The following is a 65623-nucleotide window of genomic DNA, read 5'->3' on the forward strand; positions in this document are numbered from 1 at the left end:
CAAGGCCAAGTCTGGGAAGCTACCTCAAATATTATCAAAGCATAGTATTCCAAAATTTAGTTTTAAGCAAAACCCAAAAGAGTTAACAATTGTAAAACATAACACATTTGCTATTATCTTAAGGCATCGCATGTCTTGAAGTTATTGGAAATAGGATAGTGAAACTAATGATAATAAAACAGATAAATAGTATGACCGAGCGCCCGATCTGTTGACCCAATCAAGTCTGTGGATTACCTGTAATACAGTCAATAGAAGAAATGAATTATGATTTATAAAGAAATAGTTATATGTTCAAACGGATTTAGGTTTAAACAAATAAAGTCTTAAATTTGATTTCAAAATCAGATCTAAAAGGTAAATCATTCAGTTTAACAGATTGGAACAGCTCAGGTAGATTGTAAGTTAGATTATTCTCATATACAACACAGATCAGAATAGATGCAGATTTCCTATCCCCCACCCACTACACACCATCTCCGACCAACCCAACACACCAAATAGGGTATTAAATACCCATCCAACCCTACACACCAAAAAGTGTTAGTATGGCACGTTCCGATGATTGCAGACTAGTTGCCAAATCAGAATATAGAAACCAGTGGTTTAGCCACTATCTTAGAACAGAATACTTCCTCATTTACTTAGTCCCACCTGATGCAGATGTAGATTCAAGTAACAGTTAATATAGAGGCCTACACGACCATCTAGATACAGTTCATATCCGTACAGAATAATTCAATATCATTAACAATTATCATACGCAATATACACACAGATTTTTCTCAGATCACAAAATAAAAGTTTATACAATTTAATTCAATTCGTACGGATAACACAGAAGGCTTTCATTCATTTCAAATGACGCTTGTTGCCTGAGGGAAAAATTCCAAATTTTGGTCCACATACCGTGTGATTACTAATGGTAATAAAGGGTAATAAAGTGAGTTGATCGAGCTTCCACCATGCCGACCCAGTCAAGACTATAAGCTACCTGAAATTCAGTCAATAAGAATATAAGTTGAGAACTCAGCACATAAATGTAATAAGTTCAACTAAAAGCACAATTGCAATAGTAAAGTATTGAATCTTATATGTCAATCAAAATTAGAGAATAGCCAGTGAAGATTTAATGTATCAGATATGTGTCAGAATGATTCTAGTTCATATACAGTGCAGATAAAAAGCAGATGCAGTTATTCCTACCCCCGCCACTACACACCATCTTCGACCATCCCAACACACTGTTAAAGGCATTTAATACCCATCTAGCCTTACACACATTCAATGAGGTGCAGACTAGTTGCCATATCGAAATGCGACGAAACGCCAAATTTACATATAATTGTGGCTTTAGCCACTGAATAAAGAATATATCACTTCCTCCTTTTAAAAAATTCCCATCCCATGCAATGCAGATTACAGATATTAAGAACATATGATCAGTTATTCAGACTCAATTCATAATTAAGTGATACTGATCAATATCATCGAAAATCTTCACAATACATATACATTTATATAATCAATACCTCAGTCTCAGAACATCAGGTAGCACTCATACAATCTAATTCAGATAATAAATACATTGTGGAAGGCCAGTGTTCGTGTTAGACAATGCTTACAACCTGAGAGACAAATTTCAGGGTTTATCCATACACCACACGGCCTGACACACGCCCGTGTGCCCACCCATGTTCCTCACATAGCCTAACAAATACCCGTGTAGTCTGCCCGTATAGTTCGAAATCGTAAATAGTGAGTCACACGGCCTGGACAAACGCCTGTGCCACTGGCCCGTGTGGCATCCAAAAAAAACAGTGAGTTCCAAGGCCCGGGCACATGCCCATGTCCTTAGCCCGTGTGATCTTTATTTTGTACACTGTGAGTTGCACAGCCTAGACACATGCTCATGTCCTTGGCCGGTGTCAACTCCGCACTAACATGATCACACACAGCCTGGACACACACCTGTCTCCCTTACCTGTGTGGCTCATATTTGGTGAACAGTGTGTTACACGGCCTAACACAAGGCCATATGGCATCCACAGCCATATCCTCCGGCGTCTGAAATTCGTAAAAACTCGGGTTTTTAGTATGCACCTAAAGTGATTTCGATGCAGGAACAACGTAAAGGATTTCCGAAGCCTAAAACGACCATCCAACAACTCAATTAACCAAATTTATAGAAAATGATGAACAATTATACTCAGAACACTTATGTCAAAAATTTTGACAAAAAACCATCAACGAAATGATCACTTGCCGAAAGATCAACTACGATTACCCAAATTGACGTGCTAAGGTTTGCTACCTCCAACAGCTACTCTAGTCCCAAACAACTGATCAGAATAAGAAGACCAACAATCAATAACAGAAACGCCCAAGAGATATAAAACGAAGATGAAAAAGAAAAAAAATAATGAACTTGAAGTAGGAAAGAAGAGGAAATTTTAAAATTTGTTTTAACCACCAATAAGTTTTTCGATAGTCAGCAAAAATATTTCCTAACGCATACACTGGGACTTGAACACAGGACCAAACAGAATACAAAAGCTTAACTATTGAACCAGCAGGCTTATTCCTGTCACAAATTCACACAGAATTAAATTTAAGTCAATGATTCCAGAGCAGTGATTAAAATTAACTACCAAAACTTCTAAACCGTGACTCGAACCCCTGACCTCGAACATATAAGCAGAGCATATAATAATAGATACAGAGACTTAACTATTACAGAATCTCACAAATAAACATTCAAAATTTTGAGGCATTACAACTCTCTCCCCCCAAAAAATTTTAGCCTTGAAATTTAGCTCACTCAAACAGATATGGGTACTTCTGTCGAATCGAATCTTCGGTTCCCAAGTGGCTCCCTTAGTGCCATGATTCTGCCACAAAATTTTAACTCAAGGAACAGTTTTCCTCCTCAATACCTTAACGTCACGGTCCAAAATTTGAACAGGTTCCTTTTCAAAATGTAGATCCAGTTGTACCTCAATTTCCTCAATCAGAATTATGTGCGACAAATTAGATCGATACCGTCTCAACATTGAGACGTGAAACACATCATGAATCCACTCCAACTCCAGCAGTAATTTTAGGTGATACGCAACAGGCGTAACGCATTTTAAAATATGGTAAGGTCCAATAAACCTCAGCCTTAACTTGCATTTGCGTCCAAATTGGAGGACCTTTTTCCACGGTTACACTCTTAGGAATACTTGATCACTTACAGAAAACTCAATGTCTTTTCTCTTTAAATTGGTATAAGATTTTTGTTGATTGGAAGCGACTTTAAGACTATCACGGATCAACTTGACACTATTCTCAATTTTAGAAACTAGCTCGGGGTCCAATGGTAAGTAATCTTCAAAACTATGTTGGAAATCTATTACACAACCTTGAAGCATATCCTCCAAAATCTGAATAACTTGCTCAGATTGCCCATCGCTCTTAGCGTGATACGTAGTACTGAAATCAAGTCGGGTTCCTAAAGCCTCATAAAGCTTCTTCCAAAACTGAGACATGAAATGTAGATCTCTATCAGAGATAATCAAGACTGGAATCCCGTGCAGTCTCACCATTTTAGCAATATATAGCTTAGCAAGCTTCTGCAGTGAGTAACCTATTCTGATAGGAATGAAATGAGGGGATTTGGTCAATCGATCAATGATGACCTAAATTGAATCTTTCTTAGTGGGGTTAAAGACAACCCACTAACAAAATCCATCGTTGCACGCTCCCATTTCCACAGAGGAATCTTAACCGGTTGAAGCAATCATGGGGGCAATTGATGTTCGACCTTAACCTTTTGGCATGTCAGACTGTAGGATACAAAGGCAACCACTTCCCGTTTCAGTTTAGACTACCAATAGAGTTCTCGAAGGTCCCGATACATTTTATTTCTTCTAGAATGCATAGCGTAAGGGCTACTATGCGCCTCATGTAGAATCGATCGCCTCAGCTCCTTATCATTAGGCACACAAATCCGACCCTGAAACACAAAACTTTGTCGCTGTTCAAATTAAAATATGAAGTTTCATTCGAACTAATTTGTTGTAGTCGCTGAACCAGAGACTTATCGCTCAACTATCTAACCCGAATCTATTCGACCCAAGCCAATTTAACCTACAATTCAGTTAATAATTCTCCATCCTCAACTAAACTCAGATGAGCTAACATCACTCTCAGGTCATTCATCGCTCTACGGCTAAGAGCATCGACTACCACATTAGCTTTACCTGGATGATACTTTATCGTATAGTTATAATCCTTAAGCAACTTAACTCAATTATGCTGCCTAAGATTTAAGGATTATAACTATACGATAAAGTATAGTTACTAAACTTACTAAACTTAGCATACAACTATTTTTCTCGAAGTATCTGGAGGACAATACGAAGGTGGTTATCATGCTTAGACTCGGTCTTGGAATAAATCAGTATGTCTTCGATAAAGACTACTACAAACTGATCCAAATACTATTGGAACATCCGATTCATTAAGTCCATGAATGCTGTCGGGGCATTCTTCAACCCAAAAGACATCACTAGGAACTCATAGTGTCCATAATGAGTTCTGAAGGCGGTTTTGTACACATCAGTCTCTTTAACCTTGAGTTGATGGTAACTAGAACGAAGATTGATCTTGGAAAAAATAGATTCCCCACGAAACTGGTCAAACAAGTTATCAATCATTGGTAGCGGATACTTATTATTTACTATCAATTTGTTCAGCTGTCGATAATCTATACACATTCTTATTGGTCCGTACTTCTTCTTAACAAACAATACTAGTGCCCTCCACAGAGTCACACTCGATTGGATGAACCCTCTATCGAGAAGTTCCTAACGCTGAGCTTTTAGCTCTACAAGCTCCTTCAATGCCATGCGATAGGGTGCAATGGACATGGGGGCGGTACCTGGTAACAGATCAATACCAAACTGAACGTCTCTATCTAGAGGTATTCCAGGCAATTCCTTGGGAAGGACATCAAGGAATTCCCTCATAGTGCGAATATCTCCTACAGAAAGCTTTGCAGAAACAGAATCGGATATGAAGGCAAGGTATGCCTCGCACCCTTTTTGGACTAACTTGCCAGCTACAAGAGTGGAGATTACATTGGAAAGGTAATCTCGACACTCACCAACCATAATAACCTCATTATTCTCATCCATCCTCAGAGTAACTCTCTTAAATGCACAATCTAGGCTTACCCTATACTCTATAAGCCAATTCATTCCCAGAATCAGATCAAATTCATCAAAAGGAAACTTCATTAGGTCTGCCGGAAATACCATACCTTGAATCTCTAAGGGTCATTTATATACCCTATCAACACGAACTGACTGACCCAAAGGACTGCTCATAGAAAACTCTCTAGCAGTATTCTCAGCAGCTATACCCAAATTTGCAGAAACAGTACTAGCTATATACGAGTGAGTAGACCCAATGTCAATGAGAGAAAAGTATGGAACAAAATAAATAAAGAATGTACCTGCTATGACATCAGCATCATCACTATCTTCTCGGTGTCTTACTGAATAAACCAGCATCGACTATCATGCTTCCATTTGACTCGCGCCTCTACCCGTGCTATCTAACCCCTACCAAAACCATTACCTCCTCTGACAATACCATGACCCCTAGGTGGTTTCTATACTACTATTAGAGGATCAACAGGACCTGAACCTAAAGTCTATGCCATAACTGGCACCTGGTCTTATCAATGGGGACAATCCTTAACCCGATCCTTCATCGACCCACAATGAAGGCATGCTCCTAACTTTCTCTAGTACTCACCTTGATGGCTCTTCTCGCAATCGCTACAAAGCTGAATCTCGCTCGCTACAGCTAGAACCTCGGTCCTTGAAGGCCTGTCAAACCTCACCCATTTTTTAGGGCACTGCCAAGAACTAGAGGGACCCGAATCCCTTTTAGTCTTAGTCTGATCTCTCTCGCGCTCATTGCACTTCACCTCTTCCACTATCTTGGCCTTATCAACCAAGGCTGCAAAAATCTGCTCCCTCTAAGGAGCTCTCAGAACCCGTAGATCATAACGTAACCCTTCCTCAAACTTAACACAGTTATCGTAGTCAAATGCTAACAGAGCTCGCCCGTATCTACTCAGTCTCAAAAACTCGGCCTCATACTCAGCCACAGATTGATCACTCTGAACCAGGCTCATAAACTCGCTTCGGTAAGCCTCCACATAACTCGACCCTACATATTTACTCTGGAAGGCTTTCTTGAAATAATCTCATTAACTTCTTCGAGCTGAGCACCTTGCTCAATTGTCAGCCACCACTGATACGCTCAATTTTTTGGAAGGAATGCAGTCAATATTAGTCATGATACGCTCGATGGCCTCTAACCAATATTTAACAATAGTAGGGGAAACTTTAATGACGCCTCTAAAGATCTCAATGCCATTCGACCAGAGTCGCTCAATAATCGAACCTCGGCTTCCAAATCCAGAATAGGTCCCAATGACCCTCTCTAGTGCTAGTATCATGGCCTAGGATAGTGTATCGTCCCCAGTAGTCAAGGGCTGGGACCCCGTCTCAGTAGGAGTACCCACTGTCTCGCTGGTCTCCAGATTGGGCATACTACCCATAGAGTATGACTCTGCTCAAGCTCTTCCTCATTGGCATCCACGACTCCCACGAGACCCATGTCCACGACTACCGCGCTAACACATGTTATCGTTTTATCTACAAGGTCAGAAGTACACTGATCAGTTTAGAGACTTTAGCACAGCGTCCCTACCAGTTCATATCAGAGTATTTAATCAGATAACAGTTTTATCACTACAATGTTTCCACCAATCATGCTTACAAAAGAGAAATACTTATAGGTTCGGCGTCGAAGGCTCGATCATTTCCAAAAGCCAATTTTCAAAATAACTTAGATATCTTATTTTCATTTAGCTACTTTTGACACACATTACGAGCCCAAACATAGTTAGAGTATTGACAAACCTGGCTCTGATACCACTAAATGTAACACCCCAAACCCAGCCTGGGCTTCTAGACCAAGTCTGAAGAGTTACATTAATATTGCTAGATAAACCTATTTTCATAAACACAAATAAAGAAATAATTCGACAATTTATAACAGTTATAAAGGTCAGCCAAATAATAACCATAAAGTCATATTATTAAGAAATCTTGAGATTACTAATAATAGTAATAAAAGGTAATAAAGCGTGTTGACCGAGCTTCCGCAACGCCGACCCAATCAAGACTGTGAGCTAACTGAAATTTAGTCAATAATAAAATAAGTTGAGAACTCAGCGTATAACCGTAATAGGTTCAACTAAAAGCATAATCGCAATAGTAAATTATTGACTCTCATATGTCAATCAGAATCAGAGAATAGCCAATGCAGATTTAATGTATCAGTTATCTGTCAGAACGATTCCAGTTCATATACAGTGTAGATTAGAAACAGATGCAGTTATTCCTACCCCATCGCTACACACTATCTCCAACCATCCCAACACACTTTTAAGGGCATTTAATACCCATCTAGCCCTACACACTAGAAGTGTCAATCTGACACGTTCAATGAGGTGTAGACTAGCTATCAAATAGAAATACGACTAAACGCCAAATTCACATATAATTATGGCTTTAGCCATTGAATCAGAACAGATCACTTCCTTCTTTACAAAATTCCTATCCCATGCAAAGCAAATTACAAATATGAAGAACATATGCTCAGTTATTCAAACTCAATTCATAATTAAGTGATACTGATCAATATCACTGATAGTCTTCACAATACATATAGATTTATATAATCAATACCTCAGTCTCAGAACATCATATAACACTCATACAATCTAATTCAGAACATAAATACATTATAGAAGGCTAATGTTCGTGTTAGACGACACTTACAGCCTCAAAGACAAGTTCTAGGGTTTATCCACACACCACACGGCCAGGCACACACTCGTGTAGTCTGGCCATGTGGTCCTTAATCATAAACAATGAGTCACATGGCCTGGACACATGCCCGTGTCTCTGGCTCGTGTGGTATCCAAAACCAATAGTGAGTCACACGACCTAGGTATACACTAGTGTCCCTAGCCCGTGTGATCCTTATTTTGTACACAGTGAGTTACACTGCCTAGACACACATCTGTGTCCTTGGCCCATGTGAACTCTGCACTAACATGACCACACATAGCCTGGACACACACCTGTGTCCCTTGCCCGTATGGCTCTTATTTGGTGAACAGTGTGTTACACGGCCTAACACACAATCGTGTGACTCACATGGCCTACTACAGAGCCTAGTACACGATCATGTGGCGTAGACAGCCATATTTTTTGGCATCCAAAATTCATAAAAACTCAGGTTATAGGTACGCACCTAAACTGATTTCGAAATAAGAACAATGTAAAGGATTTTCGAAGCCTAAAACGACCATAAAAAAACTCAATCAACCAAATTTATTGACAATGATGCACAATTATCCTCAGAACACTTATGTAGAAAATTTCGACCTAAAACCTTCAACGTAATCAACACTTACTGAAATATCAATAGCAATTACTCGAATTAACATGCCGAGGTTCGCTACGTCTAACACCTAATCCCGTCCCAAACAGTAGATTAGAATAAGAACTCCAACAATCAATAACAGAAACACCCAAGAGATATAAAACGAAGAAGGAAAAGAAGAAGAAAAAGTAAAAAAGAAAGAACTTGGAGAAGGAAAGAAGAGGAACGTTTTAAAATTTGTTTTAACCACCAATAAGTTTTTTGACTGTCAGCAAAAATATTTCTTAACACATATGCTGGGACTCAAACACAGGACCAAACAGAATACAAAAGCTTAACTATTAAACCAGCAGTCTCATTCTTGTCATGGATTTACAAAGAATTAAATTTAAGTCAACGGTTCCAGCGCAGTGATTGATTAAAATTAACTAGCAAAACTTCTAAATCGTGACTCGAACTCCTAACCTCGACACATAAGCAGATCATATAACCACAGATACAGAAACTTAACTATTGCAAAATCTCACAAATAAACATTCGAAATTTTGGGGCGTTACATGAACAACAAAAATACCTTCGCACAGGACAATCAAATCACGAGTTGCAGATGTTGGGGAAAATGTTATCCACTAGACCTTCTCCTAACGAACAATAATCGAATATATAGACACATAATCCGGGTGAAATAATTAGAAAATCCATGCTTGATAATAGAAACAAATAATAGCAAGTTAACGAAAATTCCACAACAAAACTTACGAATTTAACTCTCGATCGATGCAACAAAAAACTAGAATTCTCAATTCGGCCTGGTACAATTACGAAAACAAGCAAAAAGAAAAAGAACAAGTAAAAGAGAGAAACGAAAAGAAAAGAAAGAAGGGAAAGAAAAGAGGAAGAAGAAGAGAACTAGAGTGAGACTAATTTTAAAATTAAATCAAAACTAACAAACTTCACTAGACAACAAAATATTTCCTTAACGCAGAGACTCGAACAAATGACCAAAGGGTACACAAAATTGCGCAGAATTAAAATGAAGTTAATGGTTCAAGAGTAGAGGTTAGTTTAGAATAAAATAGAAAAACTTTATACAAACATAACTCGAACTCCTAACCTCGAACACATAAGTAGAGCACAAAACCATAGAAATAGAGATTTGATTACGATAGACACCAACAGTTAAACATTTAAAATTTGGGGCATTACACTTATAATTTATCTAACTCAATAACTATTTTCTATTTCCCAAAATATTATTTATTTAATTAATTAATTAGTTTAATTAATTAAACCAAATTATTTTCTCAATCGAATTCTAATTCCGTTAAAGTCATGACAACTTTACCGTATTAAAATCTATCGAAAATATATTTAATTGTCTTATTCAACAAATCCGAATGACTAATTAACTTAATTCTTACTTCAAACTTTAATTCAAGAAATTCAATTAATTTCTAAGTCATCTTTTGAACTTAGTGAGAAAACGTATTTATTGCGGATAATGATACATGCGATCTATCACTCTTACTTCATCATTTTCATTCATTTCATATTATTAGTTTTACATGCAATTTTTTTTTGTTATCTTAAGCTAGCAGAAGGTCTGATTGGACATATATAATTAGGGCTCAAATAATTTGTAACTAAGTTATGGCTCTTCGCGTATTAATTACAACATTATTTAATCATTGAGTCATTCCACTAAAGTACAATAATTAAACTCTCACTTATTATATATCATTACGAAAGCCACTCATTAAGTGCTTTTCCAATGGCCTTATCATGAGTGTGCTACCCTCATCGGATATCCTTAATCTCTTTGGAATAAATTTGTTTTCTTAATATGATTATATTTTATCTCATAGTAACCATTATATCTTCCTTCATGAAAATTCAATTACTAACAAATAGTAATTGAATCATTTATCTCTAAGACAAATTACCCGTGATCACGTCACTTTTCATCTATCTTGTAATGCTGATGAGAGGATATCTTTTACCCTTATTAGGCTATAAATTCTACTATTTTGGAATGATGTTACATCACACAAAAGTCATATATCCAACGTACTAGTTTTCAGTTCCTTATCTATTTGAATTCAAGCTTTCATTTACATCAAAATATACGAGTCATGTATACATAGTCCATCAGCCACTCAAGACTAATATATGCCACACTACGAATGTCACAAGTGAATAAATCCATAAACAGATCTAGGATTTATTGTACTTGAGCCCTATCTAATGTATTGTTAGTTTAGTGAGTCACATGTATGTCTTATCTTTTGGAAGTAATATGCTCCGATAAACAAGACAAGGTATCACCCCATTCAGATTTGATAGGTGACATATTACTCTTTCAATCAAATTTTTCAATCTCAATTGAACTAAAAATGTGTTATGATTATCTACTAATAGAAGTTATCTTTTCGCATTACAATCTGACCGCGTAATGCTGCTTAATATTAGTTTAAACATTAGAAAATCAGTGAGTCAATATTTTCTTTCATTTTGCTTTGCGTGCAAAAAATGTTGAGGACAATATACAAAAGAGATTGTAGATTGTATTAAACCAATTTGCTAAAAAAATTACAAGCACATAAAAGAAATCACTACACTAAATGCACTAGACTCCAACAGTCTTGACGACCCATAAAATGGGTATCATTGATTTAAGGTCAAGTGTCAAAAATCCTTAAATCCAAATCCAAATCAAACTTTCAAGTAAGTACATCTCAAAACTCGTTTTCAAGATCAAATCTTGACGATCCTAAAGCAAATAATATTAACCCAAAATTATATCTAGATGACCATTGGATTAATTTCAATAAAGCAACTCTCCAAACACATTTTCAAACATTTGAAGTGTACCACATCAATCAGATACTAAATTTAAACAACTTTCTAATTGAAGCTTCACTAGAAAGGGTCGAATAATTTTTTTTACCAGCCTTCATCATCTATTAATCAGAAGATTTTATCTTATTAAATTAAAAATGTGCCAGGAAATTAAAAATACCCTTCAAGGATATATTATTTAAGAACAGGTTTAGATGATACATATTGGCTAAAGAAAACTATGCTCTTTAGAGTTCATTTATCATAATTCCAAAACATTTCATTAATAAAAATCACAAGTTTTGGAAGGAAGTTATAGTTTAAGTTTCTAGATTCTTACAACCCTGCACAACAAAAAAAAACCCATATATTAGTTATGTTAGGGATCGTCCCGATTAAGCAACAAACAAGTAAAAATAGTGGAAGAAATTGAGAAGATGAACACACAAATTTAACGTGAAAAAACCCCTCAAAAGAGGATAAAAAAACCATGGGAAAATATAATTTTACTATAATGGAAAAAGAATGAAGAGTACAAAAGATGGAGATAAAACTAAACCTCGAAAACCCGAAAAACAAAGAACCCTCAAAACGTAAACACAAAATTCTCTGAATGTGTTATGAGTTCTAATCTAATGGGTGTTTTTTCTAAGGTTGTAAAAGAGCCTATTATGGGCTAAATTCATATGTCAAATAATAATAAAATAATTTAAACTAATCAGTGTTTGGCTGAAACAAATAAACAGAGTTTAACTAAAAGATTATTTCTCAAATTTGACTGAAAATAGGAGTCATACTTAACAAATCTCCACCTTGACTCATATTTCCACAACGCCATCTTTGCCAAAGCCCGCCACGAGCCTATCTTGAACTGTGCAGGGAATTAACTGAGTTGAATATGTGCTTAGAAACTGAAGACTTCTAGCCTTTGACTTGTACACTGCCAAATCAAAACTAACCCGGTTCTGATTTTCACGAACACAGTGCCCTAACTTTTCGAAACCTGCATCCAAAAGAGAACCTCTCTTCAACGAAATAGTCATACATTTTTCCCTCCTATGACCAAGTTGCTTTGACTCTGTAACGGATGAGGGAAATCCGATTTCACCGGTCACTGTAGAACCTTCCAGGATATAAAGACTGCCAGTTCTTTTACCTTTTAACAAAACGAGAGCTCCACAAGATACTTTAATGCCGCTTGACTTGATGTTGATTCTGCATCCTTTCAAGTCTAAAATACTCAAGGAGATGAGATTCTTTCGTAAATCAGGTACATACCTGACATCTGAGAGTGTCCTAATCGTCCCATCGTGTATCCTAATTTTAACAGTACCAATACCAATTACCTTACTAGATGAATCGTTTCCCATGCGCACAACTCCACCTTCAACTGAACTGTATGTAGAGAACCATTCTCTATTGGGACACATGTGGAAAGAACATCCCGAATCTAAGATCCACTCGAACGTGAGCTTGGAGTTATCGCTCGTTGACACTAACAAGAAATCATCACCACTTTCATCGACCAAATTAGCATAAGCTACATCTTCCTCGTTACTCTCAGCAGCTCTTTTATTTCGCAGTTTATAACAATCTGCTTTGACGTGACCTAAATTTTTACAATAGCGACACCTTTTGTCTCGTTTCTTTGATGCTACCAAAACGAAAGCTTGCCTATCTGCCTTGCTATCCAAGTGAAGCTCATTGTCGAGTTTGTCTCTACTCAACAAATGACCCTTCACATCTTGAACGAGATTTTTTCTGTCATAAATCGTGGTCTCCCGAAAGACTTGTATGAAGGGGTAAAGAGCACAATAATAGCATAGCTTGATCTTTATCATCAATATGAACCTCAACGTTCTTTAAATCATTTAAAAGAGTAACGAATTGGTGATGTGATCTCTAAGAAGATCACCTTCGTTCATCTAAACGTAAATAGACGTTGTTTCAACACTAAGCAGTTAGCCAAAGACTTAGTCGCATAAAGAGTTTCTAACCTTTTCCACAAGGCGGATGAGGTCTTCTCCATCAATACCTCCTGCAATACCGTATTCGCGAGGCACAACTGGATTACAGACAAGGCCTTTTCATCAAGCTCTTCCCATTCTGTTTTATTTAGATTCTCAGGCTTTTTCCCGGTAACAACCTTTTTCAAACCGGATTGAACTAGAATTGCCATCATCCGAACTTGCCACAGATTGAAATTTGTCTCACCATCAAACTTCTCAATTTCAAATCTTGTTGTTGCCATATCTGCATGGGCTGATCTATGAAAATTGAACTAGCTCTGATACCACTTGTTAGGGATCGTCCCGATTAAGCAACAAACAAGAAAAAAATAGCGGAAGAAATTGAGAAGATGAACACACAAATTTAACGTGGAAAAACCCTTCTAAAGAGGATAAAAAACCACGGGCAAAGATAATTTTACTATAATGGAAAAAGAATGAAGAGTACAAAAGATGGAGATAAAACTAAACCTCGAAAACCCGAAAAACAAAGAACCCTCAAAACGTAAACACAAAATTCTCTGAATGTGTTATGAGTTCTAATCTAATGGGTGTTTTTCTAAGGTTGTAAAAGAGCCTATTTATAGGCTAAATTCATATGTCAAATAATAATAAAATAATCTAAACTAATCAGTGTTTGGCTGAAACAAATAAACAGAGTTTAACTAAAAGATTATTTCTCAAATTTGACTGAAAATAGGAGTCATACTTAACAAATCTCCACCTTGACTCATATTTCCACAACCCCATCTTTGCCAAAGCCCGCCACGAGCCTATCTTGAACTATGCAGGGAATTAACTGAGTCGAATCTGTGCTTAGAAACTGAAGACTTCTAGCCTTTGACTTGTACACTGCCAAATCAAAACTAACCCGGTTCTGATTTTCACGAACACAGTGCCCTAACTTTTCGAAACCTGCATCCAAAAGAGAACGTCTCTTCAACGAAATGGTCATACATTTTTCCCTCCTATGACCAAGTTGCCTCTGCACCAAACGAGTTGACTTCGACTCTGTAACGGATGAGGGAAATCCGACTTCACCGGTCACTGTAGAACCTTCCAGAATATAAAGACTGCCAGTTCTTTTACCTTTTAACAAAACGAGAGCTCCACAAGATACTTTAATGCCGCTTGACTTGATGTTGATTCTGCATCCTTTCAAGTCTAAAATACTCAAGGAGATGAGATTCTTTCGTAAATCAGGTACATACCTAACATCTGAGAGTGTCCTAATCGTCCCATCGTGTATCCTAATTTTAACAGTACCAATACCAATTACCTTACTAGATGAATCGTTTCCCATGCGCACAACTCCACCTTCAACTGAACTGTATGTAGAGAACCATTCTCTATTGGGACACATGTGGAAAGAACATCCCGAATCTAGGATCCACTCAAACGTGAGCTTGGAGTTATCGCTCGTTGACACTAACAAGAAATCATCACCACTTTCATCGACCAAATTAGCATCAGCTACATCTTCCTCGTTACTCTCAGCAGCTCTTTTATTTCGCAGTTTATAACAATCTGCTTTGACGTGACCTAAATTTTTACAATAGCGACACCTTTTGTCTCGTTTCTTTGATGCTACCAAAACGGAAGCTTGCCTATCTGCCTTGCTATCCAAGTGAAGCTCATTGTCGAGTTTGTCTCTACTCAACAAATGACCCTTCACATCTTCGAACGAGATTTTTTCTCTGTCATAAATCAGGGTCTCCATGAAAGACTTGTATGAAGGGGGTAAAGAGCACAATAATAGCATAGCTTGATCTTTATCATCAATATGAACCTCAACGTTCTTTAAATCATTTAAAAGAGTAACGAATTGGCTGATGTGATCTCTAAGAAGATCACCTTCGTTCATGCGAAACGTAAATAGACGTTGTTTCAACACTAAACGGTTAGCCAAAAACTTAGTCGCATAAAGAGTTTCTAACCTTTTCCACAAGGCGGATGAGGTCTTCTCCATCAATACCTCCTGCAATACCGTATTCGCGAGGCACAACTGGATTACAGACAAGGCCTTTTCATCAAGCTCTTCCCATTCTGTTTTATTTAGATTCTCAGGCTTTTTCCCGGTAACAACCTTTTTCAAACCGGATTGAACTAGAATTGCCATCATCCGAACTTGCCACAGATTGAAATTTGTCTCACCATCAAACTTCTCAATTTCAAATCTTGTTGTTGCCATATCTGCATGGGCTGATCTATGAAAATTGAACTAGCTCTGATACCACTTGTTAGGGATCGTCCCGATTAAGCAACAAACAAGAAAAAAATAGCGAAAGAAATTGAGAAGATGAACACACAAATTTAACGTGGAAAACCCTTCTAAAGAGGATAAAAACCACGGGCAAAGATAATTTTACTATAATGGAAAAAGAATGAAGAGTACAAAAGATGGAGATAAAACTAAACCTCGAAAACCCGAAAAACAAAGAACCTCAAAACGTAAACACAAAATTCTCTCGAATGTGTTATGAGTTCTAATCTAATGGGTGTTTTTTAAGGTTGTAAAAGAGCCTATTTATAGGCTAAATTCATATGTCAAATAATAATAAAATAATCTAAACTAATCGGTGTTTGGTGAAACAAATAAGCAGAGTTTAACTAAAAGATTATTTCTCAAATTTGATGAAAATAGAGTCATACTTAACAAATCTCCACCTTGACTCATATTTCCACAACCCCATCTTTGCCAAAGCCCGCCACGAGCCTATCTTGAACTATGCAGGAATTAACGAGTCGAATCTGCTTAGAAACCGAAGACTTCTAGCCTTTGACTTGTACATCGCCAAATCAAAACTAACCGGTTCGATTTTCACGAACACAAGGCCCTAACTTTTCAAACTCGCATCCAAAAGAGAACCTCTCTTCAACGAAATGGTCATACATTTTCCCTCCTATGACCAAGTTGCCTCGCACCAAACGATTTGACTTGACTCAGAACGGATGAGGAAATCCGATTTCACCGTCCATTGAGAACCTTCCGAATATAAAGACTGCCAGTTCTTTTACCTTTTAACAAAACGAGAGCTCCACAAGATACTTTAATGCCGCTTGACTTGATGTTGATTCGCATCCTTTCAAGTCTAAAATACTCAAGGAGATGAGATTCTTTCGTAAATCAGGTACATACCTGACATCTGAGAGTGTCCTAATCGTCCCATCGTGTATCCTAATTTTAACAGTACCAATACCAATTACCTTACTAGATGAATCATTTCCCATGCGCACAACTCTACCTTCAACTGAACTGTATGTAGAGAACCATTCTCTATTGGGACACATGTGGAAAGAACATCCCGAATCTAGGATCCACTCGAACGTGAGCTTGGAGTTATCGCTCGTTGACACTAACAAGAAATCATCACCACTTTCATCGACCAAATTAGCATCAGCTACATCTTCCTCGTTACTCTCAGCAGCTCTTTTATTTCGCAGTTTATAACAATCTACTTTGATGTGACCTAAATTTTTACAATAGCGACACCTTTTGTCTCGTTTCTTTGATGCTACCAAAACGGAAGCTTGCCTATCTGCCTTGCTATCCAAGTGAAGCTCATTGTCGAGTTTGTCTCTACTCAACAAATGACCCTTCACATCTTCGAACGAGATTTTTTCTCTGTCATAAATTAGGGTCTCCCTGAAAGACTTGTATGAAGGGGGTAAAGAGCACAATAATAGCATAGCTTGATCTTTATCATCAATATGAACCTCAACGTTCTTTAAATCATTTAAAAGAGTAACAAATTGGCTGATGTGATCTCTAAGAAGATCACCTTCGTTCATGCGAAACGTAAATAGACGTTGTTTCAACACTAAACGGTTAGCCAAAGACTTAGTCGCATAAAGAGTTTCTAACCTTTTCCACAAGGCGGATGAGGTCTTCTCCATCAATACCTCCTGCAATACCGTATTCGCGAGGCACAACTGGATTACAGACAAGGCCTTTTCATCAAGCTCTTCCCATTCTGTTTTATTTAGATTCTCAGGCTTTTTCCCGGTAACAACCTTTTTCAAACCGGATTGAACTAGAATTGCCATCATCCGAACTTGCCACAGATTGAAATTTGTCTCACCATCAAACTTCTCAATTTCAAATCTTGTTGTTGCCATATCTGCATGGGTGATCTATGAAAATTGAACTAGCTCTGATACCACTTGTTAGGGATCGTCCCGATTAAGCAACAAACAAGAAAAAAATAGCGGAAGAAATTGAGAAGATGAACACACAAATTTAACGTGGAAAAACCCTTCTAAAGAGGATAAAAAACCACGGGCAAAGATAATTTTACTATAATGGAAAAAGAATGAAGAGTACAAAAGATGGAGATAAAACTAAACCTCGAAAACCCGAAAAACAAAGAACCCTCAAAACGTAAACACAAAATTCTCTGAATGTGTTATGAGTTCTAATCTAATGGGTGTTTTTTTAAGGTTGTAAAAGAGCCTATTTATAGGCTAAATTCATATGTCAAATAATAATAAAATAATCTAAACTAATCAGTGTTTGGCTGAAACAAATAAACAGAGTTTAACTAAAAGATTATTTCTCAAATTTGACTGAAAATAGGAGTCATACTTAACAAATCTCCACCTTGACTCATATTTCCACAACCCCATCTTTGCCAAAGCCCGCCACGAGCCTATCTTGAACAATGCAGGGAATTAACTGAGTCGAATCTGTGCTTAGAAACTGAAGACTTCTAGCCTTTGACTTGTACACTGCCAAATCAAAACTAACCCGGTTCTGATTTTCACGAACACAGTGCCCTAACTTTTCGAAACCTGCATCCAAAAGAGAACCTCTCTTCAATGAAATGGTCATACATTTTTCCCTCCTATGACCAAGTTGCCTCTGCACCAAACGATTTGACTTCGACTCTGTAACGGATGAGGGAAATCCGATTTCACCGGTCACTGTAGAACCTTCCAGAATATAAAGACTGCCAGTTCTTTTACCTTTTAACAAAACGAGAGCTCCACAAGATACTTTAATGCCGCTTGACTTGATGTTGATTCTGCATCCTTTCAAGTCTAAAATACTCAAGGAGATGAGATTCTTTCGTAAATCAGGTACATACCTGACATCTGAGAGTGTCCTAATCGTCCCATCGTGTATCCTAATTTTAATAGTACCAATACCAATTACCTTACTAGATGAATCATTTCCCATGCGCACAACTCCACCTTCAACTGAACTGTATGTAGAGAACCATTCTCTATTGGGACACATGTGGAAAGAACATCCCGAATCTAGGATCCACTCGAACGTGAGCTTGGAGTTATCGCTCATTGACACTAACAAGAAATCATCACCACTTTCATCGACCAAATTAGCATCAGCTACATCTTCCTCGTTACTCTCAGCAGCTCTTTTATTTCGCAGTTTATAACAATCTACTTTGATGTGACCTAAATTTTTACAATAGCGACACCTTTTGTCTCGTTTCTTTGATGCTACCAAAACGGAAGCTTGCCTATCTTCCTTGCTATCCAAGTGAAGCTCATTGTCGAGTTTGTCTCTACTCAACAAATGACCCTTCACATCTTCGAACGAGATTTTTTTCTCATCATAAATCGTGGTCTCCCTGAAAGACTTGTATGAAGGGGGTAAAGAGCACAATAATAGCATAGCTTGATCTTTATCATCAATATGAACCTCAACGTTCTTTAAATCATTTAAAAGAGTAACGAATTGGCTGATGTGATCTCTAAGAAGATCACCTTCGTTCATGCGAAACGTAAATAGACGTTGTTTCAACACTAAACGGTTAGCCAAAGACTTAGTCGCATAAAGAGTTTCTAACCTTTTCCACAAGGCGGATGAGGTCTTCTCCATCAATACCTCCTGCAATACCGTATTCGCAAGGCACAACTGGATTACAGACAAGGCCTTTTCATCAAGCTCTACCCATTCTGTTTTATTTAGATTCTCAGGCTTTTTCCCGGTAACAACCTTTTTCAAACCGGATTGAACTAGAATTGCCATCATCCGAACTTGCCACAGATTGAAATTTGTCTCACCATCAAACTTCTCAATTTCAAATCTTGTTGTTGCCATATCTGCATGGGCTGATCTATGAAAATTGAACTAGCTCTGATACCACTTGTTAGGGATCGTCCCGATTAAGGAACAAACAAGAAAAAAATAGCGAAAGAAATTGAGAAGATGAACACACAAATTTAACGTGGAAAAACCCTTCTAAAGAGGATAAAAAACCACGGGCAAAGATAATTTTACTATAATGGAAAAAGAATGAAGAGTACAAAAGATGGAGATAAAACTAAACCTCGAAAACCCGAAAAACAAAGAACCCTCAAAACGTAAACACAAAATTCTCTGAATGTGTTATGAGTTCTAATCTAATGGGTGTTTTTAAGGTTGTAAAAGAGCCTATTTATAGGCTAAATTCATATGTCAAATAATAATAAAATAATCTAAACTAATCGGTGTTTGGTGAAACAAATAAATGAGTTTAACTAAAAGATTATTTCTCAAATTTGACTGAAAATAGAGTCATACTTAACAAATCTCCACCTTGACTCATATTTCCACAACCCCATCTTTGCCAAAGCCCGCCACGAGCCTATCTTGAACTATGCAGGAATTAAGCGAGTCGAATCGTGCTTAGGCGAAGACTTCTAGCCTTTGACTTGTAATCGCCAAATCAAAACTAACCGGTTCGATTTTCACGAACACAAGGCCCTAACTTTTGAAACTCGCATCCAAAAGAGAACCTCTCTTCAATGAAATGGTCATACATTTTCCCTCCTATGACCAAGTTGCCTCGCACCAAACGATTTGACTTCGACTCAGAATGCGGATGAGAAATCCGATTTCACCACATCCTTGTAGAACCTTCCGAATATAAAGATCGCCGGTTCTTTTACCTTTTAACAAAACGAGCTCCACAAGATACTTTAATGCCGCTTGACTTGATGTTGATTCTGCATCCTTTCAAGTCTAAAATACTCAAGGAGATGAGATTCTTTCGTAAATCAGGTACATACCTGACATCTGAGAGTGTCCTAATCGTCCCATCGTGTATCCTAATTTTAATAGTACCAATACCAATTACCTTACTAGATGAATCATTTCCCATGCGCACAACTCCACCTTCAACTGAACTGTATGTAGAGAACCATTCTCTATTGGGACACATATGGAAAGAACATCCCGAATCTAGGATCCACTCGAACGTGAGCTTGGAGTTATCGCTCGTTGACACTAACAAGAAATCATCACCACTTTCATCGACCAAATTAGCATCAGCTACATCTTCCTCGTTACTCTCAGCAGCTCTTTTATTTCGCAGTTTATAACAATCTACTTTGATGTGACCTAAATTTTTACAATAGCGACACCTTTTGTCTCGTTTCTTTGATGCTACCAAAACGGAAGCTTGCCTATCTGCCTTGCTATCCAAGTGAAGCTCATTGTCGAGTTTGTCTCTACTCAACAAATGACCCTTCACATCTTCGAACGAGATTTTTTCTCTGTCATAAATCAGGGTCTCCCTGAAAGACTTGTATGAAGGGGGTAAAGAGCACAATAATAGCATAGCTTGATCTTTATCATCAATATGAACCTCAACGTTCTTTAAATCATTTAAAAGAGTAACGAATTGGCTGATGTGATCTCTAAGAAGATCACCTTCGTTCATGCGAAACGTAAATAGACGTTGTTTCAACACTAAACGGTTAGCCAAAGACTTAGTCGCATAAAGAGTTTCTAACCTTTTCCACAAGGCGGATGAGGTCTTCTCCATCAATACCTCCCGCAATACCGTATTCATGAGGCACAACCGGATTACGACAAGGCCTTTTCATCAAGCTCTTCCCATTCATTTTATTTAGATTCTCGGGCTTTTTCCAGAATAACCTTTTTCAAACCGGATTGAACTAGAATTGCCATCATCCGAACTTGCCACAGATTGAAATTTGTCTCACCATCAAACTTCTCAATTTCAAATCTTGTTGTTGCCATATCTGCATGGGGTGATCTATGAAAATTGAACTAGCTCTGACACCACTTGTTAGGGATCGTCCCGATTAAGGAACAAACAAGAAAAAAATAGCGGAAGAAATTGAGAAGATGAACACACAAATTTAACGTGGAAAAACCCTTCTAAAGAGGATAAAAAACCACGGGCAAAGATAATTTTACTATAATGGAAAAAGAATGAAGAGTACAAAAGATGGAGATAAAACTAAACCTCGAAAACCGAAAAACAAAGAACCTCAAAACGTAAACACAAAATTCTCTGAATGTGTTATGAGTTCTAATCTAATGGGTGTTTTTTTAAGGTTGTAAAAGAGCCTATTTATAGGCTAAATTCATATGTCAAATAATAATAAAATAATCTAAACTAATCAGTGTTTGGCTGAAACAAATAAACAGAGTTTAACTAAAAGATTATTTCTCAAATTTGATGAAAATAGAGTCATACTTAACAAATCTCCACCTTGACTCATATTTCCACAACCCCATCTTTGCCAAAGCCCGCCACGAGCCTATCTTGAACTATGCAGGAATTAAGCGAGTCGAATCTGCTTAGAAACGAAGACTTCTAGCCTTTGACTTGTACATCGCCAAATCAAAACTAACCCGGCTCGATTTTCACGAACACGATTGCCTAACTTTTCAAACACGCATCCAAAAGAGAACGTCTCTTCAACGAAATGGTCATACATTTTCCCTCCTATGACCAAGTTGCCTCTGCACCAAACGATTTGACTTGACTCAGAAGCGGATGAGAAATCCGATTTCACCGGTCCTTGTAGAACCTTCCGAATATAAAGATCGCCATTTTTTACCTTTTAACAAAACGAGAGCTCCACAAGATACTTTAATGCCGCTTGACTTGATGTTGATTCGCATCCTTTCAAGTCTAAAATACTCAAGGAGATGAGATTCTTTCAGTAAATCGTACATACCGACATCCGAGAGTGTCCTAATCGTCCCATCGTATCCTAATTTTAACAAAGTACCAATACCAATTACCTTACTAGATGAATCATTTCCCATACGCACAACTCCACCTTCAACTGAACTGTATGTAGAGAACAATTCTCTATTGGGACACATGTGGAAAGAACATCCCGAATCTAGGATCCACTCGAACGTGAGCTTGGAGTTATCGCTCGTTGACACTAACAAGAAATCATCACCACTTTCATCGACCAAATTAGCATCAGCTACATCTTCCTCGTTACTCTCAGCAGCTCTTTTATTTCGCAGTTTATAACAATCTACTTTGATGTGACCTAAATTTTTACAATAGCGACACCTTTTGTCTCGTTTCTTTGATGCTACCAAAACGGAAGCTTGCCTATCTGCCTTGCTATCCAAGTGAAGCTCATTGTCGAGTTTGTCTCTACTCAACAAATGACCCTTCACATCTTGAACGAGATTTTTCTCTCATCATAAATCGTGGTCTCCCGAAAGACTTGTATGAAGGGGTAAAGAGCACAATAATAGCATAGCTTGATCTTTATCATCAATATGAACCTCAACGTTCTTTAAATTATTTAAAAGAGTAACGAATTGGCTGATGTGATCTCTAAGAAGATCACCTTCGTTCATGCGAAACGTAAATAGACGTTGTTTCAACACTAAACGGTTAGCCAAAGACTTAGTCGCATAAAGAGTTTCTAACCTTTTCCACAAGGCGGATGAGGTCTTCTCCATCAATACCTCCTGCAATACCGTATTCGCGAGGCACAACTGGATTACAGACAAGGCATTTTCATCAAGCTCTTCCCATTCTGTTTTATTTAGATTCTCAGGCTTTTTCCCGGTAACAACCTTTTTCAAACCGGATTGAACTAGAATTGCCATCATCCGAACTTGCCACAGATTGAAATTTGTCTCACCATCAAACTTCTCAATTTCAAATCTTGTTGTTGCCATATCTCGCATAATATGATATATGAAAATTGAACTAGCTCTGATACCACTTGTTAGGGATCGTCCCGATTAAGCAACAAACAAGAAAAAAATAGCGGAAGAAATTGAGAAGATGAACACACAAATTTAACGTGGAAAAACCCCTCTAAAGAGGATAAAAAACCACGGGCAAAGATAATTTTACTATAATGGAAAAAGAATGAAGAGTACAAAAGATGGAGATAAAACTAAACCTCGAAAACCCGAAAAACAAAGAACCCTCAAAACTTAAACACAAAATTCTCTGAATGTGTTATGAGTTCTAATCTAATGGGTGTTTTTCTAAGGTTGTAAAAGAGCCTATTTATAGGCTAAATTCATATGTCAAATAATAATAAAATAATCTAAACTAATCAGTGTTTGGCTGAAACAAATAAACAGAGTTTAACTAAAAGATTATTTCTCAAATTTGGTGAAAATAGGAGTCATACTTAACAAATCTCCACCTTGACTCATATTTCCACAACCCCATCTTTGCCAAAGCCCGCCACGAGCCTATCTTGAACTATGCAGGAATTAAGCGAGTCGAATCGTGCTTAGAAATCAAGACTTCTAGCCTTTGACTTGTACATCGCCAAATCAAAACTAACCCGGTTCGATTTTCACGAACACAAGGCCTAACTTTTCAAACTCGCATCCAAAAGAGAACTCTCTTCAACGAAATGGTCATACATTTTCCCTCCTATGACCAAGTTGCCTCGCACCAAACGAGTTGACTTCGATTCAGAATCGGATGAGGAAATCCGATTTCACCGGTCCTTTGTAGAACCTTCCGAATATAAAGGCGCCAGTTCTTTTACCTTTTAACAAAACGAGAGCTCCACAAGATACTTTAATGCCGCTTGACTTGATGTTGATTCGCATCCTTTCAAGTCTAAAATACTCAAGGAGATGAGATTCTTTCAGAATCGTGTACATACCGACATCCGAGAGTGTCCTAATCGTCCCATCGTGTATCCTAATTTTAACAAAGTACCAATACCAATTACCTTACTAGATGAATCGCTTCCCATGCGCATAACTCCACCTTCAATCGAATCGTATGTAGAGAACCATTCTCTATTGGGATACATGTGGAAAGAACATCCGAATCTAGGATCCACTCAAACGTGAGCTTGAGTTATCGCTCGTTGACACTAACAAGAAATCATCACCACTTTCATCGACCAAATTAGCATCACTACATCTTCCTCGTTACTCAAGTGACTCTTTTATTTCGCAGCTTTATAACAATCGCTTTGACGTGACCTAAATTTTTACAATAGCGACACCTTTTGTCTCGTTTCTTTGATGCTACCAAAACGGAAGCTTGCCTATCTGCCTTGCTATCCAAGTGAAGCTCATTGTCGAGTTTGTCTCTACTCAACAAATGACCCTTCACATCTTCGAACGAGATTTTTTCTCTGTCATAAATCAGGGTCTCCCTGAAAGACTTGTATGAAGGGGGTAAAGAGCACAATAATAGCATAGCTTGATCTTTATCATCAATATGAACCTCAACATTCTTTAAATCATTTAAAAGAGTAACGAATTGGCTGATGTGATCTCTAAGAAGATCACATTCGTTCATGCGAAACGTAAATAGACGTTGTTTCAACACTAAACGGTTAGCCAAAGGCTTAGTCGCATAAAGAGTTTCTAACCTTTTCCACAAGGCGGATGAGGTCTTCTCCATCAATACCTCCTGCAATACCGTATTCGCGAGGCACAACTGGATTACAAACAAGGCCTTTTCATCAAGCTCTTCCCATTCTGTTTTATTTAGATTCTCAGGCTTTTTCCCGGTAACAACATTTTTCAAACCGGATTGAACTAGAATTGCCATCATCCGAACTTGTCACAGATTGAAATTTGTCTCACCATCAAACTTCTCAATTTCAAATCTTGCTGTTGCCATATCTGCATGGGCTGATCTATGAAAATTGAACTAGCTCTGATACCACTTGTTAGGGATCGTCCCGATTAAGCAACAAACAAGAAAAAAATTGCGGAAGAAATTGAGAAGATGAACACACAAATTTAACGTGGAAAAACCCCCTCTAAAGAGGATAAAAAACCACGGGTAAAGATAATTTTACTATAATGGAAAAAGAATAAAGAGTACAAAAGATGGAGATAAAACTAAACCTCGAAAACCCAAAAAATAAAGAACCCTCAAAACGTAAACGCAAAATTCTCTGAATGTGTTATGAGTTCTAATCTAATGGGTGTTTTTCTAAGGTTGTAAAAGAGCCTATTTATAGGCTAAATTCATATGACAAATAATAATAAAATAATCTAAACTAATCAGTGTTTGGCTGAAACAAATAAACAGAGTTTAACTAAAAGATTATTTCTCAAATTTGACTGAAAATAGGAGTCATACTTAACAAATCTCCACCTTGACTCATATTTCCACAACCCCATCTTTACCAAAGCCCGCCACGAGCCTATCTTGAACTATGCAGGGAATTAACTGAGTCGAATCGTGCTTAGAAACCGAAGACTTCTAGCCTTTGACTTGTGCCATCGCCAAATCAAAACTAACCGGTTCGATTTTCACGAACACAAGGCCCTAACTTTTCAAACTCGCATCCAAAAGAGAACCTCTCTTCAACGAAATGGTCATACATTTTTCCCTCCTATGACCAAGTTGCCTCTGCACCAAACGAGTTGACTTCGACTCTGTAACGGATGAGGGAAATCCGATTTCACCGGTCACTGTAGAACCTTCCAGAATATAAAGACTGCCAGTTCTTTTACCTTTTAACAAAACGAGAGCTCCACAAGATACTTTAATGCCGTTTGACTTGATGTTGATTCTGCATCATTTCAAGTCTAAAATACTCAAGGAGATGAGATTCTTTCGTAAATCAGGTACATACCTGACATCTGAGAGTGTCCTAATCGTCCCATCGTGTATCCTAATTTTAACAGTACCAATACCAATTACCTTACTAGATGAATCATTTCCCATGCGCACAACTCCACCTTCAACTGAACTGTATGTAGAGAACCATTTCTATTGGGACACATGTGGAAAGAACATCCCGAATCTAGGATCCACTCGAACGTGAGCTTGGAGTTATCGCTCGTTGACACTAACAAGAAATCATCACCACTTTCATCGACCAAATTAGCATCAGCTACATCTTCCTCGTTACTCTCAGCAGCTCTTTTATTTCGCAGTTTATAACAATCTACTTTGATGTGACCTAAATTTTTACAATAGCGACACCTTTTGTCTCGTTTCTTTGATGCTACCAAAACGGAAGCTTGCCTATCTGCCTTGCTATCCAAGTGAAGCTCATTGTCGAGTTTGTCTCTACTTAACAAATGACCCTTCACATCTTCGAACGAGATTTTTTCTCTGTCATAAATCAGGGTCTCCCTGAAAGACTTGTATGAAGGGGGTAAAAAGCACAATAATAGCATAGCTTGATCTTTATCATCAATATGAACCTCAACGTTCTTTAAATCATTTAAAAGAGTAACGAATTGGCTGATGTGATCTCTAAGAAGATTACCTTCGTTCATGTGAAACGTAAATAGACGTTGTTTCAACACTAAACGGTTAGCCAAAGACTTAGTCGCATAAAGAGTTTCTAACCTTTTCCACAAGGCGGATGAGGTCTTCTCCATCAATACCTCCTGCAATACCGTATTCGCGAGGCACAACTGGATTACAGACAAGGCCTTTTCATCAAGCTCTACCCATTCTGTTTTATTTAGATTCTCAGGCTTTTTCCCGGTAACAACCTTTTTCAAACCGGATTGAACTAGAATTGCCATTATCCGAACTTGCCACAGATTGAAATTTGTCTCACCATCAAACTTCTCAATTTCAAATCTTGTTGTTGCCATATCTGCATGGGCTGATCTATGAAAATTGAACTAGCTCTGATACCACTTGTTAGGGATCGTCCCGATTAAGCAACAAACAAGAAAAAAATTGCGGAAGAAATTAAGAAGATGAACACACAAATTTAACGTGGAAAAACCCCTCTAAAGAGGATAAAAAACCACGGGCAAAGATAATTTTACTATAATGGAAAAAGAATGAAGAGTACAAAAGATGGAGATAAAACTAAACTCGAAAACCCGAAAAACAAAGAACCCTCAAAACGTAAACACAAAATTCTCTGAATGTGTTATGAGTTCTAATCTAATGGGTGTTTTTCTAAGGTTGTAAAAGAGCCTATTTATAGGCTAAATTCATATGTCAAATAATAATAAAATAATCTAAACTAATCAATGTTTGGCTGAAACAAATAAACAGAGTTTAACTAAAAGATTATTTCTCAAATTTGACTGAAAATAGGAGTCATACTTAACAAATCTCCACCTTGACTCATATTTCCACAACCCCATCTTTGCCAAAGCCCGCCACGAGCCTATCTTGAACTATGCGAGAATTAAGCGAGTCAAATCAGTGCTTAGAAATCAAGACTTCTAGCCTTTGACTTGTACATCGCCAAATCAAAACTAACCGGTTCGATTTTCACGAACACAATTGCCCTAACTTTTGAAACTCTGCATCCAAAAGAGAACGTCTCTTCAACGAAATGGTCATACATTTTTCCCTCCTATGACCAAGTTGCCTCTGCACCAAACGAGTTGACTTCGACTCTGTAACGGATGAGGGAAATCCGATTTCACCGGTCACTGTAGAACCTTCCAGAATATAAAGACTGCCAGTTCTTTTACCTTTTAACAAAACGAGAGCTCCACAAGATACTTTAATGCCGTTTGACTTGATGTTGATTCTGCATCCTTTCAAGTCTAAAATACTCAAGGAGATGAGATTCTTTCGTAAATCAGGTACATACCTGACATCTGAGAGTGTCCTAATCGTCCCATCGTGTATCCTAATTTTAACAGTACCAATACCAATTACCTTACTAGATGAATCGTTTCCCATGCGCACAACTCCACCTTCAACTGAACTGTATGTAGAGAACCATTCTCTATTGGGACACATGTGGAAAGAACATCTCGAATCTAGGATCCACTCGAACGTGAGCTTGGAGTTATCGCTCGTTGACACTAACAAGAAATCATCACCACTTTCATCGGCCAAATTAGCATCAGCTACATCTTCCTCGTTACTCTCAGCAGCTCTTTTATTTCGCAGTTTATAATAATCTGCTTTGACGTGACCTAAATTTTTACAATAGCGACACCTTTTGTCTCGTTTCTTTGATGCTACCAAAACGGAAGCTTGCCTATCTGCCTTGCTATCCAAGTGAAGCTCATTGTCGAGTTTGTCTCTACTCAACAAATGACCCTTCACATCTTCGAACGAGATTTTTTCTCTGTCATAAATCAGGGTCTCCCTAAAAGACTTGTATGAAGGGGGTAAAGAGCACAATAATAGCATAGCTTGATCTTTATCATCAATATGAACCTCAACATTCTTTAAATCATTTAAAAGAGTAACGAATTGGCTGATGTGATCTCTAAGAAGATCACCTTCGTTCATCTAAACGTAAATAGACGTTGTTTCAACACTAAGCAGTTAGCCAAAGACTTAGTCGCATAAAGAGTTTCTAACCTTTTCCACAAGGCGGATGAGGTCTTCTCCATCAATAGGTCCGTATTCACATCACAAAGCCTTTTCATCAAGCTCTTCCCATTCATTTTATTTAGATTCTCGGGCTTTTCCGGTAACGCACAACCGGATTACGACAAAGCCTTTTCATCAAGCTCTTCCCATTCTGCTTTATTTAGATTCTTGCTTTTTCCCAGAACAACCTTTTTCAAACCGGATTGAACTAGAATTGCCATCATCCGAACTTGCCACAGATTGAAATTTGTCTCACCATCAAACTTCTCAATTTCAAATCTTGTTGTTGCCATATATGCATGGGCTGATCTATGAAAATTGAACTAGCTCTGATACCACTTGTTAGGGATCGTCCCGATTAAGCAACAAACAAGAAAAAAATAGCGGAAGAAATTGAGAAGATGAACACACAAATTTAACGTGGAAAAACCCCTCTAAAGAGGATAAAAAACCACGGGCAAAGATAATTTTACTATAATGGAAAAAGAATGAAGAGTACAAAAGATGGAGATAAAACTAAACCTCGAAAACCCGAAAACAAAGAACCCTCAAAACGTAAACACAAAATTCTCTGAATGTGTTATGAGTTCTAATCTAATGGGTGTTTTTCTAGGGTTGTAAAAGAGCCTATTTATAGGCTAAATTCATATGTCAAATAATAATAAAATAATCTAAACTAATCAATGTTTGACTGAAACAAATAAACAGAGTTTAACTAAAAGATTATTTCTCAAATTTGACTGAAAATAGGAGTCATACTTAACAAGTTATTTTACTTATAGTTGAAAAATGTGTAAATAATTTCATGCTTATAGAAAAATCAACCTCTAACTCTCTTTCTCTGATTTGTTTCTCCATTGCTAATTAATTTTAGGAAAAAACAAAAAGCAAAAAATTTGCTCAGTTTCATGCTTAACAAGTTCATGCACTGAAGCTTTATTTCCAAAACAAAAATTTTACACTTCATTAACATATAATACAAATTAAAAAGAAAGAATGTACCTTCCTATTTCTAAGTCCATTAAGAGATGCAATGAGACTATCCTCCATCATCTTTACATGGTTTAGGTCCTCAACATTATTTGGGTTTCTCGAGTATCTATCATTACAATATCGCAAATTTTATTATTAAAATATTTCACCATCAATTATATCGCGATTCATGTGTTGATATGTGCTTAAATCTTGACAATTAACATTTGTGTGCATAATTAAAATCGATTCATACAATGATCTGCACATAAATATTAACACGTGACATTTAAATATACAATCAAAATAAATCCCGACAAATGACTTTTATATACAGAATCAAAATCGATTTATGCATTAAATTGTGCATCAATTCTCGACACTTGACATTTACATAGAGAATCAAAATAAACCTAGACATGTGATATTTGTATACAAAATCACAATAATTTTCAACACGTGATATTTTCGCACACAATCAAAATCATTTTATGCACCAATCTAAGCGTAAATCTTGACACGTGACATTTGCATACACAATCAAAATTAATTAATATGTTGATCCATGCATAGATCTCGACAAATAACATTTACGTGGAGAGCCAAAATAAATCTCAAGACGTGACATTCACATACACAAATCAAAATCTTTAAATACTAGAATATTTTGAAACCTTAGTATCTTGCTCTTTTCCACAAGTTTATCCTTTAGCTCTTACAACTCATCTTTGTATAACTAGAGCATAATAGAATAAAATAAAATAAAAAATTCGGATTTGAAAACCAATAAAAAAGAAAAAAAAAGAATCATTATTTTTCAAGTTTAGGAAACCCATTTACCTTGAGGGTATCAGCATTTGTGTCATGGGACAAGCTTAATGGATCAAACTCTGACTCCGAATTTTCATAAATTTTCTTCAACATCTTCATTTTTAAAAATTAATTTTAATTGTTAAAAAATAAATTTTTAATTTTTAATTTTAAAAAATCACTACATCAGTGTTGGAACATACCTCTAATGTATAGGCCCTCCTGGTGACAAAAAATTAGCTATTGATTTTTTTTAAAGAAAAAATACAAGATTTCATAAACATTATTTACCTTTCCTCGCGCTCCTCGAATGACAAATTCGACAGTTTCCTAAGATTACTACTTAACCCACTAGTTTGACCATTTTTAAAAAAAATTAGAAAAGGAAATTAAAAATAAAGATAAAATAAGGAAGATGGAACTTAAATTTTAATTGTGAAAGAAAATAATAATATCAATACGAAAACGGATAAAAATCTTAAGTATATCACGATTCATGTGTTGATATGTGCTTAAATCTTGATAATTAACATTTCTGTGCATAATTAAAATCGATTCATACAATGATCTGCACATAAATATCAACACGTGACATTTACATATACAATCAAAATAAATCCCGACAAATGACATTTATATACAGAATCAAAAATGATTTATGCATTAAATTGTGCATCAATCTCGACACTTGACATTTACATAGAGAATCAGGATAAACCTAGACATGTGATAGTTATATACAAAATCACAATAATTTTCAACACGTGATATTTTCGCACACAATCAAAATCATTTTATGCACCAATCTAAGCGTAAATCTTGGCACGTGACATTTGCATACACAATCAATATTAATTAATATGTTGATCCATGCATAGGTCTAGACATATAACATCTACGTGGAGAGCCAAAATAAATCTCAAGACATGACATTCACATACAAAAATCAAAATCTTTAAATACTAGAATATTTCAATCCTTAGTATCTTGGTCTTTTCCACAAGTTTATGCTTTAGCTCTTGCAACTCATCTTCGTATAACTAGAGCAAAATAGAACAAAATAAAATAAAAAATTTGGATCTAAAAACCAATAAAAAAGAAAAAAAAAAGAATCATTATTTTTCAAGTTTAGGAAACCCATTTACCTTGTAGGTATCAGCGTTTGTGTCATGGGACAAGCTTAATGGATCAAACTCTGACTCCGAATTTTCATAAATTTTCTTCAACATCTTTATTTTTAAAAATAAATTTTAATTGTTAAAAAATAAATTTTTTTATTTTTAATTTTAAAAAATCGCTAAATCAGTGTTGGAACATACCTCTATGGTATAGGCCCTCCTGGTGAAAAAAAAATTAGCTATTGATTTTTTTAAAGAAAGAGAAAATACAATATTTTATAAACATTATTTACCTTTCCTCGCGCTCCTCGAATGACAAATTCGACAGTCTCTTAAGAATACTACTTAACCCACTGCTTTGACCATTTTAAAAAAAATTAGAAAAGGAAATTAAAAATAAAGATAAAATAAAGAAGATGGAACTAAAATTTTAATTGTAAAAGAAAATAATAATATTAACAACAGATAACGGATAAAAATTGGAATGAAGAAATTTACTTGGAATTTTTACCAACAAAAAGAGTTGGTCTACCAGATGGTGAAGAAAATAGAAGGGCAACATCAACTTCCCACAGTATATTAAGTTCTTTAGCTTTCTTCAGAATTCCTGTTTTACGCTTTGAATATTTTGCTTGTCTTGCTTTCAGGTCTTCCAATCTTTGGATTTTTAGTTTTTTTCTTCCCATCTCTGTTTTCTATGTGCTTTTTTAAATTCTTTTTTCTGGTTTTCAAAGGAAAAACCAATGGTATTTATATATGTAAATATGAGTTGTAATCATTTATTATGTAATCGCTAGGAGAATCTAAGCTTATTTAAACCAATTAAATGCCACATTATTTTCCAGATTTGTTAATGCTTTTTTGTTGAATTCAGTAACCCAAATTTTACCAAAAATATTCAGGTTCTTCTCTTTTTGTACTTTGATGTTTTTCACTTCCCATTTAGAGAATAAGAAAATTGAAAATAACGTATGTGCGATGATGGGACCACATTGGCTGATTTTTTTTTTCTCCCTCCAACTCCCATTTCCATCCCATATCTATTTTAGGTTTCTATACCTTAATATTTAATTTGATATTAGACCAAATTATACGATTGAATAAATATTTGATAAATATATAGCTACTTAATAGAAAAAAAATTCAAGTATTAAATTAAACATTAAAATCAAACTCAAATATCAAATTAGAATAAAAAAAACTTGTACCAAATATAACATCCTATGAAATAACATATTAACCTAATTATTTTACATATTTGAACTCGATCTGCTTCAAATATGATACAACATTCAACTTCAAAATTTATTTCAAAATAATTTTTCCGCACACTTAAAATTTTACAAAATATTTTATGCTAAACTCTTCCATCCCAATAAAATTGTCACAATTCACTTTTGTTATATCATTTTCTAAAAATATTGGATAAATTACAGATTAATGACCTTTATATGATTTGAATTATTTTTTAGTCCCTGAACTTCAATAAGTTATGATATGATTACTAATGTTATCAATTTGTTACGTTTTGGAACCTAAGACGTCAACTTTGTAACAGTAAATTGCGTGACACGTTATGTCACCATTTCAAGAAACAAACTTGTATGCAAAATCATGTTAAAGTATCCGGCATGAAGAATATAACAGTCGAGAAAAATTTAACACAATAATATCAAAAACTTTTATGTTATCTTTATGTCTCGTAGATGTCGGGCAGCCATCGAGCCGTATCTTCTTGCATCCCTTTCACTAAGGTTCCCATCAGGGAGTCTTGTCAGCTCAGTAAGCCACATATATGTATTTATCTTCTAGAAGTAATCTTCTTCGATACTCAAGAAAAGGTATCTACGCATTGTAATTTGACAGGTGACATATTAGTCTTTCAATAGATTTTTTCAATCTCGATTAGACTAAGCATGTGTTAAGATTATCCACTAATATAAGTTGTTTTTATGCATTACAATCCAATCGTATAATGCTGCTTAATGTTACTTTAAACGATAGATAACCGGTGATTCAATATTTTCTTTCATTTTACTTTGCATGCAAAATCTGTTGAGGACAATATATAAAATAGATTGTAGATTTTATAAACCCAATGTATTCAAAAAATTATGAGTACATTGGTTTTACTAAACCAATTTGAGGCTAATATACACTAAAGGCACTAGATTCCAACAGTCTTGACGGTGCTTAAAGTGTGTATCATTGATTCAATATCAAGTATCAAAGATCCTTAAATCCAAATCCAAATCAAATTTTCAAGTAAGTACCACTCCGAACACATTTTCAAGATCAGATCTTGGCGATCCTAAAGCAAATAATATTAACCCAAAATTCAGTCTGGAATACCTTTGGATTAATTTCAATAAAGCAACTCTCTGAACATATTTTCAAACATTTGATGTTTACCGCATCATTCCAATATCAAATTTAAACAACTTTCGAATTGAAGCTTTACTAGAGAGTTTCAATTTTTTTTACCAGCCTTCGTCATCTATTAATCGAAATATGTTAGCTTATTGAATTAAAGATGAGCCAGGAAATTTAAAAGCCCCTTCAAGGAGATATTATTCAAGAACAGGTTTAGATGGTACCTATATGATATATAATGCTATACTCTTATGAGTTCACTTATACTAATTTTAAAACATTGCATTAACAAAAATCACAAGTTTTGGACAGACGTCATAGTTTAAGTTCCTAGGTTCTCATTCCCCTGCACAACAACAAAAAACAACAACAACAACAAAAAACCCCATGTATTAGGTATTTTACTTATAGTTGAAAATGCATAAATAATTTCATGCTTATTGAAAGCCCAACCTCTGATTCTCTTTCTCTGATTTGCTGCTCGATTGTTAATTGATTCTGTGAAAAACAAAAAAATAAATTTGTTCAGTTTCATGCTTCACAATTTCATGCATTGAAAATTTATTTTCAGAACAAAAACTTTACACTTCATTAACATATAATATGTATGAAAAAGAAATAATGTACCTTCCTACTTCTGAGTCCATTAAGAGATTCAATGAGATGATCCTCCATCATCTTTATTTGGTTTATGTCCTCAACATTATTTGGGTTTCTCCAGTCTCTATCATTACAATATCACAAATTTTATTATTAGAATATTTCATCATCTATTAAATCGTGATTCATGTGTTGATATGTCCTTAAATCTTGACAATTAAGATTTGTGTGCATAATTAAAATCGATTCATACAATGATCTGCACATAAATATCAACACGTGACATTTACATATACAATCAAAATAAATCCCGACAAATGACATTTATATACAGAATCAAAAATGATTTATGCATTAAATTGTGCATCAATCTCGACACTTGACATTTACATAGAGAATCAGGATAAACCTAGACATGTGATATTTATATACAAAATCACAATAATTTTCAACACGTGATATTTTCGCACACAATCAAAATCATTTTATGCACCAATCTAAGCGTAAATCTTGACACTTGACATTTGCATACACAATCAATATTAATTAATATGTTGATCCATGCATAGTTCTAAACATATAACATCTACGTGGAGAGCCAAAATAAATCTCAAGACATGACACTCACATACAAAAATCAAAATCTTTAAATACTAGAATATTTCAAACCTTAGTATCTTGCTCTTTTGCACAAGTTTATGCTTTAGCTCTTGCAACTCATCTTCGTATAACTAGAGCAAAATAGAACAAAATAAAATAAAAAATTTGGATCTAAAAACCAATAAAAAAGGAAAAAAAAAAAGAATCATTATTTTTCAAGTTTAGGAAACCCATTTACCTTGTGGATATCAGCATTTGTGTCATGGGACAAGCTTAATGGATCAAACTCTGACTCCGAATTTTCATAAATTTTCTTCAACATCTTTATTTTTAAAAATAAATTTTAATTGTTAAAAAATAAATTTTTTATTTTTAATTTTAAAAAATCGCTAAATTGGTGTTGGAACATACCTCTATGGTATAGGCCCTCCTGGTGAAAAAAAAATTAGCTATTGATTTTTTTTAAAAAAAGAAAAAAGAAAAAATTTTATAAACATTATTTACCTTTCCTCGCGCTCCTCGAATGACAAATTCGACAGTCTCTTAAGAATACTACTTAACCCACTGGTTTGACCATTTTAAAAAAAAATTAGAAAAGGAAATTAAAAATAAAGATAAAATAAAGAAGATGGAACTAAAATTTTAATTGTAAAAGAAAATAATAATATTAACAACAGATAACAGATAAAAATTGGAATGAAGTAATTTACTTGGAATTTTTACCAACAAAAAGAGTTGGTCTACCAGATGGTGAAGAAAATAGAAGGGCAACATCAACTTCACACAATATATTAAGTTCTTTAGCTTTCTTCAGAATTCCTGTTTTACGCTTTGAATATTTTGCTTGTCTTGCTTTCAGGTCTTCCAATCTTTGGATTTTTAGTTTTTTTCTTCCCATCTCTCTTTTCTATGTGCTTTTTTAAATTCTTTTTTCTAGTTTTCAAAGGAAAAACCAATGGTATTTATATATGTAAATATGAGTTGTAATCATTTAATATGTAATTATTAGGAGAATCTAAGCTTATTTAAACCAATTAAATGCCACATTATTTTCCAGATTTGTTAATGTTTTTTTGTTGAATTCAATAACCCAAATTTTTCCATAAATATCCGGGTTCTTCTCTTTTTGTACTTTGATGTTTTTCACTTTCCATTTAGAGAATAAGAAAATTGAAAATAACGTGTGTGCGAAGATGGTACCACATTGGCTGATTTTTTTTCTCCCTCCAACTACCATTTCCATCCAATATTTATTTTAGGTTTCTATACCTTAATATTTAATTTGATATTAGACCAAATTATACGATTGAATAACTATTTGAGAAATATATAGCTACTTAATGGAAAAAAAATTCAAATATTAAATTAAACATTAAAATCAAACTCAAATATCAAACTAGAATAAAAAACTTGTACCAAATATAACATCCTATGAAATAACATATTAACCTAATTATTTTATATATTTGAACTCGATGTGCTTGAATATGAGACAACATTCAACTTCAAAATTTATTTCAAAATAATTTTTCCGCACACTTAAAATTTTACAAAATATTTTATGCTAAACTCTTCCATTCCAACAAAAAATGTCACAATTCACTTTTGTTATATCATTTTCTAAAAAATTGGATAAATTACAGATTTAGTGACCTTTATATGATTTGAATTACTTTTTAGTCACTGAACTTCAATAAGTTATGATATGATTACTAATGTTATCAATTTGTTACGTTTTGGAAACTAAGACGTCAACTTTGTAACAGTAAATTGCGTGACACGTTATGTCACCATGTCAAGAAACAAAATTGTATGCAAAATCATGTTAAAGTATCCCGCATGAGGAATATAACTGTCGAGAAAAATTTAACACAATAATATCAAAAAATTTTATCTTATCTTTATGTCTCGTAGATGTCGGGCAGCCATCGAGCCGTATCTTCTTGCATCCCTTTCGCTCAGGTTCCCATCAGGGAGTCTTGTCAGCTCAGTAAGCCACATATATGTTTTTATCTTCTGGAAGTAATCTTCTTTGATACTCAAGAAAAGGTATGTAGCATTGTAATTTGACCGGTGACATATTAGTCTATCAATCGATTTTTTCAATCTCGATTAGACTAAGAATGTGTTAAGATTATCCACTAATATAAGTTGTCTTTATGCATTACAATCCAATCGCATAATGTTGCTTAATATTACTTTAAACGATAGATAACTAGTGAGTCAATATTTGCTTTCATTTTACTTTGGGTGCAAAAATTGTTAAGGACAATAAATAAAATAGATTGTAGATTTTGTAAACCTAATGTATTCGAAAAATTATGAGTACATTGGTTTTACTAAACCAATTTGAGGGTAATATACACTAAAGGCACTAGATTCCAACAGTCTTGATGATGCTTAAAGTGTGTATCATTGATTCAAGATCAAGTGTCAAAGATCCTTAAATCCAAATCCAAATCAAATTTTCAAGTAAATACCACTTCGAACCCATATTCAAGATCAGATCTTGGCGATCCTAAATCAAATAATATTAACCCAAAATTCAGTTTGGAATACCTTTGGATTAATTTCAATAAAGCAACTCTCTGAACATATTTTCAAACATTTGATGTTTACCACATCGTTCCAATATCAAATTTAAACAACTTTCGAATTGAAGATTCAATAGAGAGAGTCAATTTTTTTTACCAGCCTTCGTCATCTATTAATCGAAATATGTTAGCTTATTGAATTAAAGATGAGCCAGGAAATTTAAAAGCCCCTTCAAGGAGATAATATTCAAGAATAGGTTCAGATGGTACCTATTTGATAAATAATATTGTACTCTTATGAGTTCATTTATACTAATTTTAAAACATTGCATTAACAAAAATCACAAGTTTTGGAAAGAAGTCATAGTTTAAGTTTCTAGGTTCTCATTCCCCTAGACAACAACAACAACAAAAAAAACCCCATGTATTAGGTATTTTACTTATAGTTGAAAATGCATAAATAATTTCGTGCTTATTGAAAGCCGAACCTCTGATTCTCTTTCTCTGATTTGCTGCTCCATTGCTAATTGATTCTGTGAAAAAAAAATTTTGTTCAGTTTCATTTTTAACAATTTCATGCATTGAAACTTTATTTTCAAAACAAAAACTTTACACTTCATTAACATGTAATACATATGAAAAAGAAATAATGTACCTTCCTGCTTCTAAGTCCATTAAGAGATGCAATGAGATGATCCTCCATCATCTTTATTTGGTTTAGGTCCTCAACATTATTTGGGTTTCTCCAGTCTCTATCATTACAATATCACAAATTTTATTATTAGAATATTTCATCATCTATTATATCGCGATTCATGTGTTGATATGTGCTTAAATCTTGACAATTACCATTTGTGTGCATAATTAAAATCGATTCATGCAATGATCTGCACATAAATATCAACACGTGACATTTACATATACAATCAAAGTAAATCCCGACAAATGAAATTTATATACGGAATCAAAATTGATTTATACATTAAATTGTGCATCAATCTCGACACTTGACATTTACATAGAGAATCAAGATAAACCTAGACACGTGATATTTATATACAAAATCACAATAATTTTCAACACGTGATATTTTCGCACACAATCAAAATCATTTTATGCACCAATCTAAGCGTAAATCTTGACACGTGACATTTGCATACACAACAAATATTAATTAATATGTTGATCCATGCATAGGTCTCGACATATAACATTTTCGTGGAGAGCCAAAATAAATCTCAAGACGTGACATTCACATACAAAAATCAAAATCTTTAAATACTAGAATATTTCAAACCTTAGTATCTTGCTCTTTTCCACAAGTTTATCCTTTAGCTCTTGCAGCTCATCTTTGTATAACTAGAGCAAAATAAAATAAAATAAAATAAAAAATTCGGATCTGAAAACCAATAAAAAAGAAAAAAAAAGAATCATTATTTTTCAAGTTTAGGAAACCCGTTTACCTTAAGGGTATCAGCATTTGTGTCATGGGACAAGCTTAATGGATCAAACTCTGACTCCGAATTTTCATAAATTTTCTTCAACATCTTCATTTTTAAAAATTAATTTTAATTTTCAAAAAATAGATTTTTTATTTTTAATTTTAAAAAATCGCTAAATTGGTGTTGGAACATACCTCTATTGTATAGGCCCTCCTGGTGAAAAAAAAAATTAGCTATTGATTTTTTTAAAGAAAGAGAAAATATAATATTTTATAAACATTATTTACCTTTCCTCGCGCTCCTCAAATGACAAATTCGACAGTCTCTTAAGAATACTACTTAACCCACTGGTTTGACCATTTAAAAAAAAATTAGAAAAGAAAATTAAAAATAAAGATAAAATAAAGAAAATGAAACTGAAATTTTAATTGTAAAAGAAAATAATAATATCAGTACATGATAACAGATAAAAATTAGAATGAAGTAATTTACTTGGAATTTTTACCAACATAAAGAGTTGGTCTACCAGATGGCGAAGAAAATAGAAGGGCAACATTAACTTCACACAATATATTAAGTTCTTTAGCTTTCTTCAGAATTCCTGTTTTACGCTTTGAATATTTTGCTTGTCTTGCTTTCAGGTCTTCCAATCTTTGGATTTTTAGTTTTTTTCTTCCCATCTCTCTTTTCTATGTGCTTTTTTAAATTCTTTTTTCTGGTTTTCAAAGGAAAAACCAATGGTATTTATATATGTAAATATGAGTTGTAATCATTTATTATGTAATTATTAGGAGAATCTAAACTTATTTAAACCAATTAAATGCCATGTTATTTTCCAGATTTGTTAATGCTTTTTTGTTGAATTTAATAACCAAAATTTTGCCAAAAATATTCGGGTTCTTCTCTTTTTGTACTTTGATGTTTTTCACTTTCCATTTGGAGAATAAGAAAATTAAAAATAATGTGCGTGCGATGATGGGACCACATTGGCTGATTTTTTTTTCTCCCTCCAACTCCCATTTCCATCTCAAATTTATTTTAGGTTTATATAGCTTAATATTTGATTTGATATTAGACCCGATTATACGATTGAATAAATATTTGATAAATATATAACTACTTAATAGAAAAAAATTCAAGTATTAAATTAAACATTAAACTGAAACTCAAATATCAAATTAGAATAAAAAAACTTGTACCAAATATAGCATCCTATGAAATAACATATTAACCTAATTATTTTATATATTTGAACTCGATCTGCTTGATTATGATACAACATTCAACTTCAAAATTTATTTCCAAATAATTTTTCCGGCACACTTAAAATTTTACAAAATATTTTATGCTAAACTCTTCCATCCCAACAAAAAGTCACAATTCACTTTTGTAATATCATTTTCTAAAAAATTGGTTCAATTACAGATTTACTGACTTTTATATGATTTGAATTACTTTTTAGTCACTGAACTTCAATAAGTTATGATATGATTACTAATGTTATCAATTTGTTACGTTTTGGAAACTAAGACGTCAACTTTGTAACAGTAAATTGCGTGACACGTTATGTCACCATTTCAAGAAACAAACTTGTATGCAAAATCATGTTAAAGTATCCCACATGAGGAATATAACAGTCGAAAAAAATTTAACACAATAATATCAAAAAATTTTATATTATCAATATGTCTCGTAGATGTCGGGCAACCATCGAGCCGTATCTTCTTGCGTCCCTTTCGCTCAGGTTCCCATCAGGGAGTCTTGTCAGCTCAGTAAGCCACATATATGTTTTTATCTTCTGGTAGTAATCTTCTTTGATACTCAAGAAAAGGTATGTAGCATTGTAATTTGACTGGTGACATTAGTCTTTCAATCGATTTTTTCAATCTCGATTAGACTAAGAATGTGTTAAGATTATCCACTAATATAAGTTGTCTTTACGCATTACAATCCAATCGCGTAATGCTGCTTAATATTACTTTAAACGATAGATAACCAGTGAGTCAATATTTACTTTCATTTTACTTTGCGTGCAAAATCCGTTGAGGACAATATATAAAATAGATTATAGATTTTATAAACCCAATGTATTCGAAAAATTACGAGTACATTTTTTTTACTAAACCAATTTGAGGGTAATATAAACTAAATGCACTAGATTCCAACAGTCTTGATGACGCTTAAAGTGTGTATTATTGATTCAAGATCAATTGTCAAAGATCCTTAAATCCAAATCAAAATCAAATCTTCAAGTAAGTACCACTCCGAACCCATTTTCAAGATCAGATCTTGGTGATCCTAAATCAAATAATATTAACCCAAAATTCGGACTGGATGACCTTTGGATTAATTTCAATAAAGCAACTCTCCAAACATATTTTCAAACATTTCATTTTTACCGCATCATTCCAATATCAAATTTAAACAACTTTTGAATTGAAGATTCACTAAAGAGAGTCAATTTTTTTTACCAGCCTTCGTCATCTATTAATCGAAATATGTTAGCTTATTGAATAAAAGATGAGCCAAGAAATTTAAAAGTTCCTTCAAGGAGATATTATTCAAGAACAGGTTTAGATGGTACCTATTTGATAAATAATATTGTACTCTTATGAATTCATTTATACTAATTTTAAAACATTGCATTAACAAAAATCACAAGCTTTGGGAGGAAGTCATAGTTTAAGTTTCTAGGTTCTCGTTCCCCTGCACAACAACAAAAAACAACAACAACAACAACAACAACAACAACAACAACAACAACAACAACAACAAACCCCATGTATTAGGTATTTTACTTATAGTTGAAAATGCATAAATAATTTCATGCTTATTGAAAGCCTAACCTCTGATTCTCTTTCTCTGATTTGCTGCTCCATTGCTAATTGATTCTGTGAAAAAAAAATTTGTTCAGTTTCATGCTTAACAATTTCATGCATTGAAAATTTATTTTTAGAACAAAAAATTTACACATCATTAACATATAAAACATATGAAAAAGAAATAATGTACCTTCTTGCTTCTGAGTCCATTAAGAGATGCAATGAGATGATCCTCCATCATCTTTATTTGGTTTAGGTCCTCGACATTATTTGGGTTTCTCCCGTCTCTATCATTACAATATCACAAATTTTATTATTAGAATATTTCATCATCTATTATATCATGATTCATGTGTGGATATGTGCTTAAATCTTTACAATTAACATTTGTGTGCATAATTAAAATCGATTCATACAATGATCTGCACATAAATATCAACACGTGACATTTACATATACATCCAAAATAAATCTCGAAAAATAACATTTATATACGGAATCAAAATCGATTTATGCATTAAATTGTGCATCAATCTCGGCACTTGACATTTACATAGAGAATCAAGATAAACCTAGATGTCGAAACCACTTTTAAAATTAGAAAAAAAGGGATCAACTTTGAGATGAAAATGGGAGTCTCCACCGATCTTTTAATGAGGTGTGATCGGATCACCTTGAAAACGATTTTAGGTCTACGAATTTTGAAAAAATAGGTTCGGGAGTCGGTTACGTACGAGGAAGGGTTAGCACCCTCGTAACGCCCAAAATCGCTACCAAATTGATTGTTTTATGTCTTAGGGTTAAAATTTTGAAAAGATTTTAAACATACGATCCTTTTAAAGCTTAAATTTGAATATACCAAAGTGAATAGCAAGATGTACCCATTTTGAAGAAATAAATGGCCACACTCAGTGAGTTAGAGTGCAACAATTCAATCGTCAAAATTAAGTATATCTTTTAATTTTCAAATTTTCAAATTCATGCATTTTGAGAAGGTTGTTCGGTCATTTAAATCAAACGAGAAATCAGAATCCAATAAGTTAGGTTTCGATTTCTCGAAGTCCTCAAACATCAAACATTGCCTTTATTACAGAATGTCACATCCAGTAAGTTAGGATCCAACATTTTGAAATCTTGAAAGCTTTATTTTTTAAAATTGTATGGTTTTACCAAAATGAATTCTTGATCATCCAAATTCATCGAGAAGAATTGAAACCTAGTAAGTTAGGGCACAATTCCATTGAAAACTTATGCACACCAAGCCTTTTTTGGGAACTATGAAATACAATGATTGTAGCGCTTTAATAAAATACAATTCTTACAAACAACATAATTGAATAGCAATATACAAAACAAATGATAAATGGCGACTAAATTTACATTGAGGAACAATAAAGCATATAATACATCAATATTAATAATTAGTTATCTAATAAATTAATAATTAAATTCCTAAAGATACTTTGATTACAAATAAAATAAATAAATAAAAATAATATGAAGAAAAACAATTTGATAATAATGCTAAAAACAAAGAAAATGTTTAAATGAATCTTTACAAAAGAATTGTAAGAAAAAAATCTTAGAATTAATATGTACAGTATAGTAATAATATATAAAAGTCAAAATAAGTAAAGTAGAATAGCAATTTTAAAATGGATAAAATATTTATGCAAAAAAAGGAAAATTTCAATTTGAAATTAATAGCACATCATTACATATACATATGTATACTATAAATAATTTAATATGATATACACATATATATAAAAAAATTTGAAGTTAAATGTATATATATACATATATGAAATAAAAAAGTATAAATTGTACTAAGACAATATAGAAATGTATAATAAAATAAAATAATAATACCTAAAAACATGAAATAATATCTTATAATAAAATAAAAGGATCTATATAATAAGGTTAAGAAAAAATAAAAATATAAAAATAAAAGACTAATAATAATAATAATGACTATTAAAAATAATAACAATAAATCAATTAATTTAATAAAAGTGGACCTATTTCGAATTCAAACAGAATTTTAAGGGCTGATTTGAAATAAATAGAAAAACAAACGAATTGAGAACGGCTTAAAATTAAAGGGACCATTATAGCAATTAAGCGCATAAATCCAGGCACTCAAACCTAATCATCGAAAACGATGTCGTTTAATCATGAACCCAATTGAAATTGGAACTAAATATGAGATAACAATTAAAAAACAGATAAAAACCGGATTGAAATGAAAAACAAATGCGGAGGGGCTTGTTGCGCAATAATCCTATCAGACGCAAAACGCGCGGATCCTTCCCTCGGGTCGGGTCACCGCGCGGGTCAAAGGCTGCTAAACGGCATCATTTGGAATTTCTATTTAAACCAAAATTTCTTAAAAAAAACATTTGACAGCTCTTGAAATAAATAAATAAAAACTGAGGCTTATTTGCTAGGGTTTCGGCCCTAGCTCTTTACACCGCTCCTCCGCCGCAATTCCACCGTGAACGGTGGTTGGAGCCTCACCACAAAGGGCTTTTTGGCTCATTTTCGTGCAGTTCCGAGGGCGTCTCCAGGTAAGACCTCTAACTCCCTCCTTTTTTTTATTTGCTCTATATATATACCTATATATGAGGTTAATAACAAACGGAAAAAGAAAGAAAAGCCATCGGAGAAGAAAACAGAACAGAAGAAAAAGAAAACCTTTTCCTGTGTATTGATTTCATTTTTTGATACAGTAAGCCTTTTTTTTCTCTGTTCTATTTGCCATCGGTTTATATACCAAAGAAATACAAAATAATAAAGGGAAGGAAAAAATCCAAAATCTGTCCTTTTTCGCTATTTTTGTTGTTTTTTCTTTTTCCTGCTTCTTTGTGTGCTGTTGGTTTTCTGCAGGTGTATAGAGGCCGTACAGTGACGTGGCACGGCACAGAGACCAGTTGGAGGCGCGTGGCGTGGAGCCGGTGGCGCACATGCGAGGACAGAGCTTGATTGCGGCGCGATGGCTTGCTGCAAGCTGTTAGGGTTTTCTGATTTATGGTTAAGGCTAGTGGGCATTCGGGCTAGGGTTGTATTTGGGTTTAATTTTGGGCTGGTAACTTGGATTTAGGTTTAATTTATTTTGGTTTGTAAACTGGACTGATTTTATTGGACTTTTAAAAAATTTTTATTTTTATATTTGGGTTTTAATATATGTATCGGGCCGGGTAAAATTTGGGTATTACACTAGATACGTGATATTTATATAGAACATCACAATAATTTTCAACACGTGATATTTTCGCACACAATCAAAATCATTTTATGCACCAATCTAAGTGTAAATTTTGACACGCGACATTTGCATACACAATAAATATTAATTAATATGTTGATCTATGCGTAGGTCTCGACATATAACATTAATAAATCTCAAGACGTGACATTCACATACACAAATCAAAATCTTTAAATACTAGAATATTTCAAACCTTAGTATCTTGCTCTTTTCCACAAGTTTATCCTTTAGCTCTTGCAACTCATCTTCGTATAACTAGAGCAAAATAAAATAAAAAATTCTAAAAAATTTGGATCTGAAAACGAATAAAAAAAAAGAATCATTATTTTTCAAGTTTAGGAAACCCATTTACCTTGAGGGTATCAGCATTTGTGTCATGGGACAAGCTTAATGGATCAAACTCTGACTCTGAATTTTCATAAGTTTTCTTCAACATCTTCATTTTTAAAAATTAATTTTAATTGTTAAAAAATAATTTTTTATTTTTATTTTTAAAAAATCGCTAAATCAGTGTTCGAACATACCTCTATTGTATAGGCCCTCCTGGTGAAAAAAAAGTTAGCTATTGATTTTTTTTTGTTTAAAAAGGAGAAAATACAATATTTTATAAACATTATTTACCTTTCCTCGCGCTCCTCGAATGACAAATTCGGCAGTCTCTTAAGAATACTACTTAACCCACTGGTTTGACCATTTTAAAAAAAATTAGAAAAGGAAATTAAAAATAAAGCTAAAATAAGGATGATGAAACTGAAATTTTAATAGTAAAAGAAAATAATAATATCAATACAGATAATAGATGAAAATTAGAATGAAGTAATTTACTTGGAATTTTTACCAACAAAAAGAGTTGGTCTACCAGATGGCGAAGAAAATAGAAGGGCAACATCAACTTCACACAATATATTAAGTTCTTTAGCTTTCTTCAGAATTCCTGTTTTACGCTTTGAATATTTTGCTTGTCTTGCTTTCAGGTCTTCCAATCTTTGGATTTTTATTTTTTTTCTTCCCATCTCTCTTTTCAATGTGCTTTTTTAAGTTCTTTTTTATGGTTTTCAAAGGAAAAAACCAATGGTATTTATATATGTAAATATGAGTTGTAATCATTTATTATGTAATTATTAGGAGAATCTAAGACTATTTAAACCAATTAAATGCCATGTTACTTTCTAGATTTGTTAATGTTTTTTTGTTGAATTCAATAACCCAAATTTTGCCTAAAATTTTCGGGTTCTTCTCTTTTTGAACATTGATGTTTTTCACTTTCCATTTAGAGAATGAGAAAATTAAAAATAATGTGCGTGCGATGATAGGACCACATTGGCTGATTTTTTTTTCTCCCTCCAACTCCCATTTCCATCCCATATTTATTTTCGGTTTATATAGCTTAATATTTAATTTGATATTAGACCAAATTATATGATTGAATAAATATTTGATAAATATATAGCTACTTAATAGAAAAAAATTCAAGTATTAAATTAAACATTAAAATCAAACTCAAATATCAAATTAGAATAAAAAAAACTTATACCAAATATAAAATCCTATGAAATAACATATTAACCTAATTATTTTATATATTTGAACTTGATCTACTTGAATATGATACAACATTCAACTTCAAAATTTATTTCAAAATAATTTTTCAGGCACTCTTAAAATTTTACAAAATATTTTATGCTAAACTCTTCCATTCGAATAAAAATGTCACAATTCACTTTTGTTATATCATTTTCTAAAAATTGGATAAATTACAGATTTAATGACTTTTATATGATTTGAATTACTTTTTAGTCACTAAACTTCAGTAAGTTATGATATGATGACTAATGTTATCAATTTGTTATGTTTTGGAAACTAAGACGTCAACTTTGTAACAATAATTTGCGTGACACGTTATGTCACCATTTCAAGAAACAAAATTGTATGCAAAATCATGTTAAAGTATCCCGCATGAGGAATATAACAGTCGAGAAAATTTTAACACAATAATATTGAAAATTTTTATGTTATCTTTATGTCTCATAGATGTCGGCAACCATCGAGCCGTATCTTCTTGCATCCCTTTCACTAAGGTTCCCATCAGGGAGTCTTGTCAGCTAAGTAAGCCACATATATGTTTTTATCTTCTGGAAGTAATCTTCTTCAATACTCAAGAAAAGGTATCTACGCATTGTAATTTGACAGGTGACATATTAGTCTTTCAATCGATTTTTTCAATCTCGATTAGACTAAGCATGTGTTAAGATTATCCACTAATATAAGTTGTCTTTAGGCATTACAATCCAATCGCGTAATGCTGCTTAATATTACTTTAAACGATAGATAACCAGTGATTCAATATTTTATTTCATTTTACTTTACGTGCAAAAACCGTTGAGGACAATATATAAAATAGAGTGTAGATTTTATAGCCTAATGTATTCGAAAAATTACGTGTACATTGGTTTTACTAAACCAATTGAGGGTAATATACACTAAAGGCACTAGATTCCAACAGTCTTGACGACGCTTAAAGTGTGTATCATTGATTCAAGATCAAGTGTCAAAGATCCTTAAATCCAAATCAAATTTTCAAGTAAGTACCACTCCGAACCCATTTTCAAGATCAGATCTTGGCGATCCTAAAGTAAATAATATTAACCCAAAATTCAGTCTGGAATACCTTTGGATTAATTTCAATAAAGCAACTCTCCAAACATATTTTCAAACATTTCATTTTTACCGCATCATTCCAATATCAAATTTAAACAACTTTCGAATTGAAGCTTCACTAGAAAGTGTCAATTTTTTTTACCAGCCTTCGTCATCTATTAATCGAAATATGTTAGCTTATTGAATTAAAGACGAGCCAGGAAATTTAAAAGCCCCTTCAAGGAGATATTATTCAAGAACAGGTTTAGATGGTACCTATTTGATAAATAATATTGTACTCTTATGAGTTCATTTATACTAATTTTAAAACATTGCATTAACAAAAATCACAAGTTTTGGAAGGAAGTCAAAGTTTAAGTTTCTAAGTTCTCATTCCCCTCCACAACAACAAAAAACAACAACAACAACAACAAAAAACCCCATGCATTATGTATTTTTCTTATAGTTGAAAATGCATAAATAATTTCATGCTTATTGAAAGCCCAACCTCTGATTCTCTTTCTCTGATTTGCTGCTCCATTGCTAATTGATTCTGTGAAAAACAAAAAAATAATTGTTCAGTTTCATGCTTAACAATTTTATGCGTTGAAACTTTATTTTCAGAACAAAAACTTTACACTTCATTAGCATATAATACATATGAAAAAGAAATAATGTCCATTCCTGCTTCTGAGTCCATTAAGAGATGCAATGAGATGATCCTCCATCATCTTTATTTTGTTTAGGTCCTCGAGATTATTTGCGTTCCTTTAGTCTCTATCATTACAATATCACAAATTTTATTGTTAGAATATTTCATCATCTATTATATCGTGATTCATGTGTTGATATGTGCTTAAATCTTGACAATTAACATTTGTGTACATAATTAAAATCGATTCATACAATGATCTGCACATAAATACCAACACGTGACATTAACATATACAATCAAAATAAATCCCGACAAATGACATTTATATACAGAATCAAAATTGATTTATGCATTAAATTGTGTATCAATCTCGACACTTGACATTTACAGAGAGAATCAAGATAAACCTAGAGATGCGACATTTATATACAAAATCACAATAATTTTCAACACGTGATATTTTCGCACACAATCAAAATCATTTTATGCACCAATCTAAGCGTAAATCTTGACACGTGACATTTGCATACACAGTCAAAATTAATTAATATGTTGATCCATGCATAGATCTCGACATATAACATTTACGTGAAGAGCCAAAATAAATTTCAAGACGTGACATTCACATACACAAATCAAAATCTTTAAATACTAGAATATTTCAAACCATAGTATCTTGCTCTTTTCCACAAGTTTATCCTTTAGCTCTTGCAGCTCATCTTCGTATAACTAGAGCAAAATAAAATAAAATAAAAAATTCGGATCTGAAAACCAATAAAAAAGAAAAAAAAGAATCATTATTTTTCAAGTTTAGGAAACCCATTTATAGAAATTTTAATTGTAAAAGAAAATAATAATATCAATACAGATAACGGATAAAAATTAGAATGAAGTAATTTACTTGGAATTTTTACCAACAAAAAAAGTTGGTCTACCAGATGGCGAAGAAAATAGAAGGGCAACATCAACTTCACACAATATATTAAGTTCTTTAGCTTTCTTCAGCATTCTTATTTTACGCTTTGAATATTTTGCTTGTCTTGCTTTCAGGTCTTCCAATCTTTGGATTTTTAGTTTTTTTCTTCCCATTTCTATTTTCTATGTGCTTTTTTAAATTCTTTTTTCTGGTTTTCAAAGGAAAAACCAATGGTATTTATATATGTAAATATGAGTTGTAATCATTTATTATGTAATTATTAGGAGAATCTAAGACTATTTAAACCAATTAAATGCCACGTTATTTTCTAGACTTGTTAATGCTTTTTTGTCGAATTCAATAACCCAAATTTTGCCAAAAATTTTCGGGTTCTTCTCTTTTTGTACTTTGCTTGTTTTCACTTTCCATATAGAGAATAAGAAAATTGAAAATAACCTGCGTGCTATGATGGGACCACATTGGCTGATTTTTTTTCTCCCTCCAACTCTCATTTCCATCCCATATTTATTTTAGGTTTATATACCTTAATATTTAATTTGATATTTGACCAGATTATATAATTGAATAAATATTTGATAAATATATAGCTACTTAATAGAAAAAAATTCAAGTATTAAATTAAAAATTAAAATCAAACTCAAATATCAAATTAGAATAGAAAAACTTGTACCAAAATAACATTCTATGAAATAACATATTAACCTAATTATTTTATATATTTGAACTCGATTTGCTTGAATATGATACAACATTCAACTTCAAAATATATTTCAAAATAATTTTTCAGCACTCTTAAAATTTTACAAAATAATGTTAAACTCGTCCATCCCAATAAAAATGTCACAATTCACTTTTGTAATATCATTTTCTAAAAAATTGGATAAATTACAGTTTTAATGACTTTTATATGATTTGAATTATGTTTTAGTCACTGAACTTCAATAAGTTACGGTATGATTCCTAATGTTATCAATTTGTTACATTTTGGAAGCTAAGACGTCAACTTTGTAACAGTAAATTGATGTGACACGTTATGTCACAATTTCAAGAAACAAACTTGTATGCAAAATCATGTTAAAGTATCCGGCATGAGGAATATAACGGTCGAGAAAATTTTAACACAATAATATTAGAAAATTTTAAGTTATGTTTATGTCTCGTAGATTTCGGGCAGCCATCGAGCCGTATCTTCTTGCATCCCTTTCATTAAGGTTCCCATCAGGGAGTCTTCTCAGTACAGTAAGCCACATATATGTTTTTATCTTCTGGAAGTAATCCGTTTCGATACTCAAGAGAAGGTATCTCCCCACTCTGATTTGACAGGTGACATATTAGTCTTTCAATCAATTTTTTCAATCTCGTTTAGACTAAGAATGTGTTAAGATTATCTACTAAAGATAATATTTAACAAAGAATTCATGGGTGCTTCCATACAAACAGAAAAAGAGAGTAATCACAATTATTTAGAAATAAATAAGAAAGAATCGAGTGGAGAATACTATTCCTAGACAACTCGACTGAATCTTTCCATTCCCTCTTATCTTGCACTTAGGTATTCTCATCAAAAGCTAATCTACATCAATTTTCACGTTAGCTTACCTGTGAGAGGCTTAAGATGCCATAGCTGCAAGCTTCAAGGTAGGATGAAGAAGATGATGGTCAAGAAAAAGCTCTCTCTTTTTTTTTTCATGTCTACCTTTTATGTCCTCCTCCAACAGTACAGGTGTCCATTTTCTCAGAATTATTCTTTCATTGTACGTACAAGTTGGTTATACCAGACTGGACAGCTCACAAATTTTTAGTTCTTATCCGGACAACTGTCAGGTGCGGCGACAATTCTGGACGCAATCTGAAATTAACTCATGCAGCGACATTAATGCAAAAAGATATCAAAATTAAGGATAAAATAGGCTAGGATTCACTGAGTTATAAAATGCAATTTACTAAACTGAAAAAGCTAAAATATATGCTAAGGATAACTAAATGAGAACAATTTAACCAATAAGTAAGGAGGAAAACCTATGTTCTTTCTAGTACTATCACGCCCCCAAACTTGAGTTTTTACTTGTCCTCTAGTAAAACAGAAACTAGCAAGGCTACAAAAATTTTACTAAGGCAAATGATCATTCTAGCAACTTGAACCCTCTAAATTCCCAATGAATGAATCACATTCAGATGAAACAATATTGCATCGACAATACATAAGTATGAATGAATAAGGTTGCAACTTCATCAATGTTGGCATCATGCTTCAAACCCTCAGTTCTATCTACCAATACAACATTTATTGCATAATACTAAGTATTTATATTATATATATTTTCAGAATAAAGGATATCATTGCATTACTATACCCTTGTTCCTGAGAAGTAACGATGGAGTGCAACAAACCCATAGGGAGTACGTAATTGCGCCGACACACACTCATACAACGATAGCCTTTGGCCAGATTGATTTTTCTAACGCTTGTATTGGAGTGTTCCCTCTTTAAAATTTCAGACTACACCCACTTTGAAGTGTCTCTAATTTATAACTATATATATATAAGTTGCTGTAAAAAGTAGATTCATTCCAGATTTAAGGAATGATAGCAGTCATCCATTACTAATGCAACCTAATCCTTTCATCAAAGAATTGAAGCTACAACCTTCTGTCAAATTTATCCAACTCATTCATTGATAATTCACATGATTCAAGAATTAAGCATCGAATGTAACAAAAATTTTTGAACAATTTTCATTAACTATAATTAAACCTTGCATGCTTCATTACTGAATTTTTTTTTTTGAAATTTGTCCCCAATGCACTAACATAAAAATATAATGACAATAAAAATGCAATGACAATGTGTACTTACCAAAATAAAATGTACGGCTACATGCAATGCATGAATACTATAGCGATGTGGCTACACGATGTTTCTTCCTCTTCCTTTTCTTCTCCTCATTCTTTAATTTTTTATCCTTAGAGCACTTTCTCTTCTTTTCTTTGGGCTTCGCATGGTCCTCGGATTGCTCTTCAATTTTCAGCTCTACCCTGGCTTCATCAGCTGCTTCCTGTGTAGGAGAGGGCACCTGGAGTGGTCCAGTGTAGACTACTATTGCCAATGAATTGCATTACTTCTCACTGGTAATCTCAGCAACTTCCGCTGGTCTCACTCCATCTCGCTCTAAGTTATCAATATTTGCACCCACAGGCTCGAGTGCAGTGGTAATGTTTACAACAGAATCTTCCTCTTCTTTTTCTTTTTCTTTTTCTTTTTTTCATCATCAACAACTTCTTCTTTTTTAGCAGCAACTTCCTCTTCTACAGCAGCAACTTCCTTCTCAACAATAGTGTCCTCTTGATCAGCAAAAATACCATCCTCGAACAAGTTATCAATCTTTCGCAGGCATTCTTCAATGTCCCTGGATTCCTCTTCTTTGTCATTATTAGATACTTGCACAATAGGAAGGGATGCAACCAATTTCTCTCAATCTTCTTAGTCATCATCCGAAAATGAGAGCTCATAATTTTGAATGATTGGTGGAAACACTAGGAATTCTTGTAGTGGGGATGAGCTTAATTGGCTTAATGTGGCTACAATAGAACTATTTCAAGCTTTGGTATAAGCATAAAACAAATTTAGGGATTTCTCCATATCCTCTATTGTAGCGACAAGCCTGATCTGCTTATTGTTGATGGAATTGACCAATTTTTTGACATCTTTCATTTTGCATGATAATGATGTCTCTGCATTCAGTTTTGTTCCTTTGCTATCAGCTTTGGTTTTGCCCTTCCTTGTTTTGCTTGTTTCTGCCTCTTTCAGTATCGACGTATCTTTGCCGTGAGTCATTCTTTCTATAGAGGCTTCATTGATCAGGCCCTCTTTTTTCAGGACTTCCTTACCATCACGGGGCACGATTCCTCTTTGCTGGCACAGTAACATCACCAATGATGGGAAAACCAAGATTTCGATTAGTTTGAATTAACGGTGGAATGTTTCGACATCAATCTTTCTGCCCTTGACGATGGAATGTATTAGACACATTCTATCGAGGGTGACTGTGGTGCTGTGAGTAGAGGGCTTTAGCCTGTAGTTGACAAAATGAAACCAAATTTTGCTTTGCAGCGTCAGGAAGCGATGGTGTATCATATAATTCTTTTAATGGGAACTGGTCCACAATGCTCCTTCAACACACAATTCTTTCACCAACAGCTCTCGTTTTTCATCTGTGATATCCTCAATAAGCTCAGAGTGTTCGTCTACATCCACCTTGGTGTTGTATGGCTCGTTGATTTTTTTAACGTCCCATGGATTCAGCCTTGTCGAACAAAAATGAACTCTAACTCATGAGTAGAAAGGTTAGCATAAAATTCACACACCAGTGAAGGAGAATAGCTTTCAGAATGGGTGCAAAAAGTTTCTCACTTCAACTTCGAGATGGTTTTGTAGACTTGCTTACCCAAGTCTTGTTGTTGAGAAAGGGAAATGCCTTGTTCGAGTGGAAGTTTCGCTTCAACATGTTGTCTTGAAATCGTTCTTTTATCACTTTATTCAAAAAGATTATTGGCTCATTTTTCTGTACTAGCTTGGGGGATTTCGATTCACAAACTGTAATAGCAAAGGATACATGTTCTTCAGCAAATTTGGTGGCTTTCTTGACCGAGCATCTCATTTTCGCCATCTTTTGTTGAGGCAAAACGATTTAAAGAGGAAAAGATATGATCTTGCGAAGAGAAAGGAAATAAAAATGGTTGCTTAAATGCGTTACAGTCGGTACAGTGGGGGAGGATTTATAGTGAGTGAAAGAGGAAGATGGAGAGGCATGTTGTTTGGTGGAGAAATATAAAGCTAGCGGGAATAGTTGTGTCCAATAGAAATTGTGCCCACTCAGAAGGATCAAACGGCTGAGTGATTTTTGATCCAACGGTGGAATCTAAATTTCCTTGAATTCTAATGAGTTATAAATGGTAGTCCAAAATTACGAAATGTGTTGACAGCAAAATTTCAATGCGTCAACAAAGGTACCTAGTTATTCTCCAAAAAGGAAGGAAAACAAACTTTAACAAAAAATAAATAAAATAAACTAAAATCACGGAGTAATAATTAAAAATTAAAACTTTTCGACCAATTTAATGGTCTCTGCTTACTTTTTATCACTGTTGCCAAAATAGTGTTTCAGTCTCTGTCCATTTACTTTGAACTGGTGTCCATCACTTAAATCTCGAATTGTGACTGCACCATGAGGAAATACATCGAGAACTTCAAAAGGTCCAGAACAACGTGAACAAAATTTACCTGGGTGCAATTTAATTCGAGAATTGAATAATAAAACTTGTTGACCAGCGATAAATTGTCGCTGTACAATAACCTTGTCAAGCCATTGTTTGGTCTTTTCCTTATAAATCACAGCATTTTCATAGGCATTTCTCTGAATCTCCTCTAGTTCAGTGATATCCAACAGTCTTTTCTTTCCAGCCACTTCATAGTTCATGTTCACTTGCTTAATTGCCCACATTGCTTTGTGTTCTAGTTTAACTGGCAAGTGACATGCTTTCCCAAAAACCAATTGATACAGCGACATCCCTAATGGAGTTTTGTATGTTCTCCGCTGCCCATAAAGCGTCATTCAATCGGAAAGATAAATCTTTCCTCGAAATTTTTACAACCTTCTTGAGAATGTTCTTAATTTTTCGATTCAATACTTTGGCATGTCCATTGGTTTGCGAATGATAAGTAGTAGTCATTCTATGATTAACTCCATATCTCTTTAGTGCAGTTGCCACTTGGTTGCAATGAAAGTGTGTACCCTGATCACTAATCAATGCCTTTGGTGTGCCGAAGCGGGTGAGTATATGCTTATAAAAAAATTTTAGTACTGTCTTTGCATCATTCTTTGGGACTGCAGCAGCTTCAACCCACTTTGAGACATAGTCAATAGCTACTAATATATAAATATTTCCAAATGAACTGGAAAGCAGACCCATAAAATCCATACCCCAAACATTTAATAATTACCTCCATAATTGGTTACTGCAATATTTCATTACGTCAGGATATAGAACCGGTACGCTGACACCTATCGCATTGATTCACAAAATTGTGGGCGTTTTTGAATAATGACGGCTAGTAGAATTCTGATTGGAGAACTTTAGTAGCAGTTCTCATACCACTAAAATGACCTCCAAAAGGAGCATAATGACAATGCTTCAGGATTGAAAGCATCTCCTCTTCTGGAACACAACGTCGAATGATGTTGTCATTGCATACCTTGAATAAATACGACTCGTTCCAATGATACTTCAATACGTCACGAAGAAATCTTTTTTTATGGTCTGTGACACCCAATGGGAGTTCTCCACACACTAGATAATTAACAAAATCTGCATGCCAAGGAGTTGCATATACAGCAAATAACTTCTCATCTGAGAATGCTTCGACAATTTGAAGTATGTTTCCGTCTTCGCTACTAACTTCTAATCAAGACAGATGGCCTGCAACTTGATTCTCTAAACCCTTACGGTCTTTTATCTTGATGTCAAATTCTTACAACAATAATATCTAGCGTATCAGTCTTGGTTTGGCATCCTTTTCTGCAAAGAGATATCTCAACGCCGAGTGATCAGTGAATACAATAACCTTTGCACCGATAAGATAGGAACAAAACTTGTTGAAAGCAAAAACTACATCCAACAATTCTTGCTCTATGGTGGTATAATTGAATTGAGTCTTTGCAAGAGTTTTGCTAACATAATAGATGGCATGACATAGTTTTCACTTTCATTGTCTTAGAACCGCACCCACAGCAAAGTCGTTTGCATCACACATAACTTCAAAAGGTTGAGACCAATCTGGTGCAGAGGCAATTGTTGCATTCACTAGCTATTTTTTTAACTGAATAAAGGCATCTAGACATGCATCGTCAAAGAAGAACTTTTGATTCTATTCCAGTAATGAGCATAAGGGCTTTGCAGTTTTTGAAAAATCTCTAATAAACCTTTGGTAAAACCCCACATGTCTAAGAAAATTACGAATACCTTTCACGTTTGCTGGTGGAGGTAATTTCTCAATGATTTCCTCCTTAGCTTTGTCTAATTGAATTCCTTAACTAGAGATGCGATGTCCTAACACAATGCTTTCAGTTGCCATGAAATGACATTTTTCCCAATTCAGGACAAGATGTGTGTCCTCACATCGCTTCAATACTTTATACAAATTGTCAACACAATTATCAAAACCATTCCCATAGACTGAGAAATCATCCATAAAAACCTCTAAAGAGTTTTCGATCATATCTGAGAATATTACCATCATGCACCTTTGAAATGTGGCTGGTGCGTTTCAAAGAGGGAAAGACATACGGCAAAAAAGTGAAAGTACCAAAAGGGCAGGTGAGGGTTGTTTTCGCCTGATCCTCCAGTGCAATAGCAATTTGATTGTACCCAGAATAGTCGTCTAAAAAGAAATAATAAGCCTTTTTAGCAATTCGATCTAGCTTTGGCCAATAAAAGAAAGTGGGAAGTGATACTTCTTTGTGGTTGCATTCAATTTGTGTTAATTCATACAAACTCGCCATTCCGTGGGAATACGTGTAGGAATTAATTTGTCATTATCGTTGTGAACCACAGTGATGCCACTCTTTTTAGGTACGCATTGCACTAGACTTACCCAATTGCTATCAGAAGTCGGGTAAATAATTCCAGCATCAAGCCATTTTATGATTACCTTCTTGACAACTTTCTTCATCTTTTTGTTTAATCTTCTTTGCTGTTCAATCAATTGCTTGCCTTCATCTTCCAACTTGATCTTCTGCAAGCAAAAAGAAGGACTAATACCTTTAATATCGGCAGTACTCCAAGCAATAGCTTGTTTATGTTGCTTGAGAATATGGACCAATTTCTCTTCTTGAGTTACATCCAGTGTTGTGGAGACAATAACTAGGAGAGTATTGTGCTCACCCAGAAAAACATATTTAAGATGATGATGTAGTGGTTTCAATTCCAGAGTAGGAGCTTCTTCAATAGATGGTTTGAAAATTGGGGTTGTTCTGTTGGCCAGGTATAAAGATTCAATCTGCCATCCATGCTTGAGTTTAAGATTATTAGCTTCAACCATGTTGTCACAATCATCTAAAGACTCGGCATCAGATGTCACTGCAAACTCTTCAGAAAGTACTGTGCTTTGGTCATCGAATTCTTCCTTAATTAGATCATCTAGCACATCGACAGTATGGCATTCTTCTCTGTCCTTGCATTGAATAGATTCAAAAACACTGAAGGTGACTTGCTTATCATTAAGTCGTATAGTTAGTTCACCTTTGTAAACATCAATAAGAGTTTGCCCGGTGGCTAAAAATGGTCGTCCCAAGATTATGGGAACTTCTTTGCCTGTCTTGGAGTCAAGTATGATAAAATTCCAAAAAATGAATTTATCCACACGATCTAAGACATCTTTGATTTTCCCTTCAGGTTGAGCCAAGGATTGATCGGTTAGTTGTAATGTCACTGCAGTAGATAGTGGCATTAGGTTAATGCTAGCTCCTAAGTCGCATAAATTCTTGCCCAAATAATGATTGCCAATTGAACATGGGATGGTAAAACTCCCAGGATCTTTCAATTTAGGGGGCAAATTGTTTGTCAAAATAGTACTACAGCCTTCTGTGAGTTCAATAGTTTCAATACCAGTGAGCTTCTTCTTCTTGGACAAGAGGTCTTTCATAAATTTCTCATTACTCAAAATTTGTACCATAACGTCTACTAAAGGAATGTTAATCTGCAGTTGCTTCAGTGTGTCAAGGAACTGTTGATACTATTTATCATGCTCATTCTTCTTGAATCTTTGTGGGAAAGATAAAGGTAGAGATACATCTACTTGCGCCAACACCTTTGATTGCGTCGACAATTTTGAAGGTCGGACATTAGGAATATGAGTGACAATTTATGGAACTTTTTTGTCTGATGCATCGACAAACTCTTTAAATTCAACCTTCTCACCAATGATCACTCCATCCGTATCTTGAGGTGATACAGTAGAGTCTATAAACGGTTCGCCAGTTTTTTTACCACTCCTAAGAGTGATAGCCTTACAATGTTCTTTCCCCCTCGGATTGGGATTTTTCGTGTCACTAGGTAATAAGCCTAGTGGTCGAGTATTCATATTCGAAGCAAGTTGTCCTAATTGTGCCTCCAATGCTCGAATCAAAGATGAATTCCCTTGTACGATAGCTTCCGTGCGAGTAATATGCTCTCGCATTAATGCTTCAAGAGTTGCTAACGGGTTAAAAGTAGAAGCTTGAGTGTACAGTTGTTGTCGATGTCCTTGAACATGTTGATTCTGTATTGAAGAGTGTTGTGGTTGCATCAGATTTTGGTGTGGATGTTTCTGCCCTTGTTGTGGATGCATCTGAGTGTGCTGATTGTAGTTCTGCTATTGTTGATTTTTAATTCTCTTGTCTTCGATTATAATTTCCCTGAGTAGATGTATTCCCATTTCTGAATGTTGTAGCATTTTGTCCAGCATTCTGAGTTCCCCAAAACGGTTGGTTGTGTGCTGAGTTGTTGTAAGAGTTACTATAAGAATTGTTGCGGATGTTACTAATATAACAAGCATTCTCTGCATGTTTTGGACAATCTTCAGAGCTATGGTTGTCACTACAAATCTCAAAACAAAAAGTAGAAACATCAACTTGCTAAGCGACTTGTATAGGTGCAACGCCACTAGTCCCTTGCATATTTTTAAACATGTTTGTGAGAGAATAAACTTGAGCTTAGTGCGATTATTGCATCCAATTCAAAAACCCTAGAGTAGTTTTTGTTTGTGCAGCTCTGGACATAGGGTATTGATAATCATTCTGAGCAATTCTCTCAAGAATTCTCACAACATCATTATAAGTACAATCCATTAGACGTCCATTGGCTGATACGTGGACAAGATTCCTTGTATGTCAATTCAGCCCATTATAAAAAAATCTCAATTTCTGTTTTTGGTATAAAGTCGTACATGGGACAATGTTAAAATAAAGATTTATAACATTCCCATGTGGTGTAAAGATTTTCATCATCCAGTTGATGATAAGCACTAATATCATTTCGAAGACGAGAATTCATTGTTGGTGGGTTAAATCACAAAACAAACTGTGTTGCTAGTGCATTCCAAGAAGTAATTGATCAGGTAGGTAGCCCAAAAAACCAAGTACGGGCTCTTTCCTGTAAGGAATAAGGAAATAATTGCATCTTGAAGGCATCATCAAGAACACCTTGTTGACTAAAGGAAGCATAAATCAATAAAAAGGATTTAAGATGTTCTATCATATCTTCATGTGGCAGTCCAGCATATTGTCTATTAGAATTTAGCATTTGATATTAGTGGCTTGAGTTCAAAATTCCCAGCTTGGATTGCTGGCCTAACAACTCCCGATTGTAAATCATCCAAGACAGGTACTAGAAAATCTTTTATAGTCCTATTTTGTATGTGAGCATCTTGCAGCAACAATGAGTTATTAACATTTTGCTGTTGCATCGGGGGTATGGCTGCATTGTCCCCTGGTAGAGCCATATTTCTTTGTCCTCGAAGTCTACTCCAAACAGTCCTTTTAATTACCAGATCAAAATTGTCAAGAAAATCTGACTTGCTTCGGGTCATAAAACACCTAAAATGAATTTGAAGAAATAGCAACAAAGAAAAACCAGTTAGTGAATACTAAATATTATATAAGGAAATTAAACTGCAAAAACACACAAAAATAAAAATAAACATCAAACAAACACCATTCCCGAAAACGGCTCCAAAAATTTGATATGTTGTTTAACGTCACAACAATAATATGCAAGCATACACTGTCGATGCAAGTATAGTAGACAGATGTGAATCTGTCGGATATCGATCATACAAGGATGGTTGTCTTTTGTCTATTAATGTCAGTGTAATAACTAGATAGACATGAGATAAATTGTAAGGATAGTTGTCGGAGCAACAACTTGAAAATAATAAAATAAAATATGATAATGATAAACTGGGATCCCCAACATGAATATTCAGTAGAATACTAAGTGCTCGCAAGGTATAAAAGGGTAGGTGATTGTCGAGGTAATAAATTTCAATGTATATCCTACCAAGCGTCACTCTTTTATTTAATCTAAGACTTAAACATGCACATTAACCCCACCTTCTGATGATCGCAATATGGCACTATTAAGAACAAGTAGACTAAATTCCTCTAATCCTCACTCAACTTCCGTTGTAATGCTTATTGGCTCGAACTGTCACTGTACTTTCCAGTGTCAATGACTGCAATAACACTTCACTGTTAAGAAACATTCAAACCCAAAGATTAAACAAAAAAAAAGAAATATTGAATAAGATAACATTTAACAAAGAATTCATGTGTGCTTCCATACAAACAGAAACAAGAGAGTAATCACCAGCATTTAGAAATAAATAAGAAAGAATCGAGTGGAGAATACTATTCCTAGACAACTCGACTGAATCTTTCCATTCCCTCTTATCTTGCACTTAGGTATTCTCGTCAAAAGCTAATCTACATCAATTTTCACGTTGGCTCACCTGTGAGAGGCTTAAGCTGCCATAGCTGCAAGCTTCAAGGTAGGATGAAGAATAGGATGGTCAAGAAAAAGCTCTCCCTTTATTTTTTCACCTCAACCTTTTATGCTTCCTCCAACAGTACAAGTGTCGTTTCCTCAGAATTTTTTTGTCCTTGTACGTACAAGTTGGTTATACCAGACTGGACAGCTCACACATTTTTAGTTATTATCCGAACAGCTATCAGGTGCGGCAACAATTTTGGACGCAATCTAGATTTAACTCATGCAGCGACATTAATACAAAAATATAGTAAAATTAAGGATAAAATAGCCTAGGATTCACTAAGTTATAAAATTCAATTTACTAAACTAAAAATGCTATCACATATGTTCTTTCTAGTGCTATCACATGTGTTATTGGGAATTTAGATGTAGCCTAAACTCCTACTCTAAGTTCCGAGTGTAAGTTTTCTTGAAACTATACTTGTCTTGTGGTTATGTGGTTATATAATACGCATGACATGTGATATGTGGATATGGTGATTCTTGTGTAAAGTGCTATTATATACATGTAATAAATGTGTAATATATATGTTATATGACTATGCTAGTGGTTGCAAAATATGCTAATATGTAGTGAAAGTGCATGGATAATCGGTAAGTAATATATGTTGTTTTTGGATATTTTGGCCTTGATAGAATTATGAGTACTAACTTATATGTGTAGAGGTTTTAGGCGTTGAAGCCCGAGGACACGTTTGGAGGGATAAGGGAATGTGAGCTAAGCTCCATTCAACGGGACATGTGAGGGGAAATAAGGAGAGTGTTAGCTATACACTTCACTTTTGGGACATGTTTGACTCTATGAGTCTATATGGTGTAAGGAGATTCGTGTATCCGATGTGTGATGGTAGAGCTCACTACATGTTTCATAATCCAAGTGTCGTCATAACTCATCTTATCTTATGTTATATAATTGTGTGGAATATTTTCTATGTTTGAATGATTATGTATTGTGCTATGAGAACGAATTTTAGGCTATGAATGATTCAGTACTATGTGATGCTAGACTTAAGAATGTACTACTTGTGAATAAATGTCTAGTTGAGTTACGTGATGATGTGTCTATGTTGTGGTCATTCTTGCATTCACTGAGCTTGCAAAAACTCATCCCCTCATTTCAACATTTACAGATTAGTGACGTCACGGTGTGAGCGGTGTGGTCTCCAAGGGAGTGATCCAAGGAAGTCTGGTTATTCTTCGTAGGTGCTTTATTATTTTATTTTTCGTCTTAGGGAGTTGGGCAATGTGGTGGAACAATTTTGAGACAATGAGCTTCATCATTTTGATTTACCTATAGGGATTTTGTGTTATTTTTATGCAAGAATACTTAAACATTGATAATGGCATGGTGATATTAGTTCAGATTCATTTTTAGTATTTTGTACTGTTGAATAAGTCATATGAACGATTATTTAATTTTGTACTTGATGCATGTTGATTAGGAACTATTTGTGATGAGTTAATTGCATTCCTATGCTATATTTTTAGCTCTAGTAGTAAAGGTATCGATATTGGGTTTTAAAAATCGATACCTCTGTGGATTAAAATGCACAGGAAACAGAATAGAGATTTGGTATCGATACCTTTGTTCGAGTACCGATACTCAAGGGATAAATATCGATACTTTATCCTGTGGTACCGATATTTTTTGATAGATGGGTTTTTAAATCGAGAAACAGAATGCTCAATTGGTATCCTTTTTCCAAGTGGTATCGGTACCCCTTCAGGAAATTATCAATACCTAGATATCAATATCGATACCTACGAACATTTTTGTGGAATTTTGCTAAATAGCCCTTATGCATGATTCTGGACTTGTGTATGACCGATTAACGAATGATTTACATGTAATAATGTTAATTAACCATTTGGACGTTTTAAAACTTGATCGACTTAAAAAAAGATGTTCGATTTACTTGAATCTAGCTTCTTGTTTAATGTAAATGAAACGAGAAGGTCATGTGGCATCCCGTATTCGGGCCTGGCGACCAGGCCGGGTATAGGGTGTTACATGTATAATATCAAATTCTATTCAAATCACATTCAATTTCAAGGTCATACATATTTTGCAAATTATTCAATTTAATCCTCTATCTCGATAATCAATCAAATTCACTCCAATACTGTTAGATCAATCATAATCAAATATCAATTCATTAAATATCTCAAATTGCATTTTATCATATTCAATTTAACAGTCAATTTATTATTTCTTTACGATTTAGTTCATATCATACATTTTGTACCAAATTGTAAATAATTCAAATTACAACCACAAAAAACAACTTCATAATTCAAGAATATATTACAAATATATATATAACCAAATCATATGAAATTACTTGGTTATATTTTATGCATAAGTTGAAACTTTAAGGACTATTCAAGAATTTTGACTTTTTTTTATTTTGATTTAATCTAATTTTCAATCTATGCAATTATTCCATTCAATTTATCAATTTTGCATATCTTCTATCATCCTATTATGTGCATGTATCAGTTTAAATTCATCATTCGAATGCACTCTAAAGTTTTTCCTTTCATTCAATTTAGTCCCTAAAATCAAAATGGCCATAACTTTCAAATTTAAGTCTCGATTTCAAAATTGATCTCAATTTCATCCTTCTACAATCTTCAAAAACCTCCTATAATTATAGAAATTTCATACTAATTTTGAAATTTTTACACCTTGGTTCTTATATTCAAAACTAACAATTTTTACTTTACAAAATAGTCTTTTTTTCGTATCTAAGCTTTTAATCTAATCATTTAACACAAAACTCTTCAAGCATTCGTCAATGGAAACATTTTTGAAACTTTAACAGTTCTGAAAAATAATACTCGGGTTAGCTAAATCGAGTTACCATGATCTCAAAAACATAAAAATTATAAGAAAAGGACTAGATTAAGCTTACAATGCAATAGCCTAATGTTAAGGACTCAAAAATAGCTTCTCCCTTATGTTTATTTTGGTATTTTGGTAAGAAGAAGAAAGATGAAACAAAACAATGGTTTTTGTTTCTATAATTTACCATTACATATATTATAATTCTATATTTTATAAATGCTAACACTATTTTTTAATATTACTATCCAACTGTCCACTTCAACTATGCAATGATCTAATTGTCACTTTAGGCCTTGATTTAATTGCTATTTCAACCATTAGCAATTAAAATCTATAACGATTAACTTATATGACTTTTACAATTTAGTCTTTGTACCTTAATTAATGAGATTAGTATAAAGTGTAAATTATAAAGTTTTGGGTTGAGATCCCATAATTTAGCTTAACAAATACTAAATTGTAAAACTTTATACTAACCATATGAGGGGATTCGGCCTCTCATATATTGGTTACAATTATATGTGCTTCTTGGACTTTCGACCCAAAATTTTATAATTTAATCAAATCCAATATTTGTTTTCTATTTCCCAAAATAAATAGTGTTTAATTAATTAGTTTAATTAATCAAATTAACTAAATCAATTTACCAATTAAATAATTTTCTCAACGTGGTTTTAATTCCATTAAAATCATGACAACTTTATCGTAAAAGAATCATTGAGAAAATATATTTAATTTCCTTATAATGGATTGTAACCTCCCCAACCCGGCCTAGACATTAGACCTGAATTCGGAAGATTACATTAGCCACCGAAGTGGCCCAGTAAGCTATCGAAGTTTTTAAAACAATCATTTTGAGACATTTTTTTTTATTTTAAAAGAAAACTTAGTTAATCCCAAAATTATTAATACTCAAATTTTTAATTATAATTTAACAGCAGAAAAGTGATATTTATTTATATTTTTAATAAAATTTGGGGTTCATGCATAACTAATTAATATTCATAATTCGATATCCTAAAGTCAAATTAAATGACATGCAAGCTATATAAATAAAAACATAAATCTTGTGTCCCATGCCACAGTTCAAAATAAAAATATCAAATAATGAACCTAAAATCAGTGTCTACGTCCTAACCTAGTGGGTTATTTGTAGAGATGAAAATAAAAATGGAGTGAGCTCTGAAGCTAAGTGTGAGTTCTATCATAAGAAAATTAGTGCAAACGATTGAGCATACAGAAACATGACATATAGAATAACTCACGATAGCAATTTCAAAATATTGATATTTTAGATCACTCAACAGTATATATATAATATCTCAAAAATCTCATAATTGTATGCATGTGCTTTATGAATGCAATATAGTTTCGGTTTAAAAGAAAAGATCCTACCCCACCGTTACACACCACAATGGGAGTTCCCCTGAACTTCAACCACCTACACATTAGGTTGTAGTTTTAACCACCAATGGTTTGCAGATAAACTGCCAATGGTTGTGGACACACAACAAAAACACCGCAAATGGAATCCCCCTATAGCGTGGATGC

At 34.1% G+C, this 65623-nt stretch overlaps 3 protein-coding genes across 3 annotated transcripts; all 3 read right to left on the reverse strand.

The window, feature by feature from the left end:
• Positions 1–34459: 34459 nt before the first annotated feature.
• Positions 34460–36235, reverse strand: LOC105779244 (agamous-like MADS-box protein AGL65). The gene is made up of 8 exons (XM_012603015.2): positions 36048–36235; positions 35842–35901; positions 35749–35767; positions 35576–35659; positions 35407–35468; positions 34765–34861; positions 34591–34635; positions 34460–34483 (listed from the first exon to the last, which is right to left on the reverse strand). The coding sequence occupies exons 1-8, from the start codon at positions 36233–36235 to the stop codon at positions 34460–34462; spliced, it is 579 nt and encodes a 192-aa protein (XP_012458469.1).
• Positions 36236–38213: 1978 nt separating this feature from the next.
• On the reverse strand, positions 38214–39993 carry LOC105778978 (agamous-like MADS-box protein AGL65). The gene is made up of 7 exons (XM_012602732.2): positions 39806–39993; positions 39601–39660; positions 39508–39526; positions 39335–39418; positions 39169–39230; positions 38527–38623; positions 38214–38404 (listed from the first exon to the last, which is right to left on the reverse strand). Exons 1-7 carry the CDS (start codon positions 39991–39993, stop codon positions 38312–38314), a joined length of 603 nt encoding a protein of 200 aa, XP_012458186.1. The 3' UTR covers positions 38214–38311.
• A 14774-nt stretch (positions 39994–54767) lies between these two features.
• Positions 54768–55139, reverse strand: LOC128040481 (uncharacterized). The gene has a single exon (XM_052629244.1). The coding sequence runs from the start codon at positions 55137–55139 to the stop codon at positions 54768–54770; it is 372 nt and encodes a 123-aa protein (XP_052485204.1).
• Between the last annotated feature and the right edge of the window lie 10484 nt (positions 55140–65623).

Source organism: Gossypium raimondii, chromosome 4 (genome assembly GCF_025698545.1).
Source record: "Gossypium raimondii isolate GPD5lz chromosome 4, ASM2569854v1, whole genome shotgun sequence".
Taxonomy (NCBI): Eukaryota; Viridiplantae; Streptophyta; class Magnoliopsida; order Malvales; family Malvaceae; genus Gossypium; species Gossypium raimondii.

What these genes read in the sequence shown, in the direction of transcription:
- LOC105778978 (XM_012602732.2), bottom strand. Translation starts at nt 39,993, where the DNA reads ATGGGAAGAAAAAAACTAAAAATCCAAAGATTGGAAGACCTGAAAGCA. An exon ending in TATGTTGGTAAAAATTCCAA is followed by an intron (nt 39,661 to 39,805) that starts GTAAATTACTTC and finishes TGGTCAAACCAG; the next exon opens with TGGGTTAAGTAGTATTCTTA. An exon ending in ATGGACTTAGAAGCAGGAAG is followed by an intron (nt 38,405 to 38,526) that starts GTACATTATTTC and finishes TTTTTTTCACAG; the next exon opens with AATCAATTAGCAATGGAGCA.
- LOC128040481 (XM_052629244.1), bottom strand. Translation starts at nt 55,139, where the DNA reads ATGTGGGCAATTAAGCAAGTGAACATGAACTATGAAGTGGCTGGAAAG.
- LOC105779244 (XM_012603015.2), bottom strand. Translation starts at nt 36,235, where the DNA reads ATGGGAAGAAAAAAACTAAAAATCCAAAGATTGGAAGACCTGAAAGCA. An exon ending in TTTGTTGGTAAAAATTCCAA is followed by an intron (nt 35,902 to 36,047) that starts GTAAATTACTTC and finishes TGGTCAAACCAG; the next exon opens with TGGGTTAAGTAGTATTCTTA. An exon ending in CAAATGCTGATATCCACAAG is followed by an intron (nt 35,469 to 35,575) that starts GTAAATGGGTTT and finishes ATTTTGCTCTAG; the next exon opens with TTATACGAAGATGAGTTGCA.